The 69,209-nt window shown below is 41.7% G+C and overlaps 2 protein-coding genes across 5 annotated transcripts; one reads left to right on the top strand and one right to left on the bottom strand.

The window, feature by feature from the left end:
- Nucleotides 1–8,275: 8,275 nt before the first annotated feature.
- LOC111977769 (tubulin--tyrosine ligase) lies at nt 8,276–26,188 on the top strand. Of its 4 annotated transcripts, XM_024007379.2 has the most exons (8): nt 8,276–8,729; nt 9,231–9,347; nt 12,768–12,846; nt 12,974–13,206; nt 13,465–13,600; nt 13,797–14,066; nt 14,253–14,396; nt 21,769–26,188. In XM_024007379.2, exons 3-8 carry the CDS (start codon nt 12,785–12,787, stop codon nt 21,971–21,973), a joined length of 1,050 nt encoding a protein of 349 aa, XP_023863147.1. In that variant the 5' UTR covers nt 8,276–8,729; nt 9,231–9,347; nt 12,768–12,784; the 3' UTR covers nt 21,974–26,188. The 4 variants fall into 4 exon arrangements, with proteins under 4 accessions (XP_023863147.1, XP_070304511.1, XP_023863146.1 ...); XM_070448410.1 differs by lacking the exons at nt 8,276–8,729; nt 9,231–9,347; nt 21,769–26,188 and adding exons at nt 11,296–12,174; nt 15,019–16,604; XM_024007378.2 differs by lacking the exons at nt 8,276–8,729; nt 9,231–9,347; nt 21,769–26,188 and adding exons at nt 11,298–12,174; nt 16,611–17,717.
- Nucleotides 26,189–37,653: 11,465 nt separating this feature from the next.
- On the bottom strand, nt 37,654–39,195 carry nanp (N-acetylneuraminic acid phosphatase). The gene is made up of 2 exons (XM_024008127.2): nt 38,989–39,195; nt 37,654–38,832 (listed from the first exon to the last, which is right to left on the bottom strand). Exons 1-2 carry the CDS (start codon nt 39,076–39,078, stop codon nt 38,191–38,193), a joined length of 732 nt encoding a protein of 243 aa, XP_023863895.1. The 5' UTR covers nt 39,079–39,195; the 3' UTR covers nt 37,654–38,190.
- Between the last annotated feature and the right edge of the window lie 30,014 nt (nt 39,196–69,209).

The following is a 69,209-nucleotide window of genomic DNA, read 5'->3' on the forward strand; positions in this document are numbered from 1 at the left end:
TAGAGCAGTGAAAGGAAATGTTTTGTCATACCCGTGGTACACGGCTGTCTGACAATCAGCATTCAGGGCTCGACCCACCCAGTTTATAAAACACATTTTAGCATGGACATTGCCATTGAGGGCTTCCACGATTTTAAAGTAGTCAACTGGGTGGGGATTCCTATGATAAATAAAGAAAAAATAAAGAAGAATAAAATTGACTATTTTTTAAATCGAGATAGCCTCAATGCTGTCACAGATGCTATAATGGCACAGATACAAAGATGAGTCCTCTATCTGATGTTCTGAAAGAGTTGCAAAATCTGGACCCCTACAAATCAGTCGGGCTAGACAATCTGGACCCTCTATTTCTAAAATTATCCGCCACAATTGTTGCAACCCCTATTACTAGCCTGTTCAACCTCTCTTTTGTATCGTTTGAGATCCCCAAAGATTGGAAAGTTGCCGCGGTCATCCTCCTATTCAAAGGGGGAGACACTAGACCCAAACTGTTACAGACCTATATCTATTCTACCCTGCCTTTCTAAGGTCTTCGAAAGCCAAGTTAACAAACAGATCACCAACCATTTTGAATCCCACCGTACCTTCTCCGCTATGCAATCTGGTTTCCAGAAAGCTGGTCATGAGTGCACCTCAGCCACGCTCAAGGTCCTAAACGATATCAAAACCGCCATCGATAAAAGACAAACTATGCAGCCGTATTCATCGACCTGGCCAAGGCTTTCGACTCTGTCAATCACCACATTCTTATCGGCAGACTCAACAGCCTTGGTTTCTCAAATGACTGCCTCGCCTGGTTCACCAACTACTTCTCAGACAGAGTTCAGTGTGTCAAATTGGAGGGTCTGTTGTCCGGACCTCTGGCAGTCTCTATGGGGGTGCCACAGGGGTCAATTCTCTGGCCGACTCTTTTCTCATGTTACATCAATGATGTCGCTCTTGCTGCTGGTGATTCTCTGATCCACCTCTATGCAGACGACACCATTCTGTATACTTCTGGCCTTCTTTGGACACTGTGTTAACTAACCTCCAGACGAGCTTCAATGCCATTACAACTCTTCTTCCGTCGCCTCCAACTGCTCTTAAATGCAAGTAAAACTAAATACATGCTTCTCAACCGATCGCTGCCCGCACCTGCCCACCCGTCCAGCATCACTACTCTGGACGGTTCTGACTTAGAATATGTGGACAATTACAAATACCTAGGTGTCTGGTTAGACTGCAAACTCGCAACTCCAATCCAAAATTAAATCTAGAATCAGCTTCCTATTGCGCAACAAAGCATCCTTCACTCATGCTGCCAAACATACCCTCGTAAAACGGACTATCCTACCGATCCTTGACTTCGGCAATGTCATTTACAAAAAGCCTCCAACACTCTACTCAACAAATTGGATGCAGTCTATCACAGTGCCATCTGTTTGTCACCAAAGCCCCATAACTACCCACCACTGCGACCTGTATGCTCTCGTTGGCTGGCCCTCGCTTCATATTCGTCGCCAAACCCACTGGCTACAGGTTATCTACAAGTCTCTGCTAGGTAAAGCCCCGCCTTATCTCAGCTCACTGGTCACCATAGCAGCACCCACTCGTAGCACGCGCTCCAGCAGGTATATCTCACTGGTCACCCCCAAAGCCAATTCCTCCTTTGGTTGTTTTTCCTTCCAGTTCTCTGCTGCCAATGACTGGAACGAACTGCAAAAATCTCTGAAGCTGGAAACACTTATCTCCCTCACTAGCTTTAAGCACCAGCTGTCAGAGCAGCTCACAGATTACTGCACCTTTACATAGCCTATCTATAATTTAGCCCAAACAACTACCCTCTTCCCCTACTGTATTTTTATTTTGCTCCTTTGCACCCATTATTTCTATTTCTACTTTGCACATTCTTCCACTGCAAATCTACCATTCCAGTGTTTTACTTGCTATATATAGACACCTGAAACCCCACCTCTTTAAGGAATACCTAGGATAGGATAAAGTAATCCTTCTCACCCCCCCCCCCCCCCCCCCCCCCCCTTAAAAGAATTTAGATGCACTATTGTAAAGTGGCTGTTCCACTGGATGTCATAAGGTGAATGCACCAATTTGTAAGTCGCTCTGGATAAGAGGTCTGCTAAATGACTTAAATGTAATGTAAATGTAATATTGTATTTACCTCGCTACCATGGCCTTGTTTTTGCCTTTACCTCCCTTATCTCACCCTCATTTGCTCACATTGTATATAGACTTATTTTTCTACTGTATTATTGACTGTATGTTTTGTTTATTCCAGTGTAACTGTGTGTTGTATGGTGTCGAATTGCTATGCTTTATCTTGGCCAGGTCGCAATTGCAAATGAGAACTTGTTCTTAAAGCCTACCTGGTTAAATAAAGGTGAAATAAAAAAATAAAATAAATGTACTTACTGACTGTTAGCACAACACCCCAATAGAAAAAGCTGGAGTGTGCCAAGTCAACCTGCAACCACAACACTTCACTAACACTTGACATAATATATTCTCTAAGCATTACAGGGATATGGCTCTGAATATATACAGCAACACATCCCCCATAAGCATTTCTGTCTCTTCTATAGATGTTATATCCTTGTATTGCTACGGATGTATCATCAAATTAATTATCTAAGTGAGTCTCAATAAGGGCTAATATATAAATGTCTGGTGTTAGCAAGTTATTGATTTGATTACTCTAAGACACTTTGTGATATTGGGCCCTGGAAGAAAGCTGTTGCCCAATACCTTGCACAGCAGTCCGTTCACCACAGGACCCTGGAGCAGGGTTAGGCAACCCTGTTCCTGGAATGCCGCAGGTACTGCAGGATTTTGCTTCAACTAGGCACCACACCATGGGTGCGTTCAGTTAGCTTGAACGTTTGTAACGTTGCAGACTGGTTTGTACTGAACGCAATGCTTTCTTAAAACATTCTGTACGTTTTTGACAGGAGCGCAACTTTCACTGTGGATGGGGGATCATGTCCCCCTCACAACATTCTGAAATTGCTTTTTTGTCCCCCCCAGTTTTATCATTGCAATGTGATACAAAAAGCGGCAACGTGTGCTTAAGTACCATGCGGATGCCTTCGAGTGGTTGGGGTGGTGTTATGCTGGTGAATGAGGACCCAAAAGCGACGTAATAGAAACAGAGTCTTATATCCAGTATTAAACAAATAATGATTCTCCTGGATTATTATCATGGTAAATCCAAAACAGGAAACTGAAATCCTCTCGTCAATAGAGAGGAACGACTGGGGACGCGACCACAGACTGCAGGTCGCTTTAGGAAGGCACAGGCCGTAGCTGACATAGACACCTGCTCACACGCAGCATCTGAAGAAGGCAAAAAAACAGACAGGGCGGAACAAGGACACGAAAACAGCAAACATCAAACAAGAATCCGACAAGGACAGAAGCGGAAAACAGAGGGAGAAATAGGGACTCTAATCAGAGGGCAAAATAGGGGACAGGTGTGAAAGAGTAAATGAGGTCGTTAGGAGAATGAGAAACAGCTGGGAGCAGGAACGGAACGATAGAGAGAGAAGAGCGAGAGAGGGAAAGAGGAAGGGGGAGAGAGAGGGATAGAAAGAGGGAAAGAACCTAATAAGACCAGCAGAGGGAAGCACAGGGACAAGACATGATGATCAAAGACAAAAAATGACAACGGTGGCTGTTTAAAGGGTCCCAGCACTGGATTTAGGACTGCGTGGACACTACAGAGCAGGCTGACAGGCTGTGTGAAAGCAAAGCTTCTGGAAGGCAAGCAGAGCAGAAACTGGCTACTCTTTAGTTGACTGATGTAGCTGGCAAGGTAACTGCTGTTTAACTTAACAGAAAAAACGAAACCAGTGTTTATTCGCAGTGCTGAGCTAGTATTGTAACGTTAGCTAATGTTTCATCCCCTATCGACTGAGGTGAATGAATTAGCTATACTAGCTAGTAGCTACAACAGCCAGGTCAGCTCTATCCTCTAGCTATCTATCAGATAGCGATATGAAGTGGCTATTACTACAATATTACAGCAGTTGTTTGTATGGAAATGTTTTTTAGCCTTAGTTTTTTCCAGTTTGAACAGAAGTAAATTAACTTGGCTAGCTTTRGCCAGTTGATGTACCGTTAGAGAGAAAGAGCTGGCCAAATGTTGGCTAACGTTAGCTATTATTTTTGCCTCACTCACACTAGACCTGAATCAAATGATGAAACCATCAGCCAAATGATTCAAGATTGATATTCTGATGTTTTTTTCAGTGCAATGTGAGTTTTTATTAGACAGTATGGCAATGTAATGTTATTGATCTGTCAGTTTCCCTAGCTAATTCCCTACTTTTCACACTGACATAGTAATAAACAGCTCTAACGTTACAGGCTTCACTGTCATGGTGCACAGTAGAGGTCTTTATGGAACCAATCTCTTCATTCCGCTCCCGCCAGCCTGCATCTGCAGCTTTTCATACCACACTCCGTCTGACTCCCACCAGCTACCGCAAGAACTGGTCCCAAACCCAACCACAGTCCCGCCATGTTATTTTAGCGATGCAGCTCACTTGCCAGTCATGGTCCCAGCAATTTTGCACCCTATAGGCAATATCAAATGCGCAAAAATAACTTTTTTCACATGGCCCTTACATGGCCCGAACTTCCACCTTGTGTATTCTACTATTCTAACTCAGTAAGTTGAGACCCCGAGTTCCTCCAAAATGTTTTATATTTTTTTCAGTTTTAAAGCAAGTTTTCTGCAATTCTACCATTTTGCCATGGGGTGGAGATAATGTTTTTTCTGTTTTGAAGCTCATTTCCCGCAATTCTACACATTTTGCCGTGACTTAAGCCATGTTAATGATATCTGAGTGAGAGTAACTAACAAAATCAATAGGGGCCCCCTGGAGGTCAGGGCCCCTGGGCAAGTGCAATGCGTAACCGGTCGGTATTTGGACATGATAGCTGTCTAGACTAATTTACAAATAAAAAAATTGTTAGCTGACATGGCTAATTGAGTGACTGTCATTGACTGCCATAACCAAATTCCGAACTTGCACCTTGTGCATTCTACTATTCCGCTTATGTCGCTTATGCCTGGAGCCAGCCCTGACTGTACCTACTGTTTTTTTTGTGTCATTAATTATTGTGGCCACCAACAATTGGAATGTGCATGCCACCACCTACTGTGCGGGAGTGTGTAGTCCACAGGAGGTTGGTGGCACCTTAATTGGGGAGGACAGGCTTGTGGTAATGGCTGGAGCGGATATAGTGGAACAGTATTATTCCATTTGTTCCCGTTCCAGACATTATTATGAGCCGTCCTCCCCTCAGCAGAGTTCACTGTTGTAGTCGATCACGTTACACTTACTTTGTGATACAAAAAACAGTGTGCTGGCTGTGGTGAAAAGGGAAGTTAAAAAGGTTGGGGGAGATGGCACCACCAACTAACCCTGCACCTATATCCCACTCTCCTATAAAAACATAATGTTAAGATGCCAACCTTACTGAATGACATATTATTCAGATCACTTTGTATTGGCCTACTACTCACAGGGAACTGAACTCTTATCCTTGCCCATCATCCTCTACTCTCCTCCATGCCTCAGCATACGACACCTTCTGCACAATGACCCTGACAACCTCTAACTGTCTCTATCGCACCTGACACTTCTGATCCCCAGGGAACCCCCACAGTTGACACACAGCTTTTTCCAACGATTCTACACACTCCTTTGTCTCATGCCCTCCTGACCTGCACACTTCTTACATCTTGGAATCAGTCCTTCCTACACACTGCTGCAACATGCACATAAGCTTGGCATATATTAGGTGGCGTCACTCCTCACAATTCTCGTCCTTCAACAAAGCAGTGATTTGTAGATCTATGTAGCTATGCGGAGGCCAAGATGAGACTTATGTTTAACACTTGGGTAGGATAGGTGTAAAACACTATATTCAAATTGGGCCGAATCCTGAGCCCTCCCATCTTACAGAGCTCAATGATAGTCCATGGTGCCATCTGGTGGTGAAGAAATGCAGTGGCAAGAAAAGGTATGTGAACCCTTTGGAATTACTTGGATTTCTGCATAAATTAGTCTTAAAATTTGACCTGATCTTCATTTTAGTCACAACAATAGACAAACAACAGTGTGCTTAAACTAATAACACACAAATTATTGTATTTTTCTTGTCTATATTGAATACATCATTTAAACATTCAGTGTAGGTTGGAAAACATATGTGAACCCCTAGGCTAATGACTTTTCCAAAAGCCAATTGGAGTCAGGAGTCAGCTAACCTGGAGTCCAATCAATGAGACGAGATTGGAGATGTTGGTTAGAGCTGCCCTGCCCTATAAAAACACTCACAAAATGTCTGCTATTTACAAGAAGCATTGCCTGGTGTGAACCATGCCTCGAACAAAAGAGATCTCAGAAGACCTAAGATTAAGAATTGTTGACTTGCATAAAGCTGGAATGGGTTACAAACGTATCTCTAAAAGCTTTGATGTTCAATAGTCCACGGTAAGACAAATTGTCTGTAAATGGAGAAAGTTCAGCACTGTTGCTACTCTTCCTAGGAGTGGCCGTTTTGCAAAGATGACTGCAGGAGCACAGCACAGAATGCTCAATGAGGTTAAGAGGAATCCTAGAGTGTCAGCTAAAGACTTACAGAAATCTCTGGAGTCTACGATATGTCAAACACTAAACAAGAATGGTATTCATGGGAGGACACCACAAAAGAAGCCACTGCTTTCCAAAAACAAAACATTGCTGCACGTCTGAAGTTCGCAAAAGAGCATCTGGATATTCCACAGCGCTTCTGGCAAAATATTCTGTGGACAGATGAAACTACAGTTGAGTTGTTTGGAAGGAACACACAACACTATGGGGGGGGGCACACCAACATCAAAACTTCATCCCAACTGTAAAGTATGGTGGAGGGAGCATTATAGTTTGGGGCTGCCTCAGGGCCTGAACCGCTTGCAATCATCAATGGAAAAAATTAATTACGAAGTTTATCAAGACATTTTGCAGGAGAATGTTAGGTTATCTGTCTGCCAATTGAAGCTCAACAGAAGTTGGGTGATGCAACAGGACAACGACCCAAAACACCAAAGTAAATCAACAACAGAATGGCTTCAACAGAAGAAAATATGCCTTCAGAGTCCTGACCTCAACCCGATTTAAAATGCTGTGGCATGACCTCGAGCAGTTCACACCAGACATCCCAAGAATATTGCTGAACTGAAACAGTTTTGTAAAGATGAATGGTCCAAAATTCCTCCTGACCATCCTGACGTATAATTGTTTGTTATTAGTTTAAGCAGACTGTTTGTCTATTGTTGTGACGAAGATCAGATCAAATTTTATGACCAAATCCAGGTAATTCCAAAGGGTTCACATACTTTTTCTTGCCACTGTAGCTAATAGCAGAACATTTATAGCGTACTGTGGGAATTCAAATATATTTTGTTTAATTGGGGATAGTCCGGGCCAGTCCAGTAAGTTCAGTTCAAGTCTAATTAGTCAAGTGTAGTCCGCCCAGTCTAGTCAATCAGTCATGTCTAGCCACGTGTCCAAACAGGCTTGGACCCCGGACATTGCTTTGCATTGTTTTTCACTATATGTCTCATAATTTATAAGATGTGCTGGGTATTGATTGAATAGGAGGCAAGCTCAACTGACCATTATTAGGCAATACTCTCAAGAGAATAAGATACATGAATTCAGAGATTACATCTGTATCCATTTCAAACAACCAAAATAGAGGTTTCTTTTAGACAAAAAAAAAAACACTTTCTCTATCAAAACCTTTTGACCCTTAGAACAGACTTTCTAAACCCAGAGGCGCAACATCGCGAGACTTCCAGGAACGCTTGCGAAAGAGACAAAGCAGACCGCTTTGGGGTTTGAGAAGTCAATGGCCATGTTCGAGAGGATCAAAAACTGTAGTGTATCATGGGTAAATTGTGACTGACTTATCAACAAATAGAGTAGTTATTTATGATGCAAAGTTATTTGTAGATCAGTCAGTCGGCAGCCAATTGAGAGAAGATAAACATTATTCCTTAGTTGTAAATTGCCATAAGTAGTTGAACATGTAATTACTCCAACCTCATAAAATTGACAGACTGACACGTTTTTTTTCCGTAAACAACTTCATATTGGAGTTCCTTTCATTTGACCGCCTTTACATGCGCAGTTCGGCGCAAGATGACTGTTAGACCCGATGACGTGTTTCTGCGCATCAGCTTAGCTAGATCGTCACTAGTTACCACAACTACAAAGTCACAAGGCCTGTCTACACGACCAATCAGGTGAGGGAGTATAATAACACGTTTACCGGTTTCGGTATATTTCGAGTTCAAGTTTTAGGTTCAATGGTGTTTTCAAGACAATTGCGAATTTGGAAAGAAATTAGGTCAAATCATGACGTCAATGATCTTCAGGTCGGAAAGTCTGAGTTCTAGAAAGATGCAAGAGTTGTCGACTTGGAATTCGGAGTTGGATGACCGTTAAACTATTTTTCCCAGTCGGAGCTAGTTTTTTTTCCCGAGTTCCCAGTTGTCTTGAATGCACTGCAATCAGAAGACGGGGATTTCCGAGTTTCAAGTTGTTTTGAATGGGACACACATAACTAAATATGCCATGTTCAAAACAACTGAGAATCAGGACGTTCAAGACAACTTGGAACCACCAATACATTCTGCAACGCCACTGACGTTCATAACATTGAGAAAGGACAAAAGGGTAAGTTGTCTTTTTCTTTTTTAGTTAACTAATATACTAGTTATAGCTAACTTGCAACTCTCATCTAAAATGAGCTAGCTAACTAGCATAATGGATTCCATTCCAACCACAGAGTTATTCTATTTGATAGAGCAACATTGTTCGTTTTTAGATTCTCTACAAGCCTTTCATTATAATAGTAATATAGCCTATCATATTATTTCTATATTTATTTATTTTTATTTTTTTGGGGGGGGGGGGTAGATCAGCTTTAATATTGCAGATAGATTGTGGCTTCCGTCAATGTAATTGTCTGCATCATTTCCAATATAATATATATTTTAAAATATATTTTCCTTTATTAGTTCCCCCTAATCCTACCATCCCTCCCAATCCCTCGCCTATCGTATTCTTTACCTTTAACAGATGCACAGGAAACACTGCAAAGAGCTTTGGGGTGTTTAGAAAAGTGCGATGCAATTCCAATCAATTATTATAATACTGTTTTGCCATCTTCCGTAGCTTGAAGACCATGCCTTTGCACAGAGATGGAAACTGATTTAAAAAAAATAAAAAGCTGGACTGCAAGGTGATAATAAACATCGCACAAGTTATCTGCTTTACTTTCCTGGTTTTAAGGTAAATATGAAAAAGTATATCTACCTACTGTTCGTAAAAGTCTATAGCTGCATTTATTTAAGATGTAAAAATTTAAAAATGACCGTAGTAAGTGCCAAATAAATCAACAGGGTTGAAATCTTAAATTAGCCAAAAATTAACTAATTTAAAAAGGAAAAAAACGGAATATTTATGCGAAAGTGTGTATGTTTTACTTTACGTGATCTACTTGTCCGTTTGTTTAAATGCCATTTTAAAAACAATGCAGCTGTAGTCTGACACAGTGGACGCATCATAATACCCATAAAACCTAGCGGCCAAACGCAGCAATGGTTCCAATTGTCTTTCCACCATTCATTTTTTACATAGTGAATTTTACCAACACTTCAAATTAAGTACAGTATGTGTTTGGTGTAATTCTTTCTCGGATAAGGTGAGTGTTATCAATATATGTCTAAATTTACTCCAAAAATCGAAATGCTAATTAGCAACAGAGAAGACCTCAGCAAGACTACAAATTCCTGCAGGAAGCTCCTGCATATCACCTCTAGCCAACGCTTTCAGCTACGTTCACCAGTGCGATCAGATACCTGTGCCCAATCCATGTTGAATCCGCATTGAAATCTGCATTGAAATGAATACTTTTAGATTTGTGTAGATTGTTGTGAATTGTTAGATACTACTGCACTGTTGGAGCTAGGAACACAAGCATTTCGATAGACCCGCAATAACATCTGCTAAATATGTGTATGTGACCAATAAAATTTGATTTTGAATTGAATAAAGTGTTTAACTTATTATGTCCCCTTTCTCTGTCTTGGCTAGCCACTGACTACACTTGAACTAGTTAGCAGAGCAGTAGATAAATAATATTTTTGTATTACTTAGCCTAGATAATTGTTTGTACAGTATGTCGACTGGTGTCTATTTCAGACCTTATGACATTTTTTCAAGAATGAAAATTTAAAAGGAGAGAAGACTGCTATAAGTCTGGCCATGTGGAGAAGTGCCGCTATAGTTAGGGGCAACTTGCCGYTTTGGAGAAGGCCAGCATGAGGGATAATGTGTATCCTGTGTCGGTGAGTAGCTATTAAGTTTGCGCATTTTAGCAATACAATGTGTTCTATACAGCTGTCAACATTCTGTCAAACATTAGAATATTTTGGGTTAAGACAAGTTACTATGAGTAAGGGCAAACATCATGATAAACTTGCAAGCTGGGTTTGAATAAGACATCCGATTATCACTGCATGTAGAATATTTGGTTTTATTATAGCTAACAAATAACCAAATCATTGATGGGTCARGCGTTATCAAACATCACTCCCTCATCTGATTGGTCGAATTTGTGGCCGTGGGAACTAGTGACGACTGCTAATGTGCTACTCGGAACTAGGAAGCTCTGAAATATGCGACTTGCTAACTGGTTGTAATTATACACGTGCCGCGTTCAAAAATGAAAAAAAAATTAGGCTGATATTTAATCGGATGTATAAATGTGATACCCTTTTAAATAATCGAACGACCTAGAAAAGCACTCAGCATTATTTACAAAAATGTAGCAGACGTTAATGCCGTAGTTGTACATTTTCTGTGAAAATCACTACAATACATGTGCTTTAGCTAACACCCTGGCCTGGCTAAACTATCTAGCTACTAAAAATAAAAATATATAGACAAAAATGAGCAATAAAAAATAAATAAACATATCTAGCGACTTGCCTTTCTAAAATGGGGGTCCGCACCGGGATATCCAGTACATCAACATTTCCGTTATATCCAAATTGCTGTTATTATGAGGAAATATACCGTTGAAATGTAACGGTTGATTTTAAATCTGCAGAAGGTATTTCATTTAATTACCTTAAGTGAGGTACCAGAATATAAAGACTACAATAACCACAACTGTGAACTCGGAAATCTCCGATTTACTCCAGCGCGTTCAAGACAACTGGGAATTTGGGGGGGGGAGAACGAGCTCCGCCTGTGAACAATCGTTTTGAACCGTCATCGAAGTCGGAATTCCAAGTCGGAAACTCTGGCATCTTTCAAGAGCTCAGTCTTTCCGGCCTGAACATCATCGACGTCATGATTTGAGCTCTTATTTTTCGAGTTCCCAGTTGTCTTGAAAGCTCCTTAAAATAACCTTTACTGGAAAATGTTAATCTCTTTTCATTGGTCGTTTTTTTTGTCTCCCAAGTTAAACAGCTAAAATCTTAGGAAAGTACCAGTTTACATAGATAACGATTTAAACAACAATTAAGAAATATATTCAGCTACCAGTAAACGACAGCAAGTTAGCTAGCTACGTAACATTAGCAAGCAAGCCAGATAGAAGCCAGAGGATCTCAGCCAGACGTGGGACCAAGTAACGTTAACGTCGTTAGTCAGGCACACCCTAAATCTGGGCACCCATGACTGAAACGTAACGTTAGGCGAGAGTCATGCAACATGAAGTAGTTAGGACTTTTGTGATCATGAAAGACATTCACTAGCAACAAGAACACGCGAAGCACTTTTTTCAGAACCTGGATATGACTTTCTCATCATCATGCCAAAGACATCCGTCCGCGAGATAGCGTTTGCCAGCCAGTCTGCTAAATTCAATAGCTACACCTGGGCTAGCTAGCTAATAATTCGTTTTGTTGTGTGCTGTTGCACATATACTATTGTTGTAATATGAATGCACCGATGTATACATTTGTCGCAAGAGACGAGAACAGCACTATTTATGCTGAAGTTTCCAAAATTCTCGTCGCAACTGGACAATGGAAGAGACTGAAAAGGGATAATCCCAGATTCAATTTGATGTTGGGCGAACGGAACAGACTGCCATTTGGACGGCTTGGTAAGAGTAGCACTTTTGGCAAACTCAGTAAATGGTATTGCATGGCTTTGAATACCTTTTGTTGGAGTGTCAGTATTATTGTTCTCACCCTCAAGTTGAACCCATGAATTGTGTCGCATGAAACAGTTAATGTAGAGATCTGATGGAGGCCCATAGTAGATACACACACACACACACCACCAGTACTATTATGGCACTCACTGCATCGTTCCCAGCCTCCTTGTGAGTCTAACCAGGACTGCTGCATTTTCTGTATTATGCAAAGTACAAGAAAGTTATTCCCTTATACCACTAATAATGTTCCTTCATTATTTTTTGTGGCCCACCCCTGTTTCACTTTATGATTCATATTTTGGGCTTGACTATCCTGGAGCCTATAGTCTAGACTATATTGGCTACTTTGTTACGAAATMTAAACCTTATCCTGGTGACTTCACTCAATCACATCCTCTGCGGATAAGTACGAATGCCACACACATTGAAGTTTGACTACAGAGAGGGAAAAGGACCAGACACATGCAAAATGCTTTCCTGTGCTTAGACCGCCCTATTGTCATCACTTTTTTCTTCATGTGTTTGTTTATCCTCCATAGGTCATGAGCCAGGACTGATGCAACAGGTGAATTATTACAGAGGAGCAGACAAGTTGTGCCGCAAAGCATCTTTAGTCAAGTAGGTATTTGAACTTTGGTATTGAAAAGGGTTGTGTAATAATTTTCACACTGATACTGTAACTTTCACTCAAATTCACACTGATGCTGTAAATATGATCAATATCCTCTTTCTTTACATTATGCAGGTTAATCAAGACTAGCCCAGAGCTTCCAGACCCCAGCAACTGGTTGCCTGAATCCTACATCATCTATCCTACTAACCTCAATACCCCCGTCGCTCCTGTAAAGAATGGCATCGGCCACCTGAAAAGTAACCCCAAGACAGATGAAAGAGAAGTTTTCCTGGCCTCTTATCACTCAAGGAAGGAAAGCGGAGAGGGAACAGTGTGGATCGCCAAGTCATCTGCTGGAGCAAAAGGTACATCCCAGTCATCACGTCTGAAGGCGCGGGTTTCTATTGACAGCTAGTACTGCTAGATACTGTAGTCATTGGGCACTATGGGGAAAATAGGATAGTATTGTTGCCTAAAGAATCTCTCTTTTTAAGTTAATGCTTGCCTCATGTTTTTGGAAGTTTCCTTGGACTGCCCAGTGAGTTACAAACTCTTTATTGGCTAAATATGTATTCCAAGGATTGTATACAAAGATTAGGCTTGGGTTGGTTTTCTTGTTCCAGGTGCTGGAATTTTGATATCCTACGATGCAAATCAATTGCTGGAGTTCATTGATAATCAAGGGCAGGTTCATGTCATTCAGAAGTACCTAGAAAGACCACTACTGCTGCAACCTGGCAACCGTAAATTTGACATCAGGTAAGCAGCTGATACTAATATTTTTGTGAGTGATAGCACATCTAATGTGTGTTTATTACATATTTATTACCAACAAAATACCATATAGCCTTATTAATACACAATTCAGGCTGTCTGAGGAACAGTAACAGAAGCAATGTTATTGCTGGGGTTTTGCCCAGTAGTCTCTGACTCTGCGGGTTTGTGTTGTTCTTAGGAGCTGGGTGCTCGTGGACCATCAGTACAACATCTACCTTTACCGGGAGGGTGTGCTGCGGACGGCCTCGGAGCCCTACGACAGCTCCAACTTCCAGGACATGACCAGCCACCTGACTAACCACTGCATCCAGAAAGAGCACTCCCAGAACTACGGCCGCTACGAGGAGGGCAATGAGATGTTCTTCGACGAGTTCCGGCAGTACCTGCTGAGCACCCACAACATAACACTGGAGACCAGCATTTTACCTCAGATCAAGCAGATCATAAGGTAGCTACTTTTCATCCTGTGCTGTGTTTTACTTAATTGAAGATGGAAAAATACCCTTTTTTTGTCAGATGACCTTGCAAACATGACCTTTCCCTAACATGCGTAGTTCTACAAATAGCTATGTACAGGTATTTGCTACACCACTACTCAGACTCCTGACAATGGTTGTTCTGTCTGGTCTCCTAGGAGCTGTTTGACATGCATTGAGCCAGCCATCAGCACTAAGCACCTGTCCTATCAGAGCTTCCAGCTCTTTGGCTTTGACTTCATGGTGGACGAAAGCTTCAAGGTGTGGCTGATCGAGATCAATGGAGCGCCGGCCTGCGCGCAGTCAGTATTATTTTATATCCTTCTCCTCCTAGTGGTCATATACACATATACAGTGCATTCAGAAAGTTTTCAGATCCTTTCCCTTTTTCCACATTTTGTTACATTACAGCCTTATTCTAAAATGGATTTTAAAAAATAAAATAAAAATTACTCATCAATCTACACACAATACCCCCTAACGGCAAAGTGAAAACAGGTTGTTCGAAATGTTTGCACATTTATTAAAAATAAACAACAGAAATACCTTATTTACATAAGGTTCAGACCCTTTGCTGTGAGACTCTAAATTGAGCTCAGGTGCATCCTGTTTCCATGGTCATCCTTGAGATTTTTCTACAACTTGATTGGATTCCACCTGTGGTAAATTCAATTGTTTGGATATGATTTGGAAAGGCACACACCTGTCTATATAAGGTCCCACAGTTGACAGTGCATGTCAGAGCAAAAACCAAGCCATGAGGTTGAAGGAATTGTCCGTAGAGCTCCAAGACAGAATTGTGCCGAGGCACAAATCTGGGAAAGGGTACCAAAAAATGTGCAGCATTGAAGGTCCCCAAGAACTCAGTGGCCTCCATCATTCTTAAATGGAAGACGTTTGTAACCACCAAGCCTCTTCCTACAGCTGGCCACCCGGCCAAACTGAGCAATCGGGGCCTTGGTCGGGAAGGTGAACAAGAACCCGATGGTCACTCTGACAGAGCTCCAGAGTTCCTCTGTGGAGATGGAAGAACCTTCCAGATGATCCAAGATGGCATTGCAGTAGGATGTGTGTATTTGTTGTTGTCTTGTTCCCGTGTCTTATCCCGTGTAAATAGCCAGTCTTTTTCGTATATATCTTAATCTCACTTTCTATCTACAAACTAAATATACTTTCCTGCAACCCGCTTCACCGAATTTGGTACGGATCTGCTATTTTTATTCCTTATAACTGGAACTTCCATCCGGAGCTAGCCAGCTAACTAGCTACTAGTCTTTGTTAGCCACGGCTAGCGGTCTTCACCTTTTTTCCGGTCATCAGCCAGCCTTGGCTCGGACAACACCTGCCAGTCTGCACAGCACGATATCAACTCGGAGCATATTGGACTGCTTCTCTCTACCATATCACCGGATTCCTGCCGCTCTGGACCATTAGGCCGGATCATCGGAGCTAGCTAGCTGCAAACGAGTGGCTACTGTTAGCTAACGCCTCTGTCCCGAAGCAAGCACCAGCTAGCCTTGAGCTAGCCTCGAGCTAGGCCTATATACCAGCTAATTCTAGGGCTACAATACATCCTTTGCTAATTGGCCTGGACCCTTTATTGTCGACACGGAGCCCCGCCGATCCATCACGACTGGACTGCCGACGTGATCGCCCGATGTGGTCTCAACAGGCTATTCTGTTACGATGTCACCGAAGAGCCATCTACTTGCCCCAGCCCGCTAGCTTTTCTGAACGCTGTGTCCCCTGCTCGCCTAGCGTAGTAGTGACTCGCGAACGGCACATGACTCACCTATTGCTGCTCTTTGGACCCTATGATCACTCTGCTACACAGCTGATGCCTCCTGGACTGTTTCAATAACACAGTACCTCATTTTGTTTACCTGTCGGCCCCAGCCTTGAACTCAGGTCCTGTATGTACCTAACTGACCCGCTCTGCCCATTCATCGCCATTGACCCGTTGTCTTAGCTCTCCTGATCAACACCTGTGATTGCTTTATGCCTCTCTCTAATGTCAATATGCCTTGTCTACTGCTGTCTTGGCTAGTTCTAATTGTTTTATTTCACTGTAGAGCCCTCAGTCCCGCTCAAAATGCCCTATATAGCTCTTTTGTCCCACCCCACACACATGTGGAGACCTCACCTGGCTTAACTGGTGCCTCCAGAGACGAAACCTCTCATCATCACTCAACGCCTAGGTTTACCTCCACTGTACACACATTCTACCATATCCTTGTCTGTACATTATGCCTTGAATCTATTCTACCACGCCCAGAAATCTGCTCCTTTTATTCTCTGTCCCCAACGCACTAAACAAACAGTTTTTATAGCCCTTAGCTGTACCCTTATCCTACTCCTCCTCTGTTCCTCTGGTGATGTAGAGATTAACCCAGGCCCTGTAGACCCCAGTTCCACTCCTATTCCCCAGCCGCTATCATTTGTTGACTTCTGTAACTGTAAAAGCCTTGGTTTCATGCATGTTAACATTAGAGGCCTTTGTTTTTTCACTGCTTTAGCACACTCCTCCAACCCTGATGTCCTAGCCATGTCTGAATCCTGGCTTAGGAAGGCCACCAAAAATTCGGACATTTCCATCCCCAACTACAACATTTTCCGTCAAGAAAGAACTGCCAAAGGGGGTGGAGTTGCAATCTACTGCAAAGATAGCCTGCAGAGTTCTGTCATGCTATCCAGGTCTCTGCCCAAACAGTTCGTGCTTCTACTTTTAAAAATCCACCTTTCCAGAAATAAGGTTGTTATAGACCCCCTCAGACCCCAGCTGTGCCCTGGACACTATATGTGAATTAATTGCCCCCCCATTTATCTTCAGAGTTTGTACTGTTAGATGACCTAAACTGGGATGTGCTTATGTCATGAGAATTATGTTCTCGATGTTCATAAACCAATTCAATTAAACTACTCAGTCTGCTAATCAGGATTTGTAAGATACTGATTGAAATGAAACAGACTGAGGCCCAGCTAAGATAATCAATAAGGTTTATTCACGAGAGCGCTGGTTAGTTGTACAAAACCATTCATTTTATACTAGCTCCTTACGCACATACTCTTGCACACAAACAGAATTTATGCGCACATACATTTGTACACAAGCAGTAGGTATCCTACGCACATACTGTCCTGCTACCCAGCCGACAAAGATTAGGGGAGTCCGTGAGAATCACTCCCCGTCCTCCCTCAAGATAGGGAGACCCTGGGAAGTACTCTGTGGCCCCCCAGCCAAGGTTGGCACCGAATCTTGCTCAGTCTGTTTTTAAGATACTACAATAGACATTGTTACAGTTATATTGTTTTACCCTAATTCTGACTAAAACTACACACATGACACGTTCTGACCTTTATTTTCCTTTGTTTTGTCTTTAGTTAGTATGGTCAGGGCGTGAGTTGGGGTGTGTTGTCTATGTTATGTGTTTCTATGTTTAGGTTTGTCATTTGGCCTGATATGGTTCTCAATCAGAGACAGGTGTTTTGCATTGTCTCTGATTGGGAACCATATTTAGGTTGCCTGTTTTCACTGTTGGTTTGTGGGTGTTTGTTTCCTGTGTCTGTGTTCGTGCCACACGGGACTGTTTCGGTTATTAATTATATTAAAACATGGACACTTACCACTCTGCGTCTTGGTCCGATCCCTGCTACACCTCCTCTTCGTCTGAAGATCAGCCGTTACAACACATCATTTATTATAATTGTACTGACTAGCACTACACACGTAATTGATTATAATTTCATGATTCTAATCAATTTCATACAATTATATGGCTTCAGGGTGGAATATTCTAGTCATTAATTTAAACCTATAAATTCCATCAACAGCTTAACACCKCGGCCGTCCTACAATCTAAGCTAGAGGCCCTCAATCTCACAAATTATCATGGAACCTACCAGGTAAAACCCTAAATCCGTATAAACACGGGCACCCTCATAGATATCATCCTGACCAACCTGCCCTCTGAATACACCTCTGCTGTCTTCAACCAGGATCTCAGCGACCACTGCCTCATTGCCTGCGTCTGTAATGGGTCCGTAACCACCCCTCATCACGGTCAAACGCTCCCTAAAACACTTCAGCGAGCAGGCCTTTCTAATCGACCTGGACCGGGTATCCTGGAAGGATATTGACCTCATTCCGTCAGTAGAGGATGCCTGGTTATTCTTTAAAAGCGCTTTCCTCACCATCTTAAATAAACATGCCCCAATCAAAAAAATGTATAACTAAGAACAGATATAGCCCTTGGTTCACTCCAGACTTGACTGCCATTGACCAGCACAAAAACATCCAGTGGCGTACTGCATTAGCATCGAATAGCCCTTCGATATGCAACTTTTCAGGGAAGTTAGGAACCAATATACACAGGCAGTTAGGAAAGCAAAGGCTAGCTTTTTCAAACAGAAATTTGCATCCTGTAGCACAAACTCGAAAAGGTTCTGGGACACTGTAAAGTCCATGGAGAATAAGAGCACCTCCTCCCAGCTGCCCACTGCACTGAGGCTAGGAAACACTGTCACCACCAATAAATCCACGATAATCAAGAATTTCAATAAGCATTTTTCTACGGCTGGCCATGCTTTCCACCTGGCTACCCCTACCCCGGTCAACAGCTTTGCACCCCGCACAGCAACTTGCCCAAGCCACCCCTATTTCCCCTTCACCCAAATCCAGATAGCTGATGTTCTGAAAGAGCGGCAAAATCTGGACCCCTACAAATCATCTAGGCTCAACAATCTGGACCCTCTCTTTCTTAAATTATCCGCCACAATTGTTGCAACCCCTATTACTAAKCTGTTGAACCTCWKTTTCGTATTGTCTGAGATCCCTAATGATTGGAAAGCTGCTGCGGCCATCCCCCTATTCAAAGGGGGAGACACTTTAGACCCAAACTGTTACAGACCTATATCTATCCTACCCTGCCTTTCTAAAGTCTTTGAAAGCCAAGTTAACAAACAGATCACCGACCATTTTGAATCCCACCGTACCTTCTCCGCTATGCAATCTGGTATTCGAGCTGGTCATGGGTGCACCTCAGCCACACTCAAGGTCCTAAACAATATCATAACCGCCATCGATAAAAGACAATACTGTGCAGCCATCTTCATCGYCCTGGCCAAGGCTTTCGACTCTGTCAATCACKGCATTCTTATCGGCACACTCAACAGCCTTGGTTTCTCAAATGACTGCCTCGCCTGGTTCACCAACTACTTCTCAGATAGAGTTCAGTGTGTCAAATCMGAGGGCCTGTTGTCCGGACCTCTGGCAGGCTCTATGGGGGTACCACAGGGTTAAATTCTCGGGCCGACTTTTTTCTCTGTATATATCAATGATGTCGCTCTTGCTGCTGGTGATTCTCTGATCCACTTCTACGCAGATGACACCATTCTGTATACCTCTGGCCCTTCTTTGGACACTATGTTAACTAACCTCCAGACAAGCTTCAATGCCATACAACACTCCTTCCGTGGCCTCCAGCTGCTCTTAAATGCAAGTAAAACTAAATGCATGCTCTTCAACCGATCGCTGCCCGCACCRGCCCGCTCGTCTAGCATCACTACTCTGGACGGTTCTGACTTAGAATATGTGGACAACTACAAATACCTAGGTGTCTGGTTAGACTGTAAACTCTCCTTCCAGACTCACATTAAGCATCTCCAATCTAGAATTTGCTTTTTATTTCACAACAAAGCATCCTTCACTCATGCTGCTGAACATACTCTCGTAAAACTGACTATCCTACCGATCCTTGACTTCGGCAATGTCATTTTACAAAATAGCCTCCAACACACTCTACTCAGCAAATTGGATGCAGTCTATCACAGTGCCACCAAAACTCCATATACTACCCACCACTGCGACCTGTATGCTCTCATTGGCTGGCCCTCGCTTCATATTCATCACCAAACCCACTGGCTCCAGGTCATCTATAAGTCTTTGCTAGGTAAAGCCCKACCTTATCTCAACTCACTGGTCACCATAGCAGCACCCACCCGTAGCAGGCGCTCCAGCAGGTATATTTCACTGGTCATCCCCAAAGCCAACTCCTCATTTGCCCGCCTTTCCTTCCAGTTCTCTGCTGCCAATGACTGGAACGAATTGCAAAAATCACTGAAGCTGGAGACTTATATCTCCCTCACTAACTTTAAGCATCAGCTGTCAGAGCAGCTTACCGATCATTGCACCTGAACTCAGCCCATCTGTAAATAGCCCACCCAACTACCTCATCCCCATATTGTTATTTATTTTTTGCTCCTTTGCACCCCAGCATCTCTACTTGCACCTTCATCTTCTGCACATCTATCACTCCAGTGTTTAATTGCTAAATTGTAATGATTTTGCCACTATGGCCTATTTATTGCCTTAACTCCCTAATCTTACTACATTTGCACACACTGAATATAGACTTTCCTATTGTGTTATTGACTGTACATTTGRTTATCCCATGTGTAACTCTGTGTTGTTTGTGTCGTTTTGCTTTATCTTGGCCAGGTCGCAGTTGTAAATGAGAACTTGTTCTCAACTGGCCTACCTGTTTTAAATAAAGGTGAAAATATATATATTTTTTAAACAACCAGCTCTGCAGCACTCCACCAATCAGGCATTTATGGTAGAGTGGCCAGACGGWAGCCACTCCTCAGTATAAGGCATATGACAGCCCGCTTGGAATTTCCCAAAAGGCACTTAAAGAACTCTCAGACCATGAGAAATACGATTCTCTGGTCTGATGAAAACAAGAACTCTTTGGCCTMAATGCCGATCGTCATGTCTGGAGAAGACTTGGCAACATCCCTACGTTGAAGCACGGTGTTGGCAGCAATCATGCTGTGTGGATTTTTTTCAGGATCGAGGGAAAGATGAARGGAGCAAAGTACAGAGATCCTCGATGAAAACCTGCTCCAGGGCGCTCAGGTTCCTGAGACTGGGGCGAAGGTTCACCTTCCAACAGAACAACGACTCTAAGCACACAGCCAAGACAACGCAGGAGTGGCTTCGGGACAAGTCTCTGAATGTCCTTTYGTGGCCCAGCCAGAGCCCAGACTTGAACACGAATGAACATCTCTGGAGAGACCTGAAAATAGCTGTGCAGCGACGCTCMCCATCCAACCCGACGGAGCTTGAGAAGAATGGGAGAAACTCCCCAAATACACCTGTGCCAAGGTGTTAGCGTCATACCCAAGAAGACTTGAGGCTGTATTCGCTGCCAAAGGTTTTTCAGCAAAGTACTGAGTAAAGGGTCTGAATACTTGTTTGATATTTCAGCTTTTTATTTTAAAGAAATTTACAAAAAATTCTAAAACCTGTTTTTGCTTTGTGGTATTGTGTTTAGATTGAGGCGAAAAAACGATTTAATCTATTTTAGAATAAGGCTGTAACGTAACACAATGTGTGTCAGTTATATATTTGCTCGTTCACGCTAGTTTCTGTCCAACCGAGAGGTTTGGGCAGAGATTTGAATTATTTTGAAAATGTTTGTTCCATTGTTCAAAGCTATGTCAACCCCCCATATTAGGCTTAATTAATGTTGTGTCTTTTGATGACTGACGTGCCAGTGAACCTAAATGTGCTTGTAAAATTGTCCTTTGAATCATTCATTTTTCCCAGTATCATCTCACTAAGCCTGATTTTAAGGGGCATCTTATTAATTGCACTCTCTCTCCATCCTCTAGGAAACTCTACCCGGAGCTATGCCAAGGTATCGTGGACGTAGCCATCTCCAGTGTCTTCCCACTGAACAATGATTCCGAACCACGATCATCTTCCTCCTCCCCCGCTCCTTACTCCTCCTCCCCCTCCTTTTCCACTCTCAATTCATCCTGTTCCTCGCCGAAACTGAGAGGACCCCTCAACGTGGGCCCATTCACCCGATTGTAAGTCCCTCCTCTGCTTCAGAAGTTCCAACCTCTGCCCTCTGCTCCTCACTCCTACGCTTTTCCCGTGATGTCCCACAGGCCAGGAAGCTTTGCCATCTCATTGGTTCTTGCATGGCAAGTTTTGTCTCGAATGGGAATACCCTTGTGATTGACTGAAGATTGTGTGACTTTCTCGTATGTGCTACCACATTCTCCTCCCCATAACCCCACAGTGGAAGCGCATTTCAGAGGAAAGCCTGGACAGGCATGCAGAAAATGAATGTGTGTAGACTTGGTGAATGTTCGGATGGTGATGAGGATTAAGATAAATTGGCGACAGACTGATGACGGATTTGGGGGTCCCAGAACAAGAAGCGATTCCCTTAGACTGCGCCCCGAGACTGTATGGACGACCTCTGAAGATGGAGGGGACGCTTCACTTATTCTACAGACTTTAGTGCCTTACATCTCCACCCATACCCCCTTAAAGATGCAACCTGTCGATTTAGCATAGCGCCTCTGCTACTGTGTGTGTTATGTGAGCCTGTGTATTGTCGGTCAGGCAAGTGTGTATGTCTGTGTGGTCTAGTCTTTTTTTTCTCTGGGTTTGGAGATCTTTGGATTTTATCCACAAAAGTTAGCATTATCAGGGGGGGGGGGGGACGTTCCTACATCTTGATATGAATACCTGACATTGATTATAGGCATACTTCATATCATGGTTATTCACAAAGCCCCGGAGTGTTTTTTGTACTGTATTTTAAAAGAGGATCAAAGCAGAAAATAGGCTACATTTTATTGCTACTGTAATTGTATTATAGCTATTTGATAGCTATTATTCCATGCACGCTGTGTAGTGTTAGGTCTTCCATTTTGACAGACTTTTATTCAAGTTCATTTAGTCAGTGTTGTTCATTCACACTATAAAAGATTCCTAGACAGATTACTCTTTTTTTCCTCTGTCAACAAAGAGCATTTGTGGACGGACTAGAGATAAACCTCCCCTGTTTAATTTGAGACTAGCTTTGCAACTTCAGAACATTTCAACCCATTTGAACCTTCTAAAGGTTCTACCGGTCAAACTGTTACACGGTTATGCATGGGGATCTCCACTACAGCTGTAGATCTGTTTTTTGTTTGTGATTTTAATAGAGATTGCATGTCGTTGTGGAAGCATGTTACTGTGTCTGTTGTGTGTCATAATGGAAATAGGCCTACTCTCCCTTTTGCCTCTAATACTGATGGTTCTTAGCCAAGAGCTGCCTTTTTTTTAAATGGGGTATTTCATAGAAAGTGAGTTTCTTGTTAGTTTTTGCTTGCTTCCTTTGAAAACCTGTAGTAAACGTAGTAGCTTCAAACCCACAAAACGACTTTGTCAACGCAAGTATTATTCTTATTTTTATTTTTTAAAGGATTTTTAGACTTCTAACGCTGTTGGTTATGGTGTTGCATAGCTTCCATGATAGTACGTGGAGTTGTTATGCATGCATGCTAACAAGTAGTTTTCCCTGCCCTTGTCTGTCTGTGTTAAACTGTAATATTCAGTGTAGACAACCTGACCACGTTCAGTTTACAGAGGCTTTGTAGCATTATCACCCACAGTTAACTCTTTGATTAAGTTACTTCGTCTGTTAAACGTTTGTTTTAAGTATTAGTTAGTCCCTTAAAAGGGGCAATCCGCAGTTGAAACGATAACGAAGTGCTTCTGTTTCGGTAAAAAGCTAAGGGGATGCGGCTGGAAAAATGTAACCACTCTCAAATTCATAGACCGAGCTATGGATGCAAGGACTGTCCATCCATGATATCAACATGATAGTTTTAACCATGTTTTTAGGCTATTGTTTGTTTACAAACATTGGAGTAAACCAAGCATATACACTACATGACCAAAAGTATGTGGACACCTGTTCGTTGAACATCTCATTAAAAAAATCATCGGCATAAACATGGACTTGGTCCCCCTTTGCTGCTATAACAGCCTCCACTCTTCTGGGAAGGCTTTCCACTAGATGTTGGAACATTGCTGCTGGGACTTGCTTCCATTCAGCCACAAGAGTATTAGTGAGGTCGGGCACTGATGTTGGGTGATTAGGCCTGGCTCGCAGTTGGCGTACCAATTCATCCTAAAGGTGTTCGATGGGGTTGATGTCAGGGCTCTATGCAGGCCAGTCAAGTTCTTCCACACAGATGTCGACAAAACATTTCTGTATGAACCTTGCTTTGTGCACAGGGGCATTGTCATGCTAAAACAGGAAAGGGCCTTCCCCAAAATGTTGCCACAAAGTTGTAAGCACAGAATTGTCTAGAATGTCATTATATGCTGTAGCATTAAGATTTCKCTTCACTGGACTAAGGGGCCTAGCCCGAACCATGGAAAACAGCCCCAGAACATTATTCCTCAGACGATTATTCCTCCAAACTATGGATTTGGGCAGGTAGCGTTCTCCTGGCATCTGCCAAACCCAGATTTGTCCGTTGGACTGCCAGTTGTTGAAGCGTGATTCGTCGRTCCAGAGTCCAATGGTGGCGAGCTTTACACCACGCCAGTCAACGCTTGGCATTGCGCATGGAGATCGTAGGCTTGTGTGCGGCTGCTGGACCATGGAAACCCATTTCATGAAGCTCCCGACGAACAGTTKTTGTGCTGACGTTGCTTCCAGAGGCAGTTTGGAACTCGGTAGTGTTGCAACCAAGGACAGACAATTTTTACACGCTTCAGCACTCGGCGGTCCCGTTCTGTGTACTTGTGTGGCCTACCACTTCAAGGCTGAGCCATTGTTGCTCTTAAAAGTTTCCACTTCACAATAACAGAACTTACAGTTGACCGGGGCAGCTCTTAACAGGGCAGAAATTTTACGAACTGACTTATTGGAAAGGTGGCATCCTATGACTGTGCCATGTTGAAACTCACTGAGCTCTTCAGTAAGGCCATTCTACTGCCAAGGTTTGTGTATGGAGATTGCATGGCTGTGTGCTCGATTTTATACACATGTCAGCAAGGGTGAGGCTGAAATAGCCAAGTCAACTYATTTGAAGGGGTGTCCACATACTTTTGAATATATKGTGTATTTTGGGTTCTGATGGGATATGACAGTTTAACTTAACTCATGAGGCATGTGCAAGTTATATTCTTCAAGAATCAATGGGTACAACTGCAGACTGCCCCTTTAACCACTACCGCTTCTCTTCATTATCACACATTTTCAAATATTTTAGTTGAGGTCATGCTTCAACATGTTTTGAGTGAAACACCGGTTAAGGGACAACATTGGCACATATTTATATTTTAATCCGTATCTTATGTTTACAAGATTGCTATGGGGAATGATGTACGGACAAGTGAATGACTGCTAAAATATAATCTATTTGATATGCACATGGTCATAACATACAATGGCTATGAATTATATTATATAGTATTTGCCGTTGAATGTTCAGTTAGATTGTATATCATAGGGGGGGGAGTTTGTTTCTAGATTTAAATTTTTTTGGTAAGAGCTAAACTTTATTATTCAACATATTGGAAAATATCCAAAGACTATCAGTATTATCAAAATTAGGGAAATGTCTTTCAATCCAAGGGAAGGGGTGTCTTAGTGGGAATTGCCTCTTGATGTTTGGAAGACGCAATAAACCTCCTTCATATAAATGCACCTTTCATTTGTTTGATTGCAAAAAGATACATTTGGCTATTGCTATCTGGTCTGTGTGACTGTTAATTGTTCAATCTCTTGTAACGTCTGGTTCTCCTCAGTTTATTTGCACTGAACGTTTCCCATTTTMAATTACTTGCATTATCATCGTATTTTGTGAATTCCTATTTCTTACCAAAGAAAATGTCTTTATGTCTAAAATGAATGTCTTTCTTTTCCCCCGTACTATTACTTCTCTAGCTATGAATGTGAGTTGTAGGTATTTCAAGGCCTTTAAAGAGCAATGTGTAACTTCCTTTGAGTGTACTGCCATGGGAGATGAAGTGACTTAAATCTGTCATTATCAAACATTTTTCACTAAACCAAGGCAGCCAAGAAGAAAGAAATCCGTATAAGACATAACAGCAACATTGGCACATTTGAAATGTTAAGCTCTCCTCCAGTCAACAAGATTTTACTGTACTGTATGTAGTCAGAGGAATGCCTATGATGTGTTTTTCTTTTGCTAATGTTTCTCAAACTTTTGCATGAAAATTTGATTGGGTAAAAAATGTATGTAGAATAAAATGAATTGTTGATCTGCGGCTCCTGACTTCTCTTGTGGTGTAAACTGATATAAGACCCAGGGATGTACACTAGATATAATATACAGAACTAGTCTAAAGTTTTAGAAAACCTACTCATTCAAAAGTTTTTCTTTATTTTTACTGTTTTCTACATTGTAGAATAATAGTGTAGACATCAACTCTATGAAATAACACATGAAATCATGGAACCAAAAAAGTGTTTTTGATGACAGCTTTACACACTCTCAACCAGCTTCACCTGTAATGTTTTTCCAACAGTCTTGAAGGAGTTCCCACATATGAGCTTTTTCTTCACTCTGCGGTCCAACTCATCCCAAACCATCTCAATTGTGTTGAGGTCGGGTGATTGTGGAGGCCAGGTCATCTGATGCAGCACTCCATCACTCTCCTTCTTGGTCAAATTTAGACTCATCAGATGACAGGACAGATTTCCACCAGTCTACTGTCCATTGCTTGTGTTTCTTGGCCCAAGCAAGTCTTCTTATTGCTGTCCTTTTAGTAGTGGTTTCTTTGCAGCAATTCGACCATGAAGGCCTGATTCATGCAATATCCTCTGAACAGTTGATGTTGAGATGTGTCTGTTACTTGAACTCTGTGAAGCATTTATTTGGGATGCAATTTCTGAGGCTGGTAACTCTAATGAACTTCTGCAGCAGAGCTAACTCTCTTCCTTTCCTGTGGTGGTCCTCATGAGAGCCAGTTTCATCATAGCGCTTGATGGTTTTTGTGACTGCACTTGAAGAAACTTTCAAGTTTCTCAATGTTCTGGATTGACTGACCTTCATGTCTTAAATTAATGATGGGCTGTTGTTTCTCTTTGCTTATTTGAGCTGTTCTTGCCATAACATGGACTTGGTCTTTTACCAAATAGGGCTATCTTCTGTATAACACCCCTACTTTGTCACAACACAACTGATTGGGTCAAATACATTAAGAAGGAAAGAAATTCCCCAAATTAACTTTTAACAAGGCACACCTGTTATTTGAAATGCATTCCAGGTGACTACCTCATTGAGCTGGTTGAGAGAATGCCAAGAGTGTGCAAAGCTGTCATCAAGGCAAAGGGTGCCTACTATGAAGAATCTCAAATATAAAATATATTTAGATTTGTTTAACACCTTTTTGGTTACTACATGATTCCATATGTGTTATTAAATAGTTTTGACGTAATCACAACTATTCTACAATGTAGAAAATAGTAATACATTTGAAATACCCTTGAATGAGTAGGTTTGTTCAAACTTTTGACTCATACTGTAGATATTGTGGCATAATAATTTGTTGTACATAATTGCCAACTATGAATGACAGTCACGTTGACTCCGCAATAGACCACTCACACAAAAGGCTTTCCACATTGCAGCTGACATTAAAGGCTAGTTGAGTCTGACTGATCTACAAATCATCTTGCATCATAAATAACTACTCAATATTATCAGTCGGTCACAGTTTACCCATAATACAACAGTTTTGATGCTCTCGAACTCGGTCAAAATCAATACATAGAGCAACTGAGATCTGATGTACAGTTGAAGTCGGAAGTTTACATACACTTAGGTTGGATTAAAACACGTTTTTCTACCACTCCACAAGACCTCCACAAGTCTGGTTCATCCTTGGGAGCAATTTCCAAACGTCTGAAGGTACCACGTTCATCTGTATAAACAATAGTACGCAAGGGACCACGCAGCCATCATACCGCTCAGGAAGGAGACGCGTTCTGTCTCCTAGAGATGAACGTACTTTGGTGCGAAAAAACTGCTCCAAAACCGCCATTTAAAAAGCCAGACTACGGTTTGCAACTGCACGAGGGGACAAAGATAGTACTTTTTGGAGAAATGTCCTCTGGTCTGATGAAACAAAAATATAACTGTTTGGCCATAATGACCATCGTTATGTTTGGAGGAAAAAGGGAGATGCTTGCAAGCCGAAGAACACCATTCCAACCGTGAAGCACGGGGGTGGCAGCATCATGTTGTGGGGGTGCTTTGCTGCAGGAGGGACTGGTGCACTTCACAAAATAGATGGCAGCATCGATGAAGAAAATTATGTGATATATTGAAGCAACATCTCAAGACATCAGTCAGGAAGTTAAAGCTGGTCGCAACATGTCTTCCAAATGACAATGGCCCCAAGCATATTTCAAAGTTGTGGAAATGGCTTAAGGACAACAAAGTCAAGGTATTGGCGTGGCCATCACGAAGCCCTGACCTCATCCTATAGAAATTTTGTGGGCAGAAACTGAAAAAGCATGTGCGAACAAGGAGGCCAACAAACCTGACTCAGTTACACCAGCTTGTCAGGAGGAATGGGCCAAAATTCACCCAACTAATTGTGGGAAGCTTGTGGAAGGCTACCTGAAACGTTTGACCCAAGTTAAACAATGTTAAAGTCAATGCTACCAAATACTAATTGATGTATGTAAACGTCTGACCCACTGGAATGTGATGAAAGAAATAAAAGCTGAAATAAATCACTCTCTACTATTATTTCTGACGTTTCACATTTCTTAAATAAAGTGGTGATCCTAACTGACATAAGACAGGTTTTACTAGATTAAATGTCAGGAATTGTGAAAAACTGAGTTAAATGTATTTGGCTAAGGTGTATGTAAACTTCCGACTTCAACTGTATATATATATATATATATATATATAATATATATATATATATAGAAGAGAGAGAGAGAGAGAGAGAGAGAGAAGAGAGAGAGAGAGAGAGAAGAGAGAGAAGAGAGAGAGAGAGAGAGAGAGAGAGAGAGAGAGAGAGAGAGAGAGAGAGAGAGAGAGAGAGAGCTATTTGGTTACAATGGAAATTATCTTTGATACTGGTCATTCCATTTCTATCAACACATTTCTCACCTCTATGAATCTTCAACACAACTTAAACGATCACTTTGAAAATGACAGCTTGGATTTTGTTTGATAGCTCACTCACTTATCAGAAAATTGCAAGCTGTCCTTTTAAATTACTTGACCTTTCACTCACCTCTTATTACGACAAGTGTATTTCCTGGGTCACTATGCACATGTGGAAAACAAGAAAAAGCTAACTTCCTGTGAAGTTGGCGGCTTTTCACAAGTAGGCTTTAATGTGCTGGGCTTTGGTGTATTAACGCAACATTTCACCTCATAAATGTTTTATATGCAATAATGGGTCGATATTACATAGAAACAAACAAGATGTTATTTTACCGTAACTTGTTTTCGAAAAACATTGCCTTTGTCAGCCAATTAGTTAGTATTAGTGGGAATCTATTTACGCTGAGAGAATTTATGGAAAGACAACTTTGAGGTTTCAAGCAAGGAATATGACTGTTATAAAAACTATACCTAGTGGGATAAAATCTTTACTTCAGAATAATGCATATTTTGGAATATCTCCTATTGTAAGCGATATCCAGTTGAATGGCATAGGTTTACTAGATAAGAAATTCAACAATTGTTTATTAAGGGATATTTTATACAGGAAGTCTATTCCCTCCATGATATTTTGTTGGGCTTCATCGTTTGATGTAAACTGGCGCCGTGCTTTGCTCACTCCACACACATTTATGGTGACCAATAAAGTAAAGGAGATCTCCTTTAAGATTATCCATAGATTCTATACGTGTAATAGCTTGATTTCTAAATATACACCTGATGTTACCAGTGAATGCAGTTTTTGTGAACTAGAAATTGAATCTATTGAACACTTATTCTGTCATTGTTTATATAGTGAAGTGTTCTGGACTAATGTAAAACTATATCTTGGCAACAAATTACATACAACAATTGAAATATCTAAGTTTGACATTATTTTACTACACTGATTCCACAATTGAACGCGAGTATGTCATAAATCTCTTTATTTTATTAGGAAAAATGTTAATACACAAATCGAAATTTATAAAGAAAACTCCCCTTTTCTTATTTTTTTCATCTTATTTGATCAACTATTTAGTCATTAAAACGTATACAAAACAAAATGTCTAAAAAATGTATTCGCTACATGTCTGTATTTGAATTGAATTACTGTGGATTTGTATTTTTTTTCTCTCTTATTTCTTTGTGGAATCCCTCTGCCTGTTCTGTTTATGTTTAGCATGTTACTGTTTATTAAAACGTTTTTAAAAAAGAAAAGAAAGAAAAAAGAAAAAAACTACTTGAAAAAGCATGGTTTTTGCATCGCAGTGGAAGTCCAACCCTTACATTTTCTTTACTGAACCAGGCTTTGGCATACCTAAGGAAAAACAACATTCCGCTTTTCAGGACCTAACGAAGGCTCATATTGAGTCGTTTGACCAATGAGTCGCAGATGGTCTGTGTCGTGCTGTGCAGGTAACGTTAGGTGCAGTGGGAACTCTCACGTGGGAAAATCAGTGCTGTGTAAGCTGTGCCCCTTCAAGCACAATGTTTGAAGTAGCTAGCGGTTAGCTAATACAATAGTTAGGTCTACTGATATGTGTGTCCTGCAGCAACGTAATATTAGGGATTTGCGTCAATTCAAATCTGGTATCAGGACAAAATGTGATTCAGAGTCACCGAATATACTTTAAGTATTTTTATTAAACTCAAGCGATAAATGGTAAATGCAATTTTCGTATATACGGGTTCTCTGTATCACCTCGCAGGATAGAACAGAGAACTGGCAGGATGTAAGTAAATAGCTGTTCTTATACTGTGACAGACGTAGTTCCAACCCGTCTGTTGACCTATCACAGTAGAGGCTGAGCGTGGTTTAAACTTTGCTCAGCCTATCGCCGGCGCTCAGACTGGTCCCAGCCTCTTGGCGCTCTTTGGTGTCCGGCGCTGTTGCTGTGCAGATTACGCTCCCTCAACCCAGAGACTGAGGTCAGACAGCTCTGCAACATTGTCTGAGCTATTTGCACCTGCATACAAAGCACACTGTTCTCGCTCAAGGCTAACCACAGCTTCCCAGCACACTTATCTGGGGCTAACTGTTACTTCCAGCACACACACACAGACACCCAGGCGCCCAGGCCAACAGTTGCTAATATTCAATCACATGTGATATAGCATTGGGTTATAGTGCAATAAACACAAATCCTAACAGTAAGAAAATAAGATTTTGTTTGAGGAAGTTACTGATATGTATTTGCGAGAAAGTGACCTAGTTAATGTTACCTGATTGTCTTTAATTTAATACTTTTTTAAGGCTTCAATTCAATTTGATGTCATTCTCCCCAGTACGCCACAAAATCTGACCCAAATACGGTTACCGTCCAACTTTGAGCTGATGTTCACTGTGTTCAAGTTAGCTTAGCTATCGCTGGAACTTGGTTGTAGTTAGCGTCTGTCATTTAAAACCATGGGGTTAGATGTTTTAGAGTTGTGTGAAATGTTGTTTTTCTATTTTCCTTTTCAGGCCATTCCTCCCTTGGAGTTTATGTTTAGAAATGACCGGATCATATAGACGATAGTGTCTTCTGGTCGGGCGCTCATTTTGAACATTAAAACGCATCTTTTGAGAAATTATCGAAGAAAAAAAGGTTAAATTACTACACACCTTTTATGGGTTTAGTGTTCCCACACGTCCATATCGCCATGTTACAGTGATTGTTTATTGAAGACAGGCTACCTGTGTGAATTAGCTATATAGCGTGCTACGAACACCTGTGTGTAAGCATAACTGCGAGGATATGTAGTTATTCAACTGGAGGAACATAGTGTATTGATCTGTGCAAAACTGCTACAGTAAGTGTATATTTTTTTATTTGAAATATTATTTATGCTGAAATGAAATGTAAGGGGCATATCAGCATAGGTTTCAAAAACCATTTCCCAAGCGATGATTATTGACGTTTCTAAACGTTAAAACACAGCGTCGGAATTGTAGTTCTCACTCAGCCAACTCTGGGCGAAGGTAAGGGCTGAAAACTCGACCGATAATAAGAATGGATTTCTAGAGCTAATTCGGATTGTAATGTATATGACTGTCATGACACTGTTTATCTATACTCACAACACTTGCCCATTGTGATGAATTTAAGTTTTGAGCTGTGATTCATCACAGACAGATGTCAACTGGTCCGTGAATGGGATTCCCAAAGGCATCATCAAGCAGTCCCTGGGCCAGGTGCCCATCATGGTGAAGTCTAGGCTGTGTAACCTGCATGGGCTAGATCCCAAAGAGCTCATTGAGCACCAGGAGGAGGCTGAGGTAGGAGAATGGCATGCTTCCTAGCCCACAGCACACCTGTGGGAACTATTCAATCTTATCATTTGAGTTTCAAAGCAGAAATAAAGGCACTTTTTATGTCTTACTTTACATTCTTTAGATTTCGATATCTCTCCTTTTCTCTACCGCCCTCTCTATCCTCATTGAAACAGGAAATGGGTGGTTATTTTGTGAATGGGATCTAGAAGGTTATTCGCATGCTGATCATGCCAAGGAGGAACTACCCTATTGCTATGTCAAGACCCAAGTGGAAGAACAGAGGCTAGGGATACACTCAGTATGGTAAGCAAGGCAGTTAATGTACAGTATGTGGAGGGTGTTTATGTACGAGCTGAACATTGCGGTGTTGGAGTATTTAAGACATATGTAGCCTACTGTAAATAGCCTAACATTGATTTTACATTTTAGTCATTCAGCAGACACTCTTACAGGAGTAATTAGGGCTAAGTGCCTTGATCAAGGGCGCATCGYCAGACTTTTCACCTAGTCGGCTCTGGGATTCGAACCAGCGACATTTTGGTTACTGGGCCCAACACTTAACCGCTAGGCTACCTGCCGCCCTCATTATCACAATTCTATCACCTTGATCCAGACAAAAGATCAAGCTATGCTTTGTCTGTCTCCCCAGATATCACCATGCACTGTGTGAAGGAGGAGTGCACTGCTATCAATATGAACTTGCATTACCTGGATAACGGGACTGCGATCAACCTCATCTACCAGAAAGAGCTCTTCTTCCTGCCCCTAGGCTTTGCACTGAAGGTGAAATGAAGCAGTGATATTTGGAACAGGTACATACATGTGACTAGAGCAGGGCGATATATTGAATTTGATTAATTCAAATTTGTTTTTGCACAATATTCCAAATGCCTGTATCGCAAGAATTCGTTTTTATGAGCGTTCATGTCTGCTTGTTCTCGTGTCTTTTTGGTCTCGTCTCTTTCGTTCCTTCTGTGCGGTGTGCATCTTCCATTTACATCAGAGATCTGAATATAATGACGAGATGCTCATGTCGCTGCCCTAACAATGGGAGCCGTTGACCCAAATGGTGGGAAGGCAGGCGACAAGCTTAGGTCCAAAATAAGCCCGTAGAAACGCATTGGGCTTATTTTGGACATATTTTGGCAGGTGAAGCCTCGCTCTTCTCCTCTTCCTCTGTTTACACAAACACACACCAAGCCCCTCCCCCTGCCARTCACACCAACACAGTTGAGAGATCATTTCTTCATCTCTGACAAGCGGTTTCAACTCACTATTTGCATTTGAGGTTTGGTTCAACAGAATCGGTCATATGGACACCAAAACACATTGCGACATTATTTTCTCTAATAGAGAAGTTAACCTCTCTAACAATATCCTTTTTATGTCTCAGCTACTCAAATTGCACGCAGAGCAGACTACTAAAACAGGACTATTGAAGAACGTTGATCCTGGAAAATGTATGCTAGCAGCATTTTAGCCAAAGACTGTTCTACTTGCTGTCTAGTCTGTATTTTATAAATGTGCAATAAGCATAAAACACAATTTATACTCATTCTGAGAAATGAGGTAGGCCACTTGATTTCAACATCTGAACAAAGTGGACAGGCTAGCATGCTGTTCAAACAGTTGGAGACAAGACCGAAAGGTGTGTTCATAACAATTCAAATGTTCTCCCTTGTTCGCTAATAAATACATTCAAGTTGGCTAAACTTGAAATATAAAGCACGTGGGCTTGTGCTTGAAAGATTGAGACCTGTGTTAATTTTCTAATGGTTGCTATAAGAAGTTAGTCATTAAGTGAATTTGCATTATGCATAGTTCTGGTCATTTTTTATATACAGACTTGAAAGCCAGATCATGATTATTGCAAAGAAGCAGGTTCAATTATTTTGATAAAAGAATTACATTATTAGTGGGGCTTAAATTTAGCCTAATTACACACACCCTGAATTCATTAGATTATTGCTGACTGTTTGAAATGCAGTGTTTTTTAACTTTAATTGTACAACAGCCTATTAAGAGAAAACAATACAAATATATTGTGAATCAGCCATGAATTTGAAAAAATCAATATGATTTTTAGGCCATATCGCCCCACCCTACATGTGACATTTTATTAAAAACCTCGAGTCGATGTCCACACCCCTGCATAAATCAAATTAGCATAATACAAACGTTCACACAAAAAATCTGTCTAAGCTAGAGATGTCTGGGTTTTTGCATCAGCGGTGACAGAGCTAGAGCTGTGTTTGTCATGAGACATCCCAAAAACCGGTCTTCTCACAAAATTGTCTGTAGAGTCCGAACAGTTTGGCCTACAAACAAAGTTTACACCCCCCATCCCGCCCACGAGCATCTAGTAACTCAATCTGAAGTTTGTACTGTCCTTCTGCCAACTTTTGTCTGTAGCGTCTGAACAGTTAGGGCTACACACAAATATGACCATGACCCCTTTGTGGAAATGTGAGACTCATGAACATGTCGGTTGTTTTTCTCCAGGATGCCAACAGGCCTCACAAGACTTGTCTGAAGGTCCTTCGATATCAGTTGAAAAAATTAATGGAAGTATACTYAACAGAAATATAAACGCAACAATTTCAAAGATTTTACTCTGTTACAGTTCATATAAGGAAATCAGTCAATTTAAATCATTTCATTAGGCCCTAATCTATGGATTTCAAATGACTGGTAACACAGATATGCATCTGTTGGTCACAGTTACCGTAAAAAAAACAAATTGGCCTCAGGATCTCGTCATGTTATCTCTGTGCATTCAAATTGACATTGACTAAAATGCAATTTTGTTTGTTGTCCATAGGTTATGCCTGTCTATACCATAACCCCACCATGGGCCACTGTTCACAACGTTAACATCAGCAAACCGCTTGCCAACATGACACCATACACGTGGTCTGCGATTTGAGGCTGGTTAGACGTACTGCCAAAATCTCTAAAATGACGTTGGAGGTGGCTTATGGTAAAAATAACATTAAATTCTATGGCAACAGCTCAGGTGGACATTCCTGCAGTCAGCATTCCAATTACACGTTCCCTCAACTTGTGACATCTGTAGCATTGTGTTGTGACAACTGCACATTTTAGTGGCCTTTCATTTATTAACATCTCAAGGATGATCAATGGAAACAGGATGCACCTGAGCTCAGTTTCAAGTCTCATAGCAAAGGATCTGAATACTCATGTTTTAAGGTATTTGTTTTTTAATACATTTGCAAAAATGTCTAAACCTGTTTTTGCTTTGTCATTATGGGGTATTGTGTGTAGATTGAGGACAACTAATTTAATCCATTTTAGAAAAAGGCAGTAACGTTACAAAATGTGGAAAAAGGAAAGGGGTCTAAATACTTTCCGAATGCACTGTATATATATTAAAATTAATAAGTGTTCTATTTAATTCTGTGTTTGCATGTTTAGAAGGAATGTGTAGATGAATGCTCATGGTTTCTGTCTTTTCTTACCAGATTCTGAACAAGTCATCATGGGAGAGGAACTTTGGTCGCGGCTGTGTTTACAAGACAGAGCTGGTGGACCTGGTTGAGAAGAAGGGTGAGGACAACCTGGTGTTTGGGGTCAAACCCGGTGATCCCAAGGTAATGGACAAACTGGATGCTGATGGTCTGCCCCCCCGTCGACGTCTTGCTACAGTACTGAGCCACCTTCTACAGCTACATCAACCTCAACACCGGACAGAGCTCAACTTCTCCGCTTTGGGGAGATGGAGTGCGATGACTCGATGACTGCTGGCGCACGGGATCTCATTCCTGCTCCACGACCACCTATTCAACTGCTCTGACTGCCTCGGGCCGACTATTTTTCTCTGTATATATCAACGATGTTGCTCTTGCTGCTGGTGATTCTCTGATCCACCTCTACACAGACGACACCATTCTGTATACATCTGGCCCTTCTTTGGACGCTGTGTTAACAAACTTCCAGACGAGCTTCAATGCAATACAACACTCCTTCCGTGGCCTCCAACTGCTCTTTAAATGCTAGTAAAACTAAATGCATGCTCTTCAATCGATCGCTGCCCGCACCCGCCCGACTAGCATCATTACTCTGGACGGTTCTGACTTAGAATATGTCGACGACTACAAATACCTAGGTGTTTGTTTAGACTGTAGACTCTCCTTCCAGACTCACATTAAGCATCTCCAATCCAAAATGTAATCTAGAATTGGCTTCCTATTTCGCAACACAGCCTCCTTCACTCATGCTGCTGAACATACCCTCGTAAAACTGACTATCCTACCGATCCTTGACTTCGGCGATTGTCATTTACAAAATAGCCTCCAACACTCTACTCAACAAATTGGATGCAGTCTATCACAGTGCCATCCGTTTTGTCACCAAAGCCCCATATACTACCCACCACTGCAACCTGTATGCTCTCGTTGGCTGGCCCTCGCTTCATATTCGTCACCAAACCCACTGGCTCCAGGTCATCTATAAGTCTTTGCAAGGTAAAGCCCTGCCTTATCTCAGCTCACTGGTCACCATAGCAACACCCACTCGTAGCACGCGCTCCAGCGGGTATATTTCACTGGTCATCCCCAAAGCCAACTCCACCTTTGGCCGCCTTTCCTTCCAGTTCTCTGCTGCCAATGACTGGAACGAATTGCAAAAATCACTGAAGCTGGAGACTTATATCTCCCTCACTAACTTTAAGCATCAGCTGTCAGAGCAGCTTACCGATCGATCATTGCACCTGTACACAGCCCATCTGTAAATAGCCCACCCAACTACCTAATCCTCATATTGTTATTTATTTTTGCTCTTTTGCACCCCAGTATCTCTACTTGCACATCATCATCTGTGCATCTATCCAGCGTTAATGCTAAATTGTAATTATTTTGCCACTATGGCCTATTTATTGCCTTACCTCCCTAATCTTACTACATTTGCACACACTGTATATATATTTTTCTATTGTGTTATTGACTGTACGTTTGTTTATCCCATGTGTAACTGTTTTTGTCGCACTGCTTTCCTTTATCTTGGCCAGGTCGCAGTAAATGAGAACTTGTTCTCAACTGGCCCTGGTTAAATAAAGGTGAAATAAATAAAAAATGGTCTCTAACCTATCATAAATAATGGCTGAGTTAAGACAAGTCAAAGGATAGTTGGAATCTACCAAAAATTGTAAAGATATTGCACAGTAACTGTTTAATATATAAATAACATTTGTCATTTTGCAGACGCTCTATACAGAGAGAKTTACAATTAGTACATTCATCTTAAGGTGGCTAGGTGAGACAACACATCACAATCATATCAAGTACATTTTCCCTCAAAGTATTTATCAGCACACAATACTGTAAATCAGTCTATTTAGAGTGACATTCTGTAAGAAAATACACTTTGATGGTGTATTAGACAAAGTTGATTCATGTGACCACTAGGGAAAGTGAGTTTTGACTTTACGTTACTTTTCGGAATGACAATCAAGACACTTCCAAGTGGCTCAGTTGTTTCGGACCTAACCAGCGCCTTGACACTGCTGTGCACAGGGCTTCAGCTTCTTATTTCCATTAAACTATATGTAATACCGACCTCCACCAACAGATAACATAAAATGACAGAATTATACATGAGCTGCATTAGAGAGTACAGACAATGAAACAGAATTTTGGTAGGTAAGCTAATCATTGTTTGGTTGCTGTAAAGTAATTTTGTCTTTCATCCAGAATGAATATGAAAGAAAATAAGCTGATTTTAGATTTTTTACAATCCCTTTTACAAAGAAATCATGTTTTCATTAACTTGGGCCTTTGGAAACAATCTTCATGTGATTGGTTTAGACATTGTTCCCTGTACTTTCACTTCAACTTGGCCAGCACCTCAGGTAAATCCAGCACAGAGGGAATGGTGTAGTCTGGATTGACAGATCCCTCAGGTGGACACACCCCTCTGTTATTAATCCACACTGTGGCTCTAACCCCTGCATTAAACCCCCCGACAATGTCTGTGTCCAGGGAGTCTCCCACCATAACACAGTCGTGAGCCTGCACCCCGAGCAGGCCAAAGCAATGGCTGAAGATGGAGCGGGCTGGCTTCTCTTCTGCATGCTCTCCCCCCACCACCACAGCATCAAACAGCCCCTGACACCCTAATGCCACTACCTTCTCCCTCTGTGTCTGGGTCTCTCCATTGGTCAGCAGCAGCAGTTTGTGGCTGGTCCTCAGCTGCTTCAGCAGGGTAAGTACTGGAGGTGTTATGGTTAGAAGCTCCAGGCGAGTGTTCTTCCACTGGTAGTAGCACTCACTGGCAAGGGTGGGGTTAGAGCTGGGACTCCCACCCATAACCTCCTGGATGCTCTCTTCCCAGTGACTGATCCGCACCTCATCTATTGTCCTACCACCAGCTGGGTCAAAGGTCTCGTGATGGAGCTTGTGCTTAAATCTGTCACAAATGGCAATGGTGTGTTCATGGTCTAATGTTGTCTTCAAGAGCTCTGTGACCTGGGAWACAAGGAAACCAATGCTGATTGTAATATGTGTACCTAAACAACCCAGAGAATGTTTTAATCAAGCAAAGGACAATCTAATCAAGTACCTGTAAGCCTACTTTACTCGGGGGGAAAAAATGGAACGTCATGAAACGGCAGGGCTACTCACTTTTTGAATGGCCACTCCACCGGCACCCGCTGTGTCAATGAGCGTGTTATCCAAGTCGAGCAATATCGCCTTGATACCTTCACTGTTCATTGCCGCTATCAACAGGTTACACAGAAATGTAATGTTAGTAAAGCTTTTATACGGCGAAACAAGTTACTGGCTAGCTACTGTAAATGCATGCCTACAATGCGGAAATGTTGGCTATAAAGAAACGCATTATGGGAGCTGTAGGTTTTCAGATCTATTTTTTTTCTTCTCGTTTTTGTCCACTAGAGAGCGTCAATATATCACAAAACAGTATACGTTCCAGATAAATAGGCCTAATTGCAAGCGATGTTCAAGGACATCAGCAACCCCCTCTAAAAGCCTTTTAAAGCTACAATATGTAACTTTTTGGGTGACCCGATCCAGTTATGGATRGGTGATTCTCATTGAAAGCAAGTTAAGAAGCGGTAGATTGTTCAATGTGCGATATTTTTATTCTTCCAGTTCTTAAATTTAGTTTTTGTTTATTTTTGTACACCAGCAAACAGCTGAAAATACAATATTTTGGGTTATGGAAAAGATATCACAGCAGTTTAGATGGTACAATGATACTCTACAATGACTCCTTGTTTTGTCACAAATTGAAATTAGGCGAGTATTCGAATTTTAGCAACCAGGAAATGGCGGAGCGATTTATGCATATTGCACCTTTTAACTAAAGATTTACACATTCATTTCACAAATTTATGATGCGTGAGTTGCAATTGTTTTTAAGTTAAAGCATTTATTTTATTTTTATGAAACTCTGCTTGAGTGATCAATTAAAATCTAAGTATACAGTGCCTTGCAGACATATTCATACCCCTTATATTTCTTCAAATTGTGTTAAGTGTGATTAAAATGTATTTAATTTTCATTTGTTGTCAACAGTGAACTCTACTCTGTCAGTGGAAGGAAAATAGAGATTAATAAGATATATTAACTTATATATAGTCATTGCATAAGTATTTCAGCACTCAGCTGAAATAATTAGCTCAGGAGTAAAATTTGGCTTAACAAATAACAGAATATGTATCATGGACTCTATGGGAAATAATAGGGGATAACATGATTTTCTTATGACTAACCCTTCCTCTGTCCCCATACAGTACATACATCTGTAAGGTCCCTCAGTCAAGTTTTGAATTTCAAGCACAGATTCAACTACAAAGACCATGGAGCCTATCAAAAGCCTCATAAAATGCCAGTGATTGGTAGATCGGTAACAATATCAAATCAGACATTGAATATCTTTTTAAGCATAGTGAAGTTAATAATAATGCTGTGGATTATGTATTAAACCACCCAGACACAAAGATACATGCGTCCTTCTGAACTGAGTTGCAGGACAGGAATGAAACTGCTCAGGAATGTTACCATGAGACCATTGGTGATTGTAAAACCGTTACAGACTTCAATGGCTGTGATGGGAGAAAACTGAGGATGGATCAACAACATTGTAGTGACTCCACGAGAAGGATTTAAATGACAGAGTGAAAAGAATAATACAAATGTACAGAATGCCTAAATGCAAAGCCTTATGTTTGGGGCAAATCCAACACAAGACATCACTGAGTAACTGCCGCCTTATTTTCAAGCATGGTGGTGGCTGCATCATGCTATGGGTATGCTTGACATCGGCAAATACTGAGGAGATTTTTAGGATAAAAAGAAACGGTATGGAGCTAAGCCCAGGCAAAATTCTAGAGGAAAACCTGCTTCAGTCTGCTTTACAACAGACACTGGGGGATGAATTCACCTTTCAGCAGGACAATAGCCTACAACACAAGGCCAAATCTACACGTGTTGCTTACTAAGAAGAAAGAATGTTCCTGAGTGGCCAAGTTACAGTTGACTTAAATATGCTTGAAAATCTATGGCAAGATTTGAAAATTGCTTTGTAGTCATGAGCACCAACATCTTGACAGAGATTGAAGAATTGTGAATATAATAAAGGGCTAATATTGCCCAATCCAGGTGTGCAAAGCTCTTCGAGACTTACTCAAAAAGACTCACAGCTGTAATCTCTGCCAAAGGTGTTTCTAACATGTATTGACTCAGGGGGTTGAATAATTATGCAACGACTATATTTTAGTTATTTAATATCTATCAATCTTTATATATAATAGACACCCTTTGCCTTGATTACAGCTTTGCACACTCTTGGCATTCTCTCAACCAGCTTCATGAGGAATGCTTTTCCAACAGTCTTGAAGGAGTTCCCACATATGCTGAGCACTTGTTGGCTGATTTTCCTTCACTCTGCTGTCCAGCTCATCCCGAACCATCTCAATTGGGTTGAGGTTGGGTGATTGTGGAGGCCAGGTCATCTGATGCAGGACTCCATCACTCTCCTTCTTGGTCAAATAGCCTTTACACGACCTGGATGTGTGTTTGGGGTCATTGTCCTGTTGAAAAACAAATTATAGTCCCACTAAGCGCAAACCAGATGGGATGGCGTTTAACTGCAGAATGCTGTTGTAGCCATGCTGGTTAAGTGTACCTTGAATTCTTAATAAATCAATGACAGTGTCACCAGCAAAGCACCCACACACCATCACACCACCTGCTTCATGGTGGGAACCACACATGTGGAGATCATCCGTTCACCTACTCTGCGTCTCACAAAGACACAGCAGTTTGAACCAAAAATCTGAGCTGATCCACTGTAGCCTGATCCTTTGACCCTCCCAGGAGTAATGCCAGTGTCCTTTAGTAGTGGTTTCTTGGCAGTAATTTTACCATGAAGGCCTGATTCATGCAGTCTCCTCTGAACAGTTGATGTTGAGATGTGTCTGTTACTTGAACTCGTTGCAGCCCAAATAAATGCTTCAATCTAAGGTGCAGTTAACTCTAATGAACTTATCCTCTGCAGCAGAGGTAACTCTGGGTCTTTCTTTTCTGTGGCGGTCCTCATGAGAGCCAGTTTCATCATAGCGCTTGATGGTTTTTGCGACTGCACTTGAAGAAACGGTCAAAGTTCAGGATTGACTGACCTTCATGTCTTAAAGTAATGATGGACTGGCGTTTCCCTTTGTTTATTTGAGCTGTTCTTGCCATAATATGGTCTTGGTCTTTTACCAAATAGGGATATTTTCTGTACACCACCCCTACCTTGTTACAACACAACTGATTGGCTGAAACGCATTAATAAAAAGGAAAGAAGTTCGACAAATGAACTTTTAACAAGGCACACCTGTTAATTGAAATGCATTCCAGGTGACTACCTCATGAAGCTGGTTGAGAGAATGCCAAGAGTGTGCAAAGCTGTCATCAAGGCAAAGGGTGGCTACTTTGAAGAATCTCAAACATAAAATATTTTGATTTGTTTAACTTTTTTGGTTACTACGTGATTCCATYTGTGTTATTTCATAGTTTTGATGTCTTCACTATTATTCTACAATGTAGAAAATAGTACAAATAAAGAAAAACCCTTGAATGAGTAGGTATGTCCAAACTTTTAACTGGTACTGTATATTTAACCTAAATGTCCACAAAATATGTAAGTATAAGAATACTTTCAATAACGCACGTGAACAAAAATTAGCATATTACCCAGCATCCTTTTCTGCAACTGAAGTTTTGATTTATAATCTGATACAGTTACTCATTTAGCTTATTCAAATGTTTTGATGTTAATTTTCAAACTGAATATTATTTTACTTTTACGTATAACACATTATTGAAATGTTAATTTATTACAGTAAGATGAACATCTAACGTGTGAAATGCCAATGGTGCACAGTTCTCAAAAGTGTTTATTTTAAATTGTTGCTCCAGCCACAACTGCTTTGTAAATATCATGTTAACATTTGCTGAGAAGACACCTTGGTCAATCAAGGTAACCTTTACGTAGCTGATGCAGGTAATTAGTAGAAGTGTATTTGTAAAAGTATACTTGAAACATTATACATACACTTTTTTTTGTCAAAATACAGGACTTCTAATTTAATGACCATTTTAGTATAATTCAAATTTGTGAAATACATATATAGTGTACTTAAGGTGTATTCAAAGTATATTTGTTTTGCTCTTTATCGAATATACTTAAGAACAAAAAGTGTCCCAATTTAGATCAATTTAAGTGTATTTAATATACTTAAATATAATGGACAAATACATGAAATGTATTTAAAATGGTTCTAATTTAGATATTTTTAAATATTTCAAATATGTTAGTAAAGTAGGGTTCTAGTTCTTGTTGTACGGTTATTTGAGAGAATTCAGAAAAGGTTGGACACTTAAATATTTTTTTTACCATTTCAGACATCTATTCAACATATTACCCCAACACATTATATATTTCTGAAATTCTCAAATGTTTCCTAATCACACAAAATGTAATTGAATTGTCAATGGGGTACAGTTAGGCATGTAATAATGGTGTCCAAGTTTATCTAACCTGCTGTCCCAGTCTACCAAATGCAAACTGAAAATATGGTTTTGACTCAGTGTACACAAATGGGTGTGTCATGCCTCCTGTGAATATGATATTAACATTRGTTTGTTTGTGTGTGATTAGGAAACATCTTGAGGATTTCAGAAATGTATCATGTTAGGCTAATATCTAGGATAGATGTTGAAATTGGTTATAGAAGACGGAAATGCAAAAAGTGTCCCAATTATTCCCGAATTCACCCTACCTTTTAATTAGAATTTTCTTGACAGACCAGAATACATTAAAAGAACAGGTTCAGAATATATGGATCAATGAAAGAAAGCTATATAAATATATACATATTCGTCATATGCTCAAAATATATTGATGACTGAAATACAGTGGTTTGAATCATCTTGAAAGTTGTCAAATTAAAGTTCAAGCCATAAAATATTTGGAAGGTGGAAAAAGTGTACCATAAGGGTTGAACAATAGACCTATAAATCTACCATAGTCCTCACTAAACATGGAACTGTATGACAACAGTCGTCATTGACCAGGCTCCAGGTTTAAAGCTGCAACATGAAACTTTTTGGGTGAACTGACCAAATTCACCTAGAAATGTGAYTTATAGATCTGTCATTCTCATTGAAAGCAAGTCTAAGAAGCGATTGATCTGTTCTACAGTGCATTCGGAAAGTATTCAAATCCCTTGACTTCTTTCACATTTTGTTACGTTATAGCCTTTTCTAAAATAGATTTTTCCCATTTACATTTAAGTCATTTAGCAGACGCTCTTATCCAGAGCGACTTACAAATTGGTGCATTCACCTTATGATATCCAGTGGAACAACCACTTTACAATAGTGCATCTAACTCTTTTAAGGGGGGGGGGGGGTTAGAAGGATTACTTTATCCTATCCTAGGTATTCCTTAAAGAGGTGGGGTTTCAGGTGTCTCCGGAAGGTGGTGATTGACTCCGCTGACCTGGCGTCGTGAGGGAGTTTGTTCCACCATTGGGGTGCCAGAGCAGCGAACAGTTTTGACTGGGCTGAGCGGGAACTGTACTTCCTCAGAGGTAGGGAGGCGAGCAGGCCAGAGGTGGATGAACGCAGTGCCCTTGTTTGGGTGTAGGGCCTGATCAGAGCCTGAAGGCACGGAGGTGCCGTTCCCCTCACAGCTCCGTAGGCAAGCACCATGGTCTTGTAGCGGATGCGAGCTTCAACTGGAAGCCAGTGGATTTATGATATTTTTTATTTCAGCTTATGAAACATGGGACCAACACTTCACATGTTGCATTTATATTTTTTTGTTCAGTGCATATCTGATTATTTGCCAGTTGAACAGATTTTTTTTTGTAGGCATTGTTGAGCACAGCACTCAATGCACCAAGAGTAACTAGAAACCGTGTTTCCAACTACTAATGGTGGATGTAAATGTGGGAAGGTTGGTCTCATCATTGAACGCCAATTTGTCTAAGCACAAAAGGCTGCTTGATACTAATATAGAATAATACTTACCTTTTTTCAAAAATGCGTACAACATCGTGTAAAGTAAGAATAAAATCTAACAATGTTGAATTACCCACAATCCTCCAAAAACTGAGCCACATGGAAAGATAGGAAGTGCAAGGAGTGCACCAAAGTACCAATGAGTTAAATCACTCTAATGTTCTCTATCTTGCATTCAATTTGTATTAAGTATATGTTGGTTGTTTTTTTGAGTCAATTTCAATTCACCCCAGAATATTTTTGTGTGTGTTGACTGTGTAAAATTCTAAAGAAATTACAATGAAATGTACAATCTTACTGCCCCAGAAGTCAGGGGTTCAATTCCCGCTTCTGCCTGTCCCACATTCGCTCCTTTTCTGTCTCCTCCCTTTTCTAATCTGTCTAAATAAAGCCTTCAAAAGATGAAGGATGCAATCAATCAATCAATATATAGGCTATAAATGATTTGCATTTCGTATTCATTTGATTATATGAGAGATACAGTCTGCAAAAAAATATTTGTAGGTGTTTTAATGCTGCCTTTTACATGCACTGAACCCCCAAAAAGTGTTTTGACAACACTTAACCTAAATACACTAATACTCAGATTGATTAACCACTTTGGGTGTTTCAGTGTACTTTTATACATTGGGGTTTACATTCAAACACCAGCTCTCAGGTTAGGTGCACTACTTTTCATGGTTTAATTACACAAATCATTGTGTTTTGAGTCTTTCTATTTTTACTGTGCAGTATTTCTCCCAGGGTGGGACACACAGTGCAGTGAGTGCACCCAGTATGCATACATGCCTGTAAATATATACAAAATGATCAACAACTTACATCACTACATTAAACATGTCTAACAAAACCAAACACAGGTAAATAGAACCTGTTGTTGTTTCTCTCCATGACGATGACATCACTCTCAGAGGTGCAGTCACAAAATGTAGAGATTCACACAAGCAAACCATTAAGTAATGTAGCGATTTTGGTGAAAAGGGGGGTTACATGCTTTTCAAAACAAACGTTTTATTCAAATGTGTGTGAACCTGTAAAGCAGAGGTAACATCCCATGCCTGTCCTATAAAAGTGGACCCTATACTGTATTTTGTTGTTGGTGGCCTCTGGTCATGGGTACTAAAATGTAATGAAACTCTCTCACGGTCATAAACATAACAGTAACATGGGGTGGGAAATCACAGATGAATTTCGGATATTGACGTCAATTAGCAACGAACTAACAAATGAAAACAGTGGTCTGTCACCAAGTCCTGTTCGAAAGTGTTAAATTCAGCACGCTCCTCCGAAAGCCAGGAAGGAATGGTCGGAGCCTACACACCCCAATGAGAAAGCTGTCAATGCCACTATCAGCAAGCCGGTAATTAATGAATGCCTTAGTCAGACTTCCAACACCGTTGGGAGGAGGATCTCAGTTACAGATGATAAAACTCTCAATATAACAGCACAAACTACATTTCAGAAAAATGCCTTTGACCCGATTTACGGTCAGCTGTGATCCAAACACAATGTGACGCGGGAGAGTCAATAAAGTTTGGCACACGAAAAGCTCAGCTTGTAAAGGGAACGTATTGGAAGTTTATGGAATATTCTGCATAGCCTCCTTACAGTCAGGCGTTTCTGTCTTGTGTTGTGGTAACCAGCCACTGTTTGTACTGCTGCACAGTTATGCCCACACGTTTCCATGTACGCACATCACAGGGAAGGAAGAGGATTCACTGACTCGTAATAGGTTCTAAACAATTTCCTCCATCAATCAGAGGTTTGGTTGAGATGGTTTGACTCTCATAACACCATTGTACTACGTATTTGTAAAGCAGGTCCCCACGCAGACGTTATAGAACAGCCAACAGGCATCAATGTTGAAGTGACATATTAGTCAGACCTTCAGAATRGGAAGACAAGGGACAGGTAGGATACCCACTTACCCAAATGCCCATCTCAAAAACTGCTAATCTCTATGCCACTACAATTACAAAGCAATTACTAAACAAATTATTATTATGAAACAAAAATGTTGTCACTGAGGTAATGACAGTGTTATTACACAGGCATATGAGCAATTTAATATCAAGTCTTAACTCTGTTCCTGTGCGGTACTTGCTGAACTAGTCACACCACTTGAAACATGTTTAAAGGTGAAAGCGCTGCTTACATTTTGTCATCATAAAGATTAAGCCACAACTTTGCTTTTCATTTTATTTAACCATTATTTAACCAAGTTAAAGCTCAGACACACCGGTAGGATTGTCAAACGTTTTCCCTCTAAAGAGAGTGTCGGCAGTCAGTCACTTTAGTGTTCACACAGCAAAGACCTTGAAGTCGTCAGCTACTCAGCCTTGTGAAAATAATCCAAACCAGAAGGTGGCAGTAGCGTTGTTTGGCAATGCATGTCCGTGTGTGTTGCTTAGTTTATGGTCTAGATTTCAATGTTAGCTAGCTAGCTGCACTACTGTTGCTATTTTGTAGAAAGCCCTTGTTGATACTAGTCAGATGGCCACAACTAGATAAGTATCTAGCAAGATGACAAAGAAACAATTTAAATCACTCTCCATAATCCCATACTGCCAGTGCCAGCCCATAGCCAAATGTTTAGCTAGCTAACTAATGCTAGCATATTCGCTAGCTAGTACAACATAGTATCAGTACCAATGGTATCTAAAGATGAGCACGTCCCTGCTTGACTTCCAGCATACCCAACTTCTCATCAACCCAAACTCCCAGATATGTGTATGTTTTGACTTGCTCTATGGAATGATCTCTAAGTTAGCAATGACATGGTTTTAGTGTTTAGTTATGGAAAATACCAAGCATTGGCATAGGACCAAAAAAAGCTCTGAAGTCGACACTTGTGTGCTGCTTGTTTACATTGGCCCACAGCACAGCTACCCGCATGGGGGATGCACTATGTACTGTCCCGTCCTAGGTCTGACAAGAATTGTTGCTGTTTTCATTTGGTTTACATAATTAGCATACAGCCATTTAGCTGTGACAAAGGCCCCAGACATTGAGAAGAAGTCAACATTCAGGGACAATTGTTGCATTAACACGTTTATCACAATCTAAACTGCAATTAGGAATACCTTTTGACTTGTTATACTTTCATGCGATATGCTGTCAGAGGGAATTAAATCTCTCTTGACACCAGCCCAAATTAAACTCATGCTCTGTCAAACTCAGTTCCCTAAACAATACAGAAATACAGTATACACACCAGTATCTTAAGAGTTAAATATTTCACTACATACATACAGTATAACAAATGATGTGTAATCATTGAAATTGAAGGGGAAAAATCCTGAATAGACTATGGTAGGACCCCAAATACACAGCAGTTTCCTTTGCAGCTGTAATAAATGCATTCAGATCATATTTCTGTGGGACTGAACAAATAACTGTAGAGGTTGTGCGAGTTCTCCGTCTAGGAACACTGTCTGACTTCCTCAAACTGTCCATGGCAGCCTGAAGAAAGTATAACGTTGATGAAGATGTCAGATTAGAGTTTGACGAGTTCTTAGAAAAGGACAATAGAAAATGATAGCATTATATGAGAGATCCTTCTCTTACAAGTCCTGCTCAGATTTTCCCTGAACGCGTTTTCCCCTCCCTCTCTGTATGTGTTCGTGAGAAGACGGTGCAACGGAAAGTTATCAGGGCAGAGCCGCCACACGAGATATACTATTCTATAACAATAACACTGTGGCAGCTCCTCTTACCTCTGTAAACCTTGATGTCTGACTGACAAAGAAACGTGTAGTAGGCAATCAACAGAGTCAGGAGAGGCACACATTCAAACACAACAATATATCACAGTATTCTATGACATAGTGAACAGAGCATATAGACGTTATAATTTATGACACATTWACTTTTGCATTTTGCATAATGCTATTTCCCCCAAACACAAAAAATGCTTCATTTTGAATCACTTGAAATGTTGATACATAAAGAGACGTAACATATTATAAGACTTATTATGAGACATTATAAAGTCTCATACAGTACATGCTTATAATAAGTTGCAATGCTTTAAAGAAAGTGTTACTTATACTCCTAATAGCCAAGTATTTCTTAAGTGTATTCCTGTCTTTAGAAATGAACTGAAGAGTGCGGGTCTGGTTCTGTTGTAAGGGGTGTGTTTTTAAATGTGGACATGTTAGCGTGCGAGAGTTGGGAGATTACAGAGCCCCCGTGTGTGTTTATCCCGCTGCGACCTTGCCAATCCAGTTTGCCGTGTTCTATTCAGCTTGACACAAAATCCATTTCCTGGTTACATAAACGGATGTAAACTACAAGGAATGTAATGAGCCCTCCTGTAAAAAAAGACACTGTCACATTCTACAGAGCACAAAACTTTTATCAATGGAAACACAAGAGGGTAAAAATGTCATAAATCCACCATATGTACACAACTACTAGGTAATGTATTCCTGAGCAAACATAGGCCGTTTCAAAGGCTGAATATAGTGTGATAAAATCACTTAGCTCTCAGTCATAGTGCCAACACGTGCTGCACAATCACTGATGGACTATTATCAATAAACTTTTCAATAAATGCATATGACCAAAATGTAATCGGAAAAAATGCACATACAAAAACAAAAGCCGCACACACAAACACACTTTTGAAAAGTTATTCTTGTGGGAACCAAAGAATTGATTCCCATCCAAAATCCTATTTTGTCTAACCCCTAACCCTAACCCTAACCTTAAACCTAAGCCTAACCGTAACCCCAAAGTCATAAAACTATATCTAACCCTAACTCTTAACCCTAACCCTAACCCCTAACCTTAATTGTAACCCTAATTGTAACCCTAACCCTAAAATAGCATTTTTCCTTGTTGGTCCGGCAAAATGTCCCCACCAGTGGAGACTCCTCCTCAGAGGAACAAAATTACCATCCTCCTCAGTGAATTTTTATAAAAATAAAAATAGTGAACCATTTAAAAAGTTATTATTTTTAGTTAAAACTATACTAAATATATTCACTTCATTAAATAATTGATTAAAACACACTGTTTTGCAATGGAGGTCTACAGTAGTCTCAACAGCCCTCTGTAGGGTAGCACCATGGTGTTGACTTCAATACAAAACCTAGGAGGCTCATGATTCTCATCCCTTTTCATAGACTTACACAGTAATTATGACAACTTCCAGAGGATGTCCTCCAACCTGACAGAGCTCTTGCAGCATGAACTGATATGTTGTCCACCCAATCAAAGGATCCGAGAATTAATCTAGTACTGAAAGCTTAAGCTACAGCTAGCTAGAATTGCAGTGCATAAAATGTGTTGAGAAGTTGACTCAGATAAAGAAAGCCAATAGTTGAACAGTTTTGAAAAAATTAATTACTTAAAAAATGAAGGAGAAACAAGAGCTCTCTCTCTCGCCATGTGTCACCTCAAAATTATCTTGACCTGTGTGCGCCTATGTTGCAAACCTCCATTCATAGGCCAGGTTGTAGCAACCTCATGATGGATACAGGGAAAATTTGAGTATCATGTAGTAGACAAGATCTTGTTTATCCAAGATGGCATAGCAGTCGGTCGTGTGTTTGTCTTTGTCTTATCCCGTGTCTGATCCCGTGTAAATAGACGTTAAATTTTTTTTCTTCTCGTATACATTTTAATCTCACTTTCTATCTACGAACTAAATATACTTTCCTGCAACCTGCCTCACCCAATGTGGTACGGATCTGCTATTTTTATTCCTTATAACTGGATCCTCCATCAGGAGCTAGCCAGCTAACTAGCTACTAGTCTTTGTTAGCCACGGCTAGCAGTCTTCACCTTTTAACTCAGACACTGACAGCTTTAGCTCGGACAATACATGCCAGTCTGCACAGCGCAATATCAACCCAGAGCATAGCGGACTGCTTCTCCCTACCACATCACCGGATTCCTGCCGCTTTGGATCATTACACCGGGTCATCGCAGCTTGCTAGCTGCTACCGAGTGGCTACTGTTAGCTATCGCCTCTGTTCCGAAGCAAGCACCAGCTAGCCTTGAGCTAGCCATGAACTAGGCCCATATACCAGCTAATTCTAGGGCTACAATACCTCTTTTGCCAATTGGCCTGGACCCTTTGTTGTCGACACGGAGCCCCGCCGATCCATCACGACTGGTCTGCCGACGTGGTCACCCGATGCGGTCTCAACGGGCTTTTCCGTTGCGATGTCGCCGAAGACCCATCTTCTTGCCCCGGCCCGCAAGCTGTCTAAGCGCCGTGTCTCCCACTCGCCTAGCATAGTACTGACTACTGAATGGCTCCCTGACTCACCTATTGCTGTTCTTTGGATCCTATGATCACTCGACTACACAGCTGATACCACCTGGACTGTTTCAATAACACGGTACCTCATTTTGTTCATCTGTCGGCCCCAGCCTCGAACTCCTGAGGTCCTGTATGTACCTCACTGACCCACACTGCCCATTCATCACCATTTACCCGTTGTTGTCTTAGCTCTCCCGATCAACAACTGTGACTGCTTTATGCCTCTCTCTAATGTCAATATGTCTCTCTCTAATGTCAATATGCCTTGTCTACTGCTGTCTCGGCTAGTCCTTATCATTTTATTTCACTGTAGAGCCCTCAGTCCCTCTCACCTTGCCTTAGATAGCTATTTTGTCCCATCCCCCACACATGCGGAGACCTCACCTGGCTTAACTGGTCCCAAAAGAGATGAAACCTCTCTCATCATCACTCAACGCCTAGTTTACCTCCACTCTACTCACATCCTACCATACCCTTGTCTGTACATTATGCCCTGAATCTATTCTACCACACCCAGAAATCTGCTCCTTTTATTCTCGCCAATGACCTAGACGATTAGCCGTACCCTTATCCTACAACTCCTTTGTTCCTCTGGTGATGTAGAGATTAACCCAGACCCTGAAGACCCCAGTACCACATCTATTCCCTAGGTGTTATCATTTGTTGACTTCTGTAACCGTAAAAGCCTTATTTTTATGCATTTTAACATCAGAAGCCTCCTCCTTAAGTTTGTTTTATTCACTGCTTTAGCACACACAGTCAACCCTTATGTCCTAGCTGTGTCTGAATCCTGGCTTAGGAAGGCCCCCCAAAAAATCTGACATTTCCATCATCAACTACAACATTTTCCGCCAAGATAGAACTGCCAAAGGGGGTGGGGTCGCAATCTACTGCATGAGTTCCGTCATGCTATCCAGGTCTGTGCCCAAACAATTTGAGCTTCTACTTCTAAAAATCCACCTTTCCAGAAATAAGTATCTCACTGTTGCCGCTTGCTATAGACCCCCCTCAGCCCCCAGTTGTGCCCTGGACTCCATATACGAATTGATTGCCCCCCATTTATCTTCAGAGTTCGTACTGTTAGGTGACCTAAACTGGGATATGCTTAACACCCCGGCCATCCTACAATCTAAGCTAGATGTCCTCAATCTCACACAAATTATCAAGGAACCTGCCAGGTACAACCCCAAATCTGTAAACACGGGCACCCTCATAGATATCATCCTGACCAACCTGCCCTCTGAGTACACCTCTGCTGTCTTCAACCAGGATCTCAGTGATCACTAACTCATTGCCTGCATCCATAATGGTTCCACGGCCAACCACCAGCCCTCATCACTTTCAAACGATCCCTAAAACACTTCAGCGAGCAGGCCTTTCTAATCAACCTGGCCTGGGTATCCTTGAAGGATATTGACCTCATCCCATCAGTAGAGGATGCCTGGTTATTCTTTAAAAGTGCTTTCATCACCATCTTAAATAAGCATGCCCCATTCAAAAAATGTAGAACAAAGAACAGATATAGCCCTTGGTTCACTCCAGACTTCACTGCCCTTGACCAGCACAAAAATATCCTGTGGCGTACTGCATTAGCATCGAATAGCCCCCGCGATATGAAACTTTTCAAGGAAGTTAGGAACCAATATACACAGTCAGTTAGGAAAGCAAAGGCTAGCTTTTTCAAACAGAAATTTGCATCCTGTAGCACAAATTCCAAAAGTTTTGGGACACTAAAGTCCATGGAGAATAAGAGCACCTCCTCCCAGCTGCCCACTGCACTGAGGCTAGGAAACACTGTCACCACCGATAAATCCACGATAGTCGAGAATTTCAATTAGCATTTTTCTATGGCTGGCCATGCCTTCCACCTGGCTCCCCCTACCCCGGCCAACAGCTCTGCACCCCCGCAGCAACTTGCCCCCCGCTTCTCCTTCACCCAAATCCAGATAGCTGATGTTCTGAAAGAGCTGCAAAATCTGGACCCCTTCAAATCAGCTGGGATAGAGAATCTGGACCCTCTCTTTCTAAAATGATCCGCCGCAATTGTTGCAACCCCTATTACTAGCCTGCTCAACCTCTCTTTCGTATCGTCTGAGATCCCTAAAGATTGGAAAACTGCCGCGTTCATCCCCCTCTTCAAAGGGGGAGACACTCTAGTCCCTGACTGTTACAGACCTATTTCCATCCTGCCCTGCCTTTCTAAAGTCTTCGAAAGCCAAGTTAACAAACAGATCACCTACCATTTCGAATCCCACCGTACCTTCTCCGCTATGCAATCTGGTTTCCGAGCTGGTCATGGGTGCACCTCAGCCACGCTCAAAGTCTTAAACGATATCAAAACCGCCATCGATAAAAGACAATACTGTGCAGCCGTCTTCATCGACCTGGCCAAGGCTTTTGACTCTGTCAATCACTGCATTCTTATCGGCTGACTCAACAGCCTTGGTTTCTCAAATGACTGCCTCGCCTGGTTCACCAACTACTTCTCAGATAGAGTTCAGTGTGTTAAATTGGAGGGCCTGTTGTCCGGACCTCTGGCAGTCTCTATGGGGTGCCACAGGGTTCAATTCTCGGGCTGACTCTGTATATATCAATGATGTCACTCTTGCTGCTGGTGATTCTCTGATACACCTCTACGCAGACGACACCATTCTGTATACATCTGGCCCTTCTTTGGACACTGTTAACTTACCTCCAGACGAGCTTCAATGCCATACAACACTCCTTCCGTGATCTCCAGCTGCACTTAAATGCAAGTAAAACTAAATGCATTCAACCGATATCTGCCCGCACCCGCCGCCCGTCCAGCATCACTACTCTGGACGGTTCTGACTTAGAATATGTGGACAATTACAAATAACTAGGTGTCTGGTTAGACTGCAAACTCTCCTTCCAGACTCACATTAAGCAACTCCAATCCAAAATTAAATCTAGAATTGGCTTTTTATTTCACAACAAAGCCTCCTTCACTCATGCTGCTGAACATACCCTCGTAAAACGGACTATCCTACCGATCCTTGACTTCGGCAATGTCATTTACAAAATAGCCTCCAACACTCTACTCAGCAAATTAGGTGTAGTCTATCACAGTGCCATCCATTTTGTCACCAAAGCCCCATATACTACCCACCACTGCGACCTGTATGCTCTCGTTGGCTGGCCCTCGCTTCATATTCATCACCAAACCCACTGGCTCCAGGTCATCTATAAGTCTTTGCTAGGGAAAGCCCCGCCTTATCTCAGCTCACTGGTCACCATAGCAACACCCACCCGTAGCATGTGCTCCAGCAGGTATATTTCACTGGTCATTCCCAAAGCCAACTCAATAAATTGCAAAAATCACTGAAGCTAGAGACTTATATCTCCCTCACTAACTTTAAGCATCAGCTGTCAGAGCAGCTTACAAATCACTTCACCTGTACACAGCCCATCTGTAAATAGCCCACCCAACTACCTCATCACCATATTGTTCTTTATTTTTGCTCTTTTGCACCCCAGTATCTCTACTTGCACATCATCATCTGCAAATCTATCATTCCAGTATTAATGCTAAATTGTAATTTTGTCACTATGGTCTATTTATTGCCTTACCTCCCTAATCGTACTACATTTTCACACACTGTATATAGATTTTTCTATTGTGTTATTGACCGTATGTTTGTTTATTCCATTTGTAACTCTGTGTTGTTGTTTTTGTCGCACTGCTTTGCTTTATCTTGGCCAGGCCGCAGTTGTAAATGAGAACTTGTTCTCAACTGGCCTACCTGGTTAAATAAAGGTTAAATAAAAAAGATATATAAAAAAAGTAGCCTAAACCTATTGATGTTAAATTGAACTGGGTGAATGCAATATGAATGACAGTCATCCAATTTGCTGTAATAGAAAATAAGGCAATACTCGTAAAACAAATAATCATRCTCCCTCATCTTAAACGGCACGAACACCACTGGTGACACCTGTCAGAATTGTCATTGTTTTACTACCCATGTGAGGACATCCGGTACCCACAAGTATAGTTAAACAAACACACACACACACACAGCTATGTCTTACTATACATTAGGACTTTTTATGGACCAACAATTAATTCCCATTCAAAATTCTATTTTCCCTAAACCTAACCGCTAATCCCAATTCTAATACCAATTCCTCACTTCTCTTTATTTTAGTAGGTTTACTATTCTTGTAAGGACTTCTGGTACTCACAAGTATAGTAAAACGTGCACACACACACAACTGCTCTTCTCTCTCCCTGCTACAGATAGGAGCCAATCTAAACACTCGGGGAGGAAGCCTGGGTTCCACAGCATGTAAATGTTGTCTGGTGCTGTCACCATACATCAAAGCTTGTTTAGACAGAAGTAATCCCGACTAACAGGCCAGCCCTTTCCTTCCACGCTAGAGTACCAAAGCCATGACAGTCTCTTTACTTTTAACTATGAGAAACAAAACAATCCCAGCAGCACAATCCTTCCTGGCACAACTCCACACACCTTGTTAACTTCTTAGTAACCGCCCCAGCAGTGCTCTAAACACTGAAAAAGAGCATCCATGGTTCTTCGGGATGTGCAAAAAAGGTGTGAAGCTCTAATCTCAATCCTAGAAATGAATAGAAATTAAATTGAACGTAAAACCTTCTATGCTCATCCTTTTCCAGTTCGGGCCTGTTTAAAGTAAACGGACATTGAGGGTTTCCAATTTGTCCCTGGAGCTAGAGCAGTGAAGGTGGGTTTTGACGAGGTACATTCGGGGTGTATTGGGGAGTAATGGGTGAGTGTTTGTGGAGGGTCGTGTTAAGGTGTTCCCTCTCCCTTTGATTGTGGCCATGCGAGGGCAGCTGTGTTTCTTCCTTGCACCCTATTCTATCGACCCTTCTGTCATTCCAGGGGAGAGGGAGGGAGAGACCAAACAAAGAAGAAGTTTCATAAGTTTTCATTATATACAGGGAGGAGTGCAGTACCGAGTCAATGTACGGGGGTACAGGTTAGTCGAGATCATATACATGTAGGTAGGGGTAAAGTGAATATGCATAGATAATAAACAGTGAGTAGCAGCAGCGTAGAAAACTGTTTAACAGTCCTATGGCTTAGGGGTAAAAGCTGTTAAGGAGCCTTTTCGAACTAGACTTGGTGCTCCGGTACAGCTTGCTGTGCGATAGCAGAAAGAACAGTCTATGACTGGAGTGGCTGGAGTCTTTGACCATTTATAGGGCCTTCCTCTGACACCGCCTGGTACAGAGGTCCTAGATGGCAGGAAGCGATGTACTGGGCCTGTCATGACTCATAATGTCAAATAGTGCACCCCTCATAATCACAATGGGATTCGATATACTATTAGCATCCGTTACTATATCATTACGGCCTAAATTACGTTATTTTCATCATCGCTGTGCAAACAAGGCTGATTTTCGCGACAATTTCGCTATTTAAACAAGTTTTGTTTAGCTAATAAAATGAAAACATTAATTCAAACTACTTTTTGGTACTTTGTTAACATTACAACGTGAAATCCATGTCTTAAACATTGCTACGTTTCGGAAATGGCAAAGAAAACGTGTAATATACTTGACACATTAAAGTTACTTAGCTTACAGATCACGAAGTCAGCTAATTTCCACTCCATTCATGTGCAAATCCGTTTGATTCATACACTGGCTTGTCTGGCAGTCATGTTTTTATTTTAACCTGCCCTTCCCTTATCTACACTGAAATAATATAATTTCAGTAGTCCTCTATTATAATAAAAAATGTATATCTTGCATAGCTCATTAGTACACCCTTGAGGTTGAATATATATGTATCTATTGTAGGTCTTAGGATACAACAATGAATAATGTAGAGAAAATAAATACAATCAAAGGAGAACTTACAATAATGAACACCTTGTGAAACAGCTGTGAAAACCAACCTGGCAATATTTAAGATTATAATACATAAACTTTGATCGTTTTTGGTACAATTGTGTCATTCATTTATTTTCACAGATTTTTTGTACACTCACATGGCAATCATAGACCAAAATACTGAATTCAGGTGTTTGGAATATAGAGGAGGTGGTTGCGAGGTTCTGCCTGTCACTTGTTCTCAACAGACGGGGGACTTGAAGAGGAGACTGCAAAGTCCAGGCACTGCTGCTCTCTTTGTTCTGAGTGTTTGCAATGCTGGTGTTTTTAGTTAATCTGTGTATCTCACATATTATGTGCCTGGTATGACAGAGCAAGAAAAACTTCTTAGCAGATCATGACAACATGACAACAACAGTAGCTGTAGATGATGTCATGAAAAGTTGGAGGGTGGTTGGTAATGGAGGACGTCAGGTGGATCCACGTCTGGGTGTTGGGCAGAACCCCTAGGTCCTGAAGAACAGGAGCAGAGTTAAAGGGAACAGGGTTGGAAACAGAGACGTAAACAAGCAAACACTTTACTGTGAGAAAATTTGATGGATTAGTGCAGTGTTATAAATGGGAGATATGTACTTTTCAACACTTTTGGAAGGTATAGCCTACCTCAAGCTGGTCCCCCTCCGACTCAGAGCACAGAGAATCAGACTGATCCAAACTCACTGGTTCTGGAGGACGGGATACATCCTGGGGGGCAGGTGTTGAAGATGTCCACCATCGCCTTGGAGGTGGCCTCTCTAGTCTCGTCCTTGATGGGTATAAAAAAAATCTGTTTTTGTTCCAAGCACCCTTTTTAATGGGTTTCAGAAGGGAATTGAGAGTTAAGCACAGTACTCTTCCTTTACTGACCTTAATGGGTATTGCCTCCACCCACTTGGTAAAGTGATCGGTCGCCGTCAGACACCAGATGTTGCCGTTAGATGGAAAATGGTTGTTGAAAAAATAGTTGTACATAGCTAAATCCGTCCAGTTATCTAATTGAACTGCTTAACGTTACCGTGAATTGTGAATTTCTCTGAATGTTGCGCCTCTTGTCGAGATCAGTGGTGTCTTCATAGTATTTTGCCTGGTTGGAAAGATCAAAGAAAATTATGCGGTGAAATAGGACTAGAACTGCCCGCATCCTCCTTCCTTCGCGACCGCTATGAGGTAAAATAGAGCCAAGCAACCAGCATAGCAACGGACACTTTGGTTCATTACGTAATCTGGTCAGAATGTTGCAAGTTCTAGCAACAGCCCTAGCAACAGAAYTTAGAACTCATCGAATCCCATTGTGACGTATAGGGGGACACTATTTGGCCGGGGACACTATTTGACATGACAGGCCATACGCACTACCCTCTGTAGCGCCTTGCGGTAAGATGCAAAGCATTTGCCATATCAAGTGGTGATGCAACAAGTCAGGATGCTCTCGAGGGTACAGCTGTAGAACTTTGAGGATCTGAGGACATGTGCTTGGCCCTCCTTTTCCTATAGTCCATGATCAGCTCACGTTGAGGGAGAGGTTGTTGTCCTGGCACCACACAGCCAGGTCTCTGACATCCTCCCTATAGGCTCTCATTGTTGTCAGTGATCAGGCCTACCATCGTTGTGTCATCGGCAAACTTAATGATGGTGTTGGAGTCGTGGGTGGCCACGCAGTCGTGGGTGAACAGGGAGTACAGGAGGGGCCTAAGCACACACCCCTGAGAGGCCCCCATGTTGAGGAGCAGCGTGGCAGATGTGTTGTTGCCTACCCTTACCACCTGGGGGCGGCACGTCAGGAAGTCCAGGATCCAGTTGCAGAGGAAGGTGTTGTCCCAGGGCCCTTGGCTTAGCAATGAGCTTTGAGGGCACTATGGTGTTGAACGCTGAGCTGTAGTCAATGAACAGCATTCTCACATAGGTGTTCCTTTTGTCCAGGTGGGAAAGTGCAGTTTGGAGTGCAATATAGATTGCATCATCTGTGGATCTGTTGGGTTGGTATGCAAATTTTAGTGGGTCTAGCGTTTCTAGGATGATGGTGTTGAAGTGAGCCATGATCTGCCTTTCAAAGCACTTCGTTGCTACAGATTTGAGTGCTACGGGCGGAAGTCATTTAGGCAGGTTACCTTGGCATTCTTGGGCACAGGGACTATGGTGGTCGGCTTGAAACATGTAGGTATTGCAGACTCGGTCAGGGAGAGGTTGAAAATGTCAGTGAAAACAATTGGTCAGCGCATGCTCTGAGTATGCGTCCTGGTAATCCGTCTGTTCCTGCGGCCTTATGAACACTTACCTGTTTAAAAGGTCTTACCCACATCGGCTACGGAGGGCGTGATCACAGTCATAAGTATATGAACTGTAAGGATTGCCATGCCAAATTTGACTTGGTNTGTTTAAAAGGTCTTACCCACATCGGCTACGGAGGGCGTGATCACAGTCATAAGTATATGAACTGTAAGGATTGCCATGCCAAATTTGACTTGGTATACGCCCGTTTTCTTGTCGTGGGAGCATTTAAGATTTCCTTTAACATACACTACTACATCTTAACGAGTCATAACAGCACAACTGGGCTGAACTTTGCACACAACAAATTACATCATGGTTTTGGATGAAAGCTTGCTGTGCCAGTAAAATGTGTTAACAGTCCGTGACCTGCCTGAAAATGTTTAACATATGCACCCTAATTACCTCAAGTCATGAGATGCTCATCAGGAGTCGGCTTGGACAACACACAGGTAACTGACACAACAATGGAAACCCCAACATAAAGTGTCTTAATTGGGCCACCGCGAACCGCCACAACAGATTCAATGCGCCTTGGCATAGATTRGACAAGTGTCTGGAACTCTATTGGAGGGATGTGGCACCATTCTTCCACAAGAAATCCCATCGTTTGGTGTTTTGTTGATGGTGGTGGAAAACACTGTCTCAGGCACCACTCCAGGATCTCCCATAAGTGTTCAATTGGGGTTTCACCATAGGTTGAAGGTGCTCAATCAGAACGGCTGTGTATTTATTGCCATTTACCTTACCCTCTTAGGTAAGGTAAATCTAAACCATGCCAGGTAAATACACCCCACACCATAACAGAGCCTCTAGAACCCTCAATCATTCAACTGTTTCCATTATTTCCGCAGTCGGTGTAACYTGTACGCTAAGAATCGGGAAGCAAGTACAGGGAGTGAATTTAATAAATAACGGAACATGATATGAAACTCAGAAACAGAGTCAATAACGCCTGGGGGAAAGAACCAACGGGAGTGGCAGATATCGGAGAGGTAATCAGGAAGGTGATGGAGTCCAAGTGAGTCTCATGAGGCGCAGGTGCACGTAACGACGGTGGCAGGTGTACATAATAATGAATAAACTGGTGACGTCGAGCGCCGGAGAGGGGGAGCGGGAGTAGACGTGACAGTTGGCTGTAAATTGGGATGTGATAAAACATTTCAGATAGAGAAAAGGGTATATTAGTTCATTTTTGTTCTTGGAAAATGTATTATTCAAATAAACTTAAGCCGGCATGCTTAAAATGTTTCATGAGTGTTTGACATTGAACATCTATTACCAGCTTATATACACCTCCAGTAATATTTATATGATAAACTTGTATTTGTTACAATGTGTCAACTAGCTCATTTAGAGAAACCCGAGGGAACTACAGGGCTGGAGCCTGTGCTATGTCCTAACAATTGACATATTTTGCATTTTTGAATTTCGACTTAAAATGAAAAGTCCCCTCCTATTAGGTTAGAAAAGTTTAAAAACACAAACTTTGTACACACTGGAAAGGTGAGCAAAACAGCTAATCAATGACATAATCAAAGACATTTAGAAAAACCTTAAAAGTTTTGATCTTCCCGCCACCCCCCAGTGGTGCCCTTTTTCCATGTACCTCATTTTAAGGAGCTGTGACATTCTACTGATGTTGTGGCAACATTTTCCGTGTATAAGACTGGAAGTTGAATGAGTTCCAACATAACACCATAAGAAACTTTACAGATCATTTCTCSCCATTTTCCTCTCCTCTTTGGTTGAACATTAGCCCACTTGCCAAACTGTTAAATGTTCACATGGACACTTTTACCAGTTTTTTTGCATTGGCTGTAGCGCAATCCACTGAATCCACCGCTTTAAGTCATTCGCCTATTCGGTGYACAGGTGCTTCCCAAAGTTAGTTTTTGTCAGACATGAGAGGATGTCAAAAAGTACATTTTCACTAAATCATCTTTAAAGTCCGAATAGTTTGAGCTAGAAATTCTTTGGACCCCAGTATCGAAAGCTGTGACTCTCACGAGTCTAATAGCAGTAATGCCACATTCAATATTTCATAAAATATATATTTTTAATTGGTGTAACGGCAGATTTCCTCCTCTTCGTCTGAAGAGGAGGTGTAGCAGGGATCGGACCAAGACGCAGCGTGGTAAGTGTCCATGTTTTAATAGAACAAACTGAACAAGACATAAATACAAAATAACAAAGTAACCTAACCGAAAACAGTCCCGTGTGGCACAAACACTGACACAGGAAACAAACACCCACAAACCAACAGTGAAAACAGGCTACCTAAATATGGTTCCCAATCAGAGACAATGAAAAACACCTGCCTCTGATTGAGAACTATATCAGGCCAAATGACAAACCTAAACATAGAAACACAGAACATAGACTGCCCACCCCAACTCACGCCCTGACCAACTAACTAAAGACAAAAACAAAGGAAATACAGGTCAGAACGTGACAATTGGATACCTACAGTGGTCCTAAAACTCAAATCAACAAATCAAGGCTCAGACTCACAAGGGTTTTAATGAATGGCATTTAAATTTGTTAATTTATAACATTCCTACCCCTCTCCATCTTTCCTCCTCTCATTGGACTAGGCCCACTGGGGCTCTCTATTATTACTGTCGGGAGTGATGAGTCTCCTGGTGAACGGGGACGTGGGTGGAAGGGAAGTGCCTTGTTCTCCACTGTGAAAGCTGGGACCTACAGAGGCGAGGTGGCACAATGATGGGGTGTGTGGGTGTGTGGGTGTTTCCATGCAAGTGTGTGTGTCTTGATGGCAGTAGAGGTGGGGGTCATCATCTGGCATTGTTTTTTATGCAGCTCCAAAAGTCACACAGCTTCCTTCCTGTGGGGACRGGGCTTGGCTAGCTGAACCATATTGTTGATATCAACATCCTACTGATCTGGGTCCACATTAAATGAATGAAAAATAGACCCCTCCTTTGCTCCTCCAGTCCATGAATGCAAAAAGAGCAGGACAACAACCACAACAACGTACTCTGACTGCAAGTCACCTCCGAAGAAGTCGCCCAGGTCTGCTATTGACCCCTTGCCTAACGGAAGTTTGACCTCAACAATAGGTTTAAGACCAGAGACACTCGGTAAACCACTAAATCTGTCCAAAATCTGCCACCACCTGATCAACTCTGAATGCCTTATCAGCAGCAACTAACAGCTCAGAGGAAATATCAATCCCGCTGCCTTAATGGCACAATAAGCTGAGAACATGCAGTGCCTGAATGGAGACTGGCTGTCAACAGGGAGCTCTCTCTCCAAGGGGGGAATTTCTCTCCCTTCCTACTGGGGTCCAAAGTCACACAAGGTGACTTCACATACAGGCACGAAACTCATGTGAGTCATGAATGATTCTGAAAGTCAGGGAACAGACTAGAACCCTTCTGCTTCGAAGGAGGTATTTTGACAATGATGACATCAAGGTTTAATGCAAAAGCAGCACGTTTAGCCTCCCGAGTGGCGCAGTGGTCTACGGCACTGCATCGCAGTGCTCGAGGCGTCACTACAGCCCCTGGTTTGATCCCAGGTTGTGTCACAGTCGGCTGTGGCCGGGAGACCCATGAYGCGGTGCACAATTGGCCCAGCATTATTAGGGGAGGGTTTGGCCGGCCGGGATTTCCTTGTCGCTTCGCGCTCTATGAATCCTGATTGTCAAAGGCTCTCAGTCGGTTGATTCATTCTCCTCAACCAATATGACAAGAGGATTAACAATGAATCAGTCAACTCTGGTCTTTCATTTAATATGGACCCAATCCCCCAAAAAGTCAGTAAACAGCTGAGACATCGGAGAACAGCTCATGTATTGTTCCAGGGTCGTCATCTGTATTTTGTCAGAGAAGTTGGATAAAGTTCTCTTAATGTTCTGAGAACATGACTTTAAATAGAACTGTGAGAAAACCTGCAGAAAACATTATGTTGAAGTACTGATGTTCCCACGAAGAATGTTATTTAATACCGTTCTCAGAACAATGAGAACATTACTTTAAATAGAACCATGAGGAAACGTTATGCAGAAGTACTGAAATTCCCACCTCAGGGGCCTCCCGGGTGGCGCAGTGGTCTAGGGCACTGCATCGCAGCGCTAGCTGTGCCACCAYAGTCTCTGGGTTCGCACCCAGGCTCTGTCGCAGCCGGGCCGTGACCGGGAGGTCCGTGGGGCGACGCACAATTGGCCTAGCGTCGTCCGGGTTAGGGAGGGTTTGGCCGGTAAGGATATCCTTGTCTCATCGCGCTCCAGCGACTCCTGTGGCGGGCCGGGCGCAGTGCGCGCTAACCAAGGGGGGCGGGTGCACGGTGTTTCCTCCGACACATTGGTGCGGCTGGCTTCCGGGTTGAGGCGCGCTGTGTTAAGAAGCAGTGCGGTTGGTTGGGTTGTGCTTCGGAGGACGCATGGCTTTCGACCTTCGTCTCTCCCGAGCCCGTACGGGAGTTGTAGCGATGAGACAAGATAGTAATTACTAGCGATTGGATCCACGAAAATTGGGGAGAAAAGGGGGTAAAATTTAAATAAAAAATTAAAAATCCCACCTCAAGAACATATGGTTCTCAGAACGTTGTGAGTTGTATGCAAAAAATAACCATAGGACACTTAAACGCAACTCCGTGTTTTTCCATTGTTCCCCTCTAAATCAGAGACTCTTTTAACTTCTACCGAGTCAGAACACCGGATCCGGGAGCACCCCCCACCAGTAAAAAAGCTGAATGCATAGCTAGCATAGCGTCACAAGTAAATAGTAGCATCTAAATATCATTCAATCACAGTCCAGATACCAGATGAAAGATCCACTTCTTGTGAATCCAGCAATCATTTCTGATTTTTAAAATGTTTTACAGGGAAGATACAATATGTAAATCTATTAGCTAACCACGTTAGCAAAAGCACCATTTTTCTTTGTCCACCATTTTTTTCTCTCCACCAGTAGCTATCACCAATTCGGCCAAATAAAGATATTGATAGCCACTAACCAAGAAAAAACCTCATCAGATGACAGTCTGATAACAATTTTATTGTATAGGATCGTTTTTGTTAGAAAAATGTGCATATTTCAGGTAGAAATCATAGTTTACAATTGCATCCACCATCACAACTCGACTAGAATAAATACAGTTGCAACGTGTATTACCAATTTACTCATCATAAAACATTCATAAAAATAGACAAAGCATAGCAATGGAAAGACACAGATCTTGTGAATTCAGACAATATTTCAGATTTTCTAAGCGTTTTACAGCGAAAACACAATAAATCGTTATATTAGCATACCACATGTGCAAACGTTACCCCAGCATGAATCCAAGGCAAGGGGAGCGATAACGTTATGATCACCAAAATATATTAATTTTTTCACTAACCTTCTCAGAATTCTTCCGATGACACTCCTGTAACATCATATTAACAACATACATATAGGTTTTGTTCGAAAATGTGCATATTTAGCCACAAAAAAACGTGGTTATACAATGAGAATAGTAGCAAAACTGGCCTGAATGTCGGGCGCTATATTTGAGAGTGATCTAGTCTAATCGATAGCTAATCATAAACTTGACTAAAAAATACAGGGTTGACAGGAATCGAAAGACAAATTAGTTCTTAATGCAATCGCTGACTTACATTTCTAAAATTATCCTTACTGTGCAATACCGGGTCCGCCAAGCGAAGCTACACATAACAAAATGGCGATATATGCGTTTAAAAATTTTCAAACGACAAGCGATTTATCATCATAAATAGTTCTTACTGTGAGCTGTTCTTCCATCAGTATCTTGGGCAATGTATCCTTTCTTGGGTCTAATCTTCTTTTGGTCGAAAGATGTCCTCTTGTCCGTCGAAATGCCCACTAACGTTCGACCGGGACCCCGAAACGAGCTCGGCGCTTCAAAGAGCATCCACAAAGCAATGCCTCAAATCGCACTACGTAGGATTAAATTGCTATAAAACGGTTTAAATTAACTACCTTATGATGTTTTTAACACACTATAAAGTAAAAAACATGACCGGCGATATATAAGTGGCTAAACCAACGCTTGGAAAGAGAGCAGTCCGACGTCCATCTTGCGTCAGGCGCAGCAGGAAAAGAACGGTACATCCGGTCTTTCGCGTTTTATACAGGCCTGATTGCGAATCGACTCCATTCAAATTGTCACCTCTTACTGACATCTAGAGGAAGGCATGGGCAGTGTTTTTTATCCTCATAGGATTTACAGGGACTTTAAAACTGACCTGGGACCAGAGGCCAAAATTTCTGAAATCTCACTCCATATCAGGAATGCTGTAGAATGAGTTCTGTTTCACTCAGAGACATAATTCAAACGGCTATAGAAACTAGAGTGTTTTCTATCAATAATAACTATAATATGCATATTGTACGAGCAAGATTTGAGTATGAGGCAGTTTAATTTGGAGCGATAAATGCTAACGTTGAAACAGCACCCCTATATTGAGAAAAGGTTAAATCAGAGACTGATTTAGACCTGGGACACCGGACAGGTGCATAGTTTCAGGTAGAACAGAAAACCAGCAGGCTCTGGACCTCGTTGGGTAAGTTGAATACCACTGCCATAGGAAAACCACGCTCTCACTAAGCTTTAAGAAGCATATGATTCTCAGAACGTTATGTGCTAGCTGGGACACGACTCATCTCGAGAACACTGCAGATTGTACAACAGACAAGACGACTCAGTACCTTGCATGACTTCACCTCTGCAGGCTGTGGCCAATCGTGCGTGACTGTCCGTCATCATTACCTGCTTGTAAAAACACCAAAGATGGGCCCAGGGAGGGGTTAGAGGGGAGGCTAAGATTCCCTTTGTAGTGATTATTCACCTCTGACCTCTCACATGGGGGAGACAGATAAACAGAAGAGGGAGACCACTAAGCTACAATGACAGACTCGGTTAGGGTTAGAATAGCATCATCGTCATCATGCAGAGGCTAGATAAGATTAGAGCTCATCAGGCATGGTAACAAGCCTCTCAGTTGCTGCAGAACTATTTTCTCTGTGTGCACAAATGTTAACATTTTACTGCAGTGGGCTAAATCAGGGCAACAGAGTGATTCTTGGTAGTCTTAAATCTACTTTGAAACAAAAGTACAGACAGTTATGAGCTTAAAAAAAGAAGACACCTGTACCATGTCAGATATAGAGTTTAAATGTGTTCAATTTTGAGTTTGCATCCCAATATTAAACATCACAGAAGACTGTAATATAACAACCATTTGACAAGAAATAKCAGATTTGTCAGGTTTTTTGTAAATAGTCTAATTATGATAAATATTAATAACATTCCACATGTGGCCAAAGAGGGCATTCTTGGCCATTGACTGCAGGAAAGGGCTACAGAGTAACCTGCTATCACATAGAAAGTCTGAGATTCCACTTCAAATGGTGGCAGGGGATCAGCTTTCCTGAAGGAAGCAACCATTTGAAAAAGAAAAACATTCCTTACTGATTGTTTTGTGCAAATAAAGTAGTGCCAATCCTCCATTCTAATATCTTTTTTCTGACTTGGCAACTGGTTTACAAGTCAAGCTTCAGTCTAGAGGGATCGCTCAAAACAGAAACAATCTACCTTTACATAACCTGTATGATATGCACAAAATGTGTGTCTYAGACCAGGCAAAAATGATACATCTTGCTAAATTGCCTCAGACTGGTTTATACTTAGCCTGAATATTTATTTTCGTAATCAGTTCACGAAGTACATTTCCAAACAAAGCAGTTCTGGTCTCTTCCATGAATTTCTCTACATAGGTCTTGTCTGTGTTTTTTATTAGGACAATGACCAGTGGCCACAGCGAAAGAAGGACACTCGATGACAGCTTTCTTAGCTGACGTGGTTTCGGTCTGTATGTACTGTATTAAGGGCACAAAGCGAGATCCAAATGCAGGCACAGGAGGCAGATGGTTTAGCTCGGATGTTTATAATAACAAAAGGGGTAGGCAAAAGGCAGGTCGGGGACAAGCGAGAGTTCATGAACCAGGTCAGAGTCCAAACAGTACCAGGCGATAGGCAGGCTCGAGGTCAGGAGAGGCAGGGGTACAATCTTCTTAACGTCTATTTAACCAGGAAGGGCTCATTGAGATTTAAAATCTTTTTCAAGAGCGTCCTGGCCAAGATAGGCAGCACCAAGTCATTACAAAAATTACAGACAAACATGAAAAACTACAAGTAATCTAGTAAAAACCATAGAATTCACAAGAGCATAACAAAATCAAAAACAGCTAATTAAAAACATTGACAGGTCAGGGAATCAGTCTCAAGATCATTCATCAGTGATTTAAAAATACCAATTGTGACAAGTTCTTCCAGTTTAAAAGTATTTTACAAGGCGTTCCAAGACGATGGCGCAGAGTACATAAAAGCCCTTTTACCAAATTCAGTTCGGACATTTGGAACAGTTAGCAGGATAAAGTCCAGCGAACGAAGAGAGTACCCACCACATTTCTGAACAATAAAAATGCCAGAATAAAAAATACATCTCAAAGTGCCATGGTAAAGGGTGTCAATTGATCTCAAACAATTGACACCCTTTACCATGGCACTTTGAGATTTATTTTAATCTGCAAAACCCTTAAACACCACTACACTACACTTTGTATACCAGGGTTGACTGGCCTTCTCTAGTCACTCGTAGGCTCAGTCACTGGTATACTTTTATTCACAAAGCCAATGATCAGGTCCGANCAGTTCGGACATTTGGAACAGTTAGCAGGATAAAGTCCAGCGAACGAAGAGAGTACCCACCACATTTCTGAACAATAAAAATGCCAGAATAAAAAATACATCTCAAAGTGCCATGGTAAAGGGTGTCAATTGATCTCAAACAATTGACACCCTTTACCATGGCACTTTGAGATTTATTTTAATCTGCAAAACCCTTAAACACCACTACACTACACTTTGTATACCAGGGTTGACTGGCCTTCTCTAGTCACTCGTAGGCTCAGTCACTGGTATACTTTTATTCACAAAGCCAATGATCAGGTCCGAGTCCAAACAGTACAAGGGGATAGGCAGGTTTCGAGGTCAGGACAGGCAGAATGGCCAGGCAGGCAGATTCGGCCACAGGACATGTAAGGGTCAAAAATCAGGAGGGATAGGAAAAACCAGAGACTGGGGAAATAATAGGAGCTACGAAAACCACTACAGGGACTATAAATACACCAGGGACTAATGGGGAAAACAGGTTACACCTGGAGGTGGGTGGAGACAATCACAACGACAGGTGAAACAGATCAGGGCGTGACAATATGGCTGGTCTCCCATTTTTTCCCAAAGTACAAGGTGTTCAGCCGGCTTCCACAGGCTTGTGATAATGTTACTGCCAATAAAAAAAWAAAAAATATGACATACATGCCGATTCATAATTTAGGGGGGGAAATAGCCTTTTAGTGTGAGATGGAGAAAGGAAAAAAAAAAATGCAGATAGAAGTACCTCAATGAGCACTCAGTTAGTATGCAAGGCCATTAGGATACTGTAAACACTCATTAGCATCGTCCTCTTTTTATGAACTTTAGTGTTTTTTGGGTTAAACAGGATTCATAGTCTTCTGGAAGGCTTTGAGACTGGGCAGGGGTGTTGTGGGGCAGTTTGACATTCGGAGTCACAGGCGTCATTCCATTCAGTCGTAATGAGGGGCGGCCAAAGAAGCAGTGTATGCCCCTGTGTTCAACTCACTGACTCATCCCTAGACTAACCTCAAAGCAGTATGTTTCTTCATCTTTAATAAGAAGCAATTAACAGGATGGTGCCACGCAGACCAACACACTTTGAAGACTGAGGCAAAAATAGAGGCGAGAGAGAGGAGCCGTTGTGTGTGTGTGTGTGTGTGTGTGTGTGTGTGTGTGTGTGTGTGTGTGTGTGTG

Source organism: Salvelinus sp. IW2-2015, linkage group LG18 (genome assembly GCF_002910315.2).
Source record: "Salvelinus sp. IW2-2015 linkage group LG18, ASM291031v2, whole genome shotgun sequence".
Classification (NCBI taxonomy): domain Eukaryota; kingdom Metazoa; phylum Chordata; class Actinopteri; order Salmoniformes; family Salmonidae; genus Salvelinus; species Salvelinus sp. IW2-2015.

Coding starts and splice junctions, on each gene's coding strand:
- LOC111977769 (XM_024007377.2), top strand. CDS start 12,006: ATGAATGCACCGATGTATACATTTGTCGCAAGAGACGAGAACAGCACT. Junction 12,175..12,767: donor ACTGCCATTTGGACGGCTTG/GTAAGAGTAGCA, acceptor TATCCTCCATAG/GTCATGAGCCAGGACTGATG. Junction 13,601..13,796: donor AACCGTAAATTTGACATCAG/GTAAGCAGCTGA, acceptor TGTTGTTCTTAG/GAGCTGGGTGCTCGTGGACC.
- nanp (XM_024008127.2), bottom strand. CDS start 39,078: ATGAACAGTGAAGGTATCAAGGCGATATTGCTCGACTTGGATAACACG.